Raw genomic sequence first — 63,978 nt, forward strand, 5'->3', positions numbered from 1 at the left:
ACCGAATTCTTCATAAAACATTTAGCTTTAAATACGTTAAAATTCACAAATGTGGGAGCATTAGTCCTTAAAGTTCAAGACAGTGTTCAGACTTACAAACGTACTGTTATATTATGTAATGTTCTTATGACTGTCTAATATACAATGATGATGTTGCGCCATCCTGGCTAATTAAATGCTGATCTGCGGATCCTGGAAGGTAAGAAATTCGCAAGCTCCCATGCAGCGTCCAGAGACTACTGACCTGGCTGATAAACCAAAGTCCTGCAAATCGATGCGCTCAACTTTAGTCAAAATGTTGTACTTTGTTTTTTTGCAAAATACCAATAAAGATAAACAGTTGAGCCCATGTACAGGCTGGACTATACAAACCGCTCCATGTGTGGATTTTAATCTGGATGGGTTAAAGCTGAATATTATATGAAGAATTTCCTGGATTGACCATCTATTTTTCTAGTTTCACATGTTCGATATTTAAAGGTCTGAGTACAGACTGTGATGTCTGGCCTGGCCATGAGTCTCCTCACCCGAAATTATCTATGAAGCTGTCGAGCTCATGTGAGGAGACCAGCAGCCGGTCCAGACATCAGTCTGTACTTGGACTGTGAATATTTGACATGTGAAACTGGCCTTATGGGTAGGAGAAGTTTGGAAACCTTCTTTATTGGTTTTTCTCCATGCAAGAAAAGTGATTCCACACTAACGGTTAAAACTGACTTATGGACCAACAAAAAAGATAAAAATTGGATAAAAACCAGATTTGTCACTCCACCCTAAAGGTACCGTCTCACTATACGATTTACCAACGATCACGACCTGCGATACGACCTGGCCGTGATCGTTGGTAAGTCGTTGTGTGGTCGCTGGGGAGCTGTCACACAGACCGCTCTCCAGCGACCAACGATGCCGAGGTTCGTTGTAACCAGGGTAAACATCGGGTTACTAAGCGCAGGGCCGCGCTTAGTAACCCGATGTTTACCGTGGTTACCAGCGTAAAAGTAAAAAAAAACAAACCGTACATACTCACCATCTGATGTCCGTCAGGTCCCTTGCAGTCTGCTTCCCGCTCTGACTGAGTGCCGCCGTAAAGTGAAAGCAGATCACAGCGGCGACATCACCGCTGTGATCTGCTCTCACTTTCCGGCCGGCAGACAGTCAGAGCGGGAAGCGGACGGCAAGGGACCTGACGGACATCAGATGGTGAGTATGTACGGTTTGTTTTTTTTTACTTTTACGCTGGTAACCACGGTAAACATCGGGTTACTAAGCGCGGCCCTGCGCTTAGTAACCCGATGTTTACCCTGGTTACAAGCGATCGCATCGCTGGATTCGCTGTCACACACAACGATCCAGCGATGACAGCGGGAGATCCAGCGACGAAAGAAAGTTTCAAACGATCTGCTACGACGTACGATTCTCAGCAGGGTCCCTGATCGCAGTAGCGTGTCAGACACTGCGGGATCGTAACTATATCGCTAGAACGTCACGAATCGTGCCGTCGTAGTGATGAAAATGCCACTGTGTGACGGTACCCTAAAGGTTGGTGTAAATGATAAAGTGTAAAAATGGACCAGATTATATCAACCGGCATGGACCACTGTGATAAATTTGGTGCACTTATTATTCCTTTTCCAGGCTTCAAAAAGGCCACTTGCGGCTGAAACATCATCAAAGTTTGTCACCTTGGTGCCTTCAAAATACATTTTGCTAGTGAACTAGCAATTAGGTGGAGAGTTGTCTCCAAGGAAAGAACAGACTAACAGAAATGGTGCAGAAAATTGACTACGAAAATTGGTGCATTTAAGGACTGTCTAAACTTGCTGCATATAAAATTTGTTATTTAATTTCTACACAAGATTAGTAAAAAAAACCACACATACAAACATATTGAGGAGCCCGCTGGCTCAGTAGTTAGCACTGTTGATTTGCAGCGATGGGGTCCTAGGATTAATTCCCACCATGGACAACATCTGCAAGGAGTGTGTATGCTCTCCCCGTGGTTTCCTCTGGATTCTCTGGTTTCCTCCTACACTCCAAATACAGACTGATAGGGAATTTCAATTGTAAGCCCCAATGGGGACGGGGATAATGATGTCTGTAAAGCGCTGTAGAATTAATGGTGCTATATAAGTGAGTAAAATAAATAAACATAAAAAAATATATGACCCCAAAAAGATGGAAATAAAATGCAGGAAATTTATTGTGTCTTTTACAAGCAAGAAAACAATTACGGTATGTAAGTGTAGTCGAATAAAGTGAAAATGTAACGTACAAGCTGGCATGTCAGGGACCCCCCCGATATGTGTTAATTTACAGAAAGGAAATATAAGGCATTACTTCTATGTACAAATATGTTATAACCAATCAAATAATGAAATAAACACTTTATTATGACCGATCCAATGAATGCTAAACTAAACAATAACTGAAACTTAATAAGAAGACGTTGCATTATCATTATTTTATTATTATTTTCTCCTGCATTTCCGCTTGGTGTTAGGATGGTGGAATGGAGTTGATGCCGGCTGACAAAGACCTTTACGATTTCTGCGGGGCAGGGTTGCTGCCCTCTTATGTGTTTTGTAAAAAACATGAGATGAACTGTCTAGCACCCATAACTGGGATGCTGACCAGCAAACAACTATTCACCAGTCTTCCCAAGAAATCGAGGAAGTGTATAAAGTTCCGTGAGTGAATATAGAGCTTTGTACGTCAGGGTGGCTCAACAACGGATCATTCCACCTTGCACCTAGAGTACAGGATAGATTACATTTACTGCCTGTCGTAACCATATTGTGCATGGCTGACAGCTAATATCTGTGCAAAGGCTGCAAGCAAAATGAATCCTAATCCAGTTCTATAACAGGGTTGTCTGTGACTCCGAGCTGCTTGGATTTTTTTCAGCTTGTGTAACACAGCAGGGAACGTCTCCGGGGACACATCTATGTTGGATCTGAATAGAAAGCGAAACGTGTCATGCTCCTTGTACTTGTTTGAATATCATTAGCTAAGCATCATCTGCAATTTAATTACCACATGACAGTGAGCCGAGAAAAATGGTTTTGTGGCCTACCCCTTTGTATTAATCCTTTAATGCCTCGAAGATGCCCCCCGATACAGTTATTCCTGGTCAGCTCTGATCACTTGACTGGAAAATAGCGTATTCAGATCCACGACACGGGGAAGTCTGTAACTAAATACGCACGGATGGACGAGCAATATTTCCATAAATGTTTCTTCCCGGCAGCCAACGTTGTATCTCTGACATACGACTAAAGCCTCTTAAAATTTAAAATAACATAAGAAGGACAATCAATTCTGATTTTGGCAAATCAAAGTCAAGTTCGAAGAGCACCAAAGACACATAACGGCACCACCGCTGAGGGGTCTGAGGTGTGTAGAGAAGAAATGCTGCAGACATCTTCACCTTCCCAAATGTTAATTTTATAATAGGAGCTTGGGGGAAGGGTGGTTCTGCCTTTAGACTTGCATTGCTGCAGGGCCTGTATAGAACTGGCTCTGGACATTAGATATTTTAATTTATTGGCCTTGTGGGATGTCAGACTTTCAACAAAGGCAAGAATGTGGAACCAGAGTTGTAAAGCAGCCGCTTATCTCCATGCTCTGACTGGTGACACTCAGATCAATGATACCTTTCTATTCATGCTAAGGCCTCGTTCACACATCTGTTTTCTTCACATAGCAGAGTTTCATCAGGATTTTTTAGTCAGAGTTTCATGCAAGTTTGGTCTGAGCGTCATCTCTTTTTCTCCCGCGGAAAAAAATAATTCTCTATTCTTTTCCTATATAACAGTCCTTGAAAATCCATCTGAATTCTGTCCGATTTGATCCCGGTCCCATAGACTTGCATTGCTGATTCTGATCCGATAATAGGATCAAAATCGGACATGTCTCTGCAATTTTGCACGGAGCATTCAGGCTACTTTCACACTAGCGTCGTGCACTGCACGTCGCTATGCGTCGTTCTGGAGAAAAAACGCCGCCTGCAAAAGTGCTTGCAGGATGCGTTTTTTCTCCATAGACGTGTATTAGCGACACAGTGCGACGCATTGCCACACGTCGCAACCGTCGTGCGACGGTTGCGTCGTGTTGCGTCGGACCGTCGGCACAAAAAAAGTTACATGTAACGTTTTTTTGTGCGTCGTGAGCGTCTTTTCTGACCGCGCATGCGCAGCCGGAACTCCGCCCCCGCCTCCCCGCACCTCACAATGGGGCAGCGGATGCGATGTAAAACTGCATCCGCTGCCCCCGTTGTGCAGCGCTTTCAACGCTAGCGTCGATGCGCTGCAACGTCGCATAGCGACGTGCAGTGCACGACGCTAGTGTGAAAGTAGCCTCAGGCCACGGAAAATCATGGGCAATGAATGACCCTATTCATTAATGAAGGTGAAAAACACAGATAGAACACGTACCTGATTTAATCAGCTTTCATGTGCGGTGAAAGATTCGGGCTCAGCATCTGTGCAAGGAGCCATGCAGACAATTATGGGGATAAGGAGCCATGCAGACAATGATGGGATTAAGGAGCCATGCAGACAATGATGGGATTAAGGAGCCATGCATATAAAGATAGGACTAAGGAACCATGCTTTCCAGGATGGGGATGAGGGGACAATGCATACCAGGCTTAAGGTACCGTTACACTAAACGACTTACCAACGATCACGACCAGCGATACGACCTGGCCGTGATCGCTGGTAAGTCATTGTGTGGTCACTGGGGATCTGTCACACAGACAGCTCTCTCCAGCGACCAACGATCAGGGGAACGACTTCGGCATCGTTGAAACTGTCTTCAACGATGCCGAAGTCCCCCTGCAGCACCCGGGTAACCAGGGTAAACAACGGGTTACTAAGTGCAGGGCCGCGCTTAGTAATCCGATATTTACCCTGGTTACCATTGTAAAAGTAAAAAAAAAAAAACCACTACATACTCACATTCTGATGTCTGTCACGTCCCCCGCCGGCGTCCACACGTTGCTGCCGAGAGCTTCCCTGCACTGAATGTGTCAGCGCCGGCAGTAACAGCAGTGACGTCACCGCTGTGCTCTGCTTTACGGCCGGCGCTGACACATTCAGTGCAGGGAAGCTCTCGGCAGCAGCGCGTGCATATTAGCAGCGCTCCTGCCGAAAGCAGTTTTAACCCTGTGGATGCCTGCGGGGGACGTGACAGACATCAGAATGTGAGTATGTACTGTTTTTTTTTTAACTTTTACAATGGTAACCAGGGTAAATATCGGGTTACTAAGCGCGGCCCTGCGCTTAGTAACCCGATATTTACCCTGGTTACAAGTGAACACATCGCTGGATCGGCGTCACACACGCCGATCCAGCGATGACAACGGGTGATCAACGACCAAAAAAAGGTCCTGATCATTCCCATCGACCAACGATCTCCCAGCAGGGGCCTGATCATTGGTCGCTGTCACACATAACGAGATCGTTAGCGGGATCGTTGCTATGCTACCAAAAGCGTGACGTTGCAACGATATTGTTAACGATATCGTTATGTGTGACTCAGCCTTTATACTCGAGTCAATAAATGTTCCCAGTTTTCTGTGGCAAAATTAGGTGCCTCGGCTTATACACGAGCATATACGGTACTTCATTTGAATAAACACTGCCCCACACTTTCCCTGGTTCAGCAATTTATTTAAAAAAAAACTATTCAGCTTCGCTGTCCCAAGGTTAATTAGAGAAGGACAAAAACTCATGCATAAGGGAACACTTACTAATAAAAATTGAACTTTATGGATTATACTCTGTGGTGGTAGCTAATCCGTTTTTTCTTTAAGTATTCCCTCAGATTCACCGTAGTCCACAAATGGAAACCTGAAAGACATAAAAAGAGAGGAATAAAAACAAGACATTGTCCCTCATTCACCAGTTTATTTAAAAAAAAAACGTTCCCACCCAGGTCTGACGCAATCCAGAGATTCCCATGACTATTCCCAAATCCGGCCCCGGCGACTGTGAGTAGCAGTAAATTTACTGGCATCACTGCTATTCACAGTCGCTGGGTCTCGCAGCGTGAGCCGGCGACTCTGATGAGCGGTTATATAAGTCATCTTAACTGTACAGTGAACACCTTAAACAATTCACCTGTCTTGATTTTTTTGACATTTCTCAGTACATTACATGGCTAAGTGAATTGTGTCATTCAAAACTACAACTCATCTTGCAAACAACAAGCCCTCATACAGCTATGCTGACAGAGAAAAAACGTTATGTCATCCCAGTCAGGACGCAAGATGGGGCACTGTGCAGAGGCTCTTCTCTTCATCACTCCGATTTGAATCCTCTGCTGCAGTTTTTTACATATAAAATGCCCATAGGGTAGCAGGTCACCAATTAAATGGTAGCACCTAGACAGAGAGTATCACTCATAGAGGTAATAAAAGGCAAAAGGCACAGTGCCATGTGTAGCCTCTTTAGTGTCATTATGTTCAGTGATAACTTTTTTGCCCTATTGCGAATCACTGCCACTTTACTACCCTGATACTAAACAGGTACTAGATATAGCTAAGATACAGAAATTGCTAGTTCAGCAGAGATTTGCCTCAATAGGTTTAGTGCCCATAAATGACTAAATACTACCAGAACTGTCAACATACAGAACACAGAAGTTTTTGGCAGGGTTTGCGAGGTTTTTCTTTCTTTACAAAGCAGTCACATCTCCAGAACCTGCTCCTGCAACTTCTGCGTCTGTCACCAGGTGGGCAGTGCTGGTGATAGAGGATATGTCAGAACCAGAAGTTCTGGACAACAAAGGCTCTGTCCAGCCTCTAAGGTTAGAGTGAGTAAAGTTATCAGCTCTCTGCTCCAGCTCTTTGTAGACCACCTCACCCTACTTACTTAAACATCCAGCTTACTGCTGGAAGCTGCCAGATATACTGTAGCTGTGTGCTTCCTTGGTTTAGGTCTGTGTTTTCAGCTCCAGTTAGTATTCTGTGCTCCTGTTTTGACCTCGGCATATTTATGGATGTTCCTACAGCCTGATGATTGGGTAACTTTGCTGCCCTCTTGGTTTTATCCCGGCTTTCTGACTATCTTTCTGACCAGCTAGTGCCACCGAACAGTTGCTAACTTCATTGCTCTTGCCCAGGGATGTCGGTGTACGTTCAGGTCCCTGCATAGGGGTTAAAGTATGAAGGCTAGGGCAACCCCAGGGCTCTGCGAAACAGAGAAGTCTGCACCAAGCCTGTTTGTTGTAGCCATTTTAGAGCTGCCATGTGATCATTGACAAAACCACATTAAAAAAGCGCTTTCTTTAGTGCTGTCATGTAAATTATGACTGGTTTCTGACTTTTCTGACTTTTTCTGGAATAAAGCCAGTCCGAAAAATGTGCCAAATGCATTAAGAGATGTTCACAACTAATAAAATCAGTGTGTGTTATTTCAGTTGATTTATGATTAATATTGGAATATAATATAAATTAATTTTCCTAAGATGTAAATGATAGCTTCCTGTCCATAAATGTGTTCTGGGGAAACGGAGTAAGAAAACAATGGGATGGGAGAGTCCAAAGGGTACATTCGCAAAGGGAACACATCACCCCAAGACTGGCTCTGCACATAAATAATTGTGCAATTGCCATACACGGGACAATTTTGGCCCCGTGGTTAGCACTGTATCATTGCAGTGCTTGGCTGAAATTCCGCTAAGGACACGATCTACAAGGAGTTTGTGTGTTCTCCCGGTGTTTGTGAGAGTTTCCTCCAACACTCCAAAGACATACTGAAAAGGAAATTACATTTACAGTGCTGATAATTTTTACAACGCGCTGCGGAATATGATGTTGTAATATAAACGAGGAAAATAAGTAAATCTACCAATCAGGCTGGTTTAATGGACCTGATTGTTTCTGCACTGACAAAGTCACTCAAGTAATGGAAGCAACAGCTCACTATGATGGTAAAGGTACCGTCACACTAGGCGATATCGCCAGCAATCCGTGACGTTGCAGCGACCTGGATGGCGATATCGCTGTATTTGACACGCAGCAGCGATCTGGATCCCGCTGTGAAATTGCTGGTCGCTGCTAGAAGGTCTGCACATTATTTGGTCGCTAGGTCGCCGTGTATCGCCGTGTTTGACAGCAAAAGCGACGATACCAGCGATATTTTACACTGGTAACCAGGGTAAACATCGGGTTACTAAGCGCAGGGCCGCGCTTAGTAACCCGATGTTTACCCTGGTTACCAGCGTAAAAGTTAAAAAAACAAACAGTACATACTCACCTGCGCGTCCCCCAGCCTCTGCTTCCTGACACTAAAGCGCCGGCCCTAAACTGAAAGTGAAAGCAACAGCGGTGACGTCACCGCTGTGCTGTTAGGGCCGGAGCTCAGTCAGCGTCAGGATGCAGAGGCTGGGGGACGCGCAGGTGAGCATGTACTGTTTGTTTTTTTAACTTTTACGCTGGTAACCAGGGTAAACATCGGGTTACTAAGCGCGGCCCTGCGCTTAGCAACCCGATGTTTACCCTGGTTACCCGGGGACCTCGGCATCGCTGGTCGCTGGAGAGCGGTCTGTGTGACAGCTCTCCAGCGACCACACAGCGACGCTGCAGCGATCGGCATTGCTGTCGCTATCGCTGCAGCGTCGCTTAGTGTGACGGTACCCTAATACCTGAGCAGGAAGTGGTGAGGAGACCACAAATAGACCAGTCTCCGGCTGTAAATGGTGCTTGTATAGTATTCACTTTCAGAGATCAAAAGCAGTGCAACACAGGAAATGGGTTTCAATTATCAGTCATTATTATTGGCATGGTACAAGGGGGCCATCAGGATGTCACTGGGAACCCTCCTCTACTAGCCAGAGAGGTCTGTCCTCCTGGAGATCCAGTGTGACAATGAATTACATGGCCGCTTATCCTGACATCAGACTGGGGAGAACCTTTTTACTTTAATTGAATAAACTCTATATGATGAATATGAAAAGTGTCCACCTATAAATACAGAATTAGGAATGAAAACCATTTTATTCTTTGCAGATTCAGTATTAGGGTGCAGATAACACAGATGACGATCACATGACAGTGCTGGACTGGTCAGCGGCCTTCCTGACCCGAGCGTGACAATATGTATTTCTATACAGCGGTGACGCTCAGGTCAGCAGAGGTCAGGAGAGTCGCCGGCCAGTCCGAGCATTGCGATGTGATCGTCGTCCGTGATCTACGGTCGTCTGTCTATGTCCTTAGGCCCAGATTCATCAAAGAGTTTAAGCACAAATCTGGCATAAAAGACTATGAAAAGTCTGAAATGTTGCAAATGTACTGCAGTCCCCCTTCTATATCATTGAATTCAGGTTCACCATCCAGTCCCATTGCCACAGGTGTATAAAATGGAGCCCCTGACCATGTTGTCTGCCTTTACTAACATTTATGAAAGAATGGCTGGTTCTATAGAGCTCACTGAATCTCAGCGTGGTCCTGTAACAGGGAGCCACAGTTGCAGTAACTCAGACATGAAGTAGAAGACCATGTAAAATTAAGGAGCAGGGTCGCTGTGTGCTCTGCAGGCTCAATAATTGCAGAGTTACAAACCTTCTCTACCATTAATATCAGCATAAAAACTGTGTGCTGAAAGCTTAATGGCATGGGCTTCACTTGCTGAGCAAGCAATATGCAAGTGTTACATCACCAGAATCAAACACCCATGATGGCTGAAGCAGTGGAAAAGTGTTCTATGGAGTGACAAATCACTCTTCTCTATCAGGTAGTATGATGAACAACTCTGGGTTTGACAGATGCTGTAACACTATTGCCAGTGCCCCTGCATGATTCCCCTTCCCCCACCATGCAGGGACCCGTGCATACCCACTGCTCCGGCCTTGTGGCGTGGTCCTCTTCTGCTGGCATGTCTCCTGCTTGTGCACACCGCACTTCCTGGCAACACGCGTGTGCTCCCCCATTCTTAAAGGGGCAGAGTGTGCATATAATAAAATGCCACCAGCGAATTTAGTATAAGAGTACACCTGCTTGATGGCTCCCAGCCAATAGCTAGGAGGAATCTTGTATAAAAGACTTCCTCCCCCTTAGGGAGTCGCCGATATTCATTATATTCATATCACATTATTCATTAGTGTGTAGTTTTTTCTACTAGTAACTTGTGAGGTCCCCTGGTTCCGGAGTGGTCAGTGTCCTGAACCCGAATCCCTGGACCTGGTGTGGCTAGAGTCCTGAATCCGAATCCCTGGCCCCAGTGTGCCAGAGTCCTGAATCCGAATCAATGTTCCCAGTGTGGCCAGTATCTTGAACCCGAATCCCTGGTCCATGTGCAGCCTGAACCTGACCATACTCCCCTGGTCCGTGTGCAGCCAGAGCCTGAACCTGCTCCCCAATTCCCGGTATGGGCAGTGTCCCCAACCAAATCCCTGGTCCCGATATGGCCAGTGGCCTGAACGTTGTCCCCTGGTCCCTGTGCGGCCAGTCGTGTTCCCAAAGTCTCCTGGTTCCAGTGTGGCCAGTGCCTGAACAGTGTCCCCCAGTTCCTTATACACTATCCTAGACCGGTGTGTATGAATACCAACACAGGAGGACAACAGGAGTATTTATAAAAGGTAAAAATATTTAAAGTTTATTGAAAACATCAGTAAAACATTATTTTATAACACACTAAAAAATCACCAAGTGAAGACACCATAGGATAACATCAGAACCCTTATCCTTGCTAACAACCATTGACAACAGCACAGGATTTCTACATATAATGATGTTTAGATGAAGGAACTGTAACCTTTAGAAACCTCCCCAGAACTGAGTTATACAGTGTTAAAGTATGGCCCATCTATCAAAAAATCATGCCTGATCTGACTTATATCATAAGGCTCCAACACTAACACAGCTCAGGGAAGGGGGTATATCCATGGAGAGTACCCCGTAGGTATGCAAGTAAAAAGCCCACCGGCGTAAGAGGGCTCCCCATCAGGACACAACCCATGGACAATTCTTACCAGGTGCTGAAGATCCCTGAATTGGGCGCTACCCTCGACGTGCGTTTCGCTACCAGTATGCTCGCTTTTTCAAGGGGAGTTGTTCCTCCCTGTCTGGCTAGGACCTTTTATCCCAGAATTCCCTGATCACCTGTAGGTCACATGATCAGGTGAATCACAAAGTCGTGTATGCACGGCGCATGCGCCCGCGGCCGCCAGCCCCGCCACCCCTCGGTCCGGCCAGCGCCCCTAGCCAAGCGAGCAGGAGCATGGCGTAGCCATAGCAACCCAGTCGCCGGCCACAGACGCACAGTGGCTGAACACAAGAGGCGCAGGGAAGGAAGCAAGCGGGCGCACGTGCACCACGGCCTCAGTACCCCAGATCCACATAACTGTATGTTCAACAAACAGCCACATAATTAGAAATGTAAGCAGTCACAATAGACATATGCAGCGCCCCCACTGCCGCAGGGCCGAGGGGTACCCGGTACCGGGCCTCTGAGTCTCTGTTCTGGGGTTGTCACGGTGGCTAGGCCCAGTCCGTGACCCTGCTGAGGGGCGCCCAAATAATAGGGTGTAGAAGATGGTGGTAGTGCGGTGCAGTGCCGGTCGCAGTAAATAACAAGGACACCAGGTTGCAGTCTCTTTACCTCTTTACTGAAGGCTTCAGGGTCCTCAGTCCGGAATACGGTTAACCAGGCTGCGCAAGTCCGGCCGGTCCGATGGCACATCCAGAGCTCCCGTTGCAGGTGGAAATCTGTGCCTACCTTCTAGCGCTTGGGTGTTGTGATCCTCCCCTGCTGTGCTTACGGGATAGTCCCCACAACTGTTGTGTCTGTTTCTCGTGTTCCCTCACAACTAGATTCTGATGTTCTTCTTCGTCCCCCAGATGATATGGCTAGGACGCACCCGTATGATGAGTAGGCTCGGAGCTCTTCCTGGACCCTAGTGTCGCCCTTCTCCTAGTGTGCCCCCCATGTTCGCTAGGCCTCTGTCAGGATCCCACCCCTGACAGGGACCCCTCTGAATCTTCCCCTACAACACCCTCTGCCACAAGGTGTTGCCTGGTTCCAACCCAGTCAGCTTTCTGATCTAACTTCCTATCCAACCCCCAGTTTTACCAGACTGTGAGGAGTGGCCTAATGCATAGTGCCCTTAGCTCCCCCTGGAGGCCAGACTGTGAAATGTATTGGTGTCTGTGATACCTGGTCAGATGAACTCCTTCAGTGCCATCAGACGTACCATAGCCCCCCTTAGTGGCGGAGCAACAGTACTGCAACGACCAGGACTCTGGGGCGCTGCACCCCCCCCCCCCCCCGGTTAAATCCAGTACTCCTGGACTGGGAAGAAAACAACAATACATGTCAGCAAAAAGACATACAATTTTGGAAATGCAATACAAGTAAACTTTAACAAAGCTTCCCTTTATAGGAGGTGAGGACACTTGAACGTTACAAACATGGTTAAATATTTAAGTAACATACTATAAATAACTTTTCTTACCCAACCGGGTATTCTACTAAGTGCAAAATTTTTGAACAATAATTTAACATTGCCTTTAAGGACGTACGCTGAATCCACTAAAGACCTTCTTATAAAACATTATAAGGCTAATCAACTTTTCTGCATTCTCCTTCTTTACATCTGCAGGACCGCCTGTCTTATCTGCTCCAGGCCTACTGCCTCTCCTTCCTGTTACAGGACCGCCCCTTTCTGCCCGGGCCTACTGCCTTTCTACTACTATACACGGTATAGAACTTATCATCCATCTTTCAGTTCAGGATTACTGAGCCATCTCTGTATGGCTCCTAGGAGGACTCACTGACTAACCCCGTACGGGTTCACTTTCTGTCCTCATTCTTCTATCAACATCATTAAACATTTCTCACAATCAGCTAGTTAGCTACATTTAACTTATTCTTTCAAGACATTATTGCCATTTAATCATCTTAAGGCAACACTGTTCATAAGTGCAATATGTGAACATTCCCTTTAAGAGGGGACCAAGTCTCTATGTGGTAGTACAACTTCTCAAGCTGCAAGTCTGTTCGCAGTAAGGACTCCAGTGCTGGTTCCAAGACCAGTGTCTTCGCAAAGAGTCATTTCCTTGTGTAAAACCAGTAGAGAGCACCTTTAAGAAGGTGCAAACTATGTACAAAAAGTTTGTAATCATGCATTGTTCATGATTCAGCAGTTCTTTCAATGATGAGCAAACAGGAAACAAAAACAAAAAGCAAAAGAAGGGATCCCGGGTAAACAAAGGGATCCCTTTAAGAGTTAACCCTGATCGGGTTGTAGCAGCAAAAACATCAGAAGGACAAACAGTTAACTATATACAAATGATGAAGCATTCTTGCTTACTCAGTTTCTGGCTGTGCAGGAGGCGGTCTCTGATCTGCGGCTGATGCAGTATCAAGGGTTGGTTTCTCGGGTGCAATCAGGTCACCCGGTGTCTGGATTCGAAGGCTAACCCTGGCTGCAAGCTTGGTAGCCGCAACAAGGCGCACAATGGCGATAGTAACAAGATCTGTCAAGTCCGGTTCAATCATGACCGAGGCAACAGGTGACACCCCCTCAGGCCCACATAGTTGGACGTTCCGAGCGCACCATCCTTGCGCACTCCGGTGGCGGGTGTAGGTCACCTGATCCCCCCTTTGCAATAGTGGGTCACCATATTGGTTGCGGCAGGGAGTCTTCACGTTGTAACTGGTAACGAAGACGTCAGTCGGTAGTCCCGGGTCCTGTATGGAGCCCCAACCCCGCTTTGGGTGAAAGGCCAGCACAGTTCCCCGCTTTACCACGTCTCTCCTGCCGTGCGCAGGTTTTGGGTGTCGTACTGTTAGCGGATCAGTCTGTTCGGTCTCCTTTCGGTTTTTCCAATGTAGGATCAGACACTGTTTATATTGTTCCCAGGTGAGCACAGCAAGGGTGAGGCCTTCCTCCCGAATTCCATCCGGCCCGGTCCAGGGGGTGTCCCACCGGAGGACCACCCCGTCTGCGCTCACGTCTATGGGTTCCCCCATCCTGGTCGGTAGTGGAGGTACCAGCCTCCCCATCACGTCGGGGGTGAGCACCGCCAACCCCGCCGAGAGGAGACAGTTATTGATGGGGTGAGGAGCAGTCGCGGGAGCGGGATCGGTCAGGGGAGCGGGATCGGTCGGGGGAGCAGAATCGGCCGGGGGAGTAGGGGCGCCCTCCATACCTGTGCCTGATGTGATTCCACCGATGTCGATCCGTTCCATTGACAAGGACACTGGAATCGGCTGCAGCCCGGACCGCGGCTCCTCCAAGGTGGCCTCTCGATGTGGCTCCGCTCTCCATGGCTCCGCACCTGCTGGCTCCGTGGTCGGGATAGGTAGGCTCGGCTCCTCCGCCGGCGGTTCCAAGGAGTTCAGACCCTTCCGCTGTGGTGGAAGTGGATCCGCCTCTGGCGGGTGAGGGCAAGCCGGAATCGCTTCGCTGTCGCTCGGGCACTTGCTGTTCATCGTCGCTGTCCGGCATTCGGCGGCAAGGCATGCACCTGGCTCCGCCATTTCTCCAAGGTCGAGCTCCTTCTTCGCCTCGTTCCCGCCGTTGCAAATCAAGGGGTGGTTCTCCTCTGCTGCTAGGCAGGTCGTCATCTCGCAGCAGAAGTCGGAGGGGGCGGTCGCTACTTTTGGCGCCGCTTTGGTGGTCTCCTCCCATGGCACGCCCCTCTTCTTCCTCTGCGCTCCCTGTGGTACTGCAATGGCGGCGGGTCTTGGCGGGAACTTTTGGCGGCAAGTGGCAATATACAGTCTTTGCAATAAGTCACAGTCCAAGTATAATAAATCACAGTTCCAAGGCACACATGACCCGATTCTTCAGGCTTAAGTAGATCCTGTTCGTGACACCAAGTTTGCAGCGCCCCCACTGCCGCAGGGCCGAGGGGTACCCGGTACCGGGCCTCTGAGTCTCTGTTCTGGGGTTGTCACGGTGGCTAGGCCCGGTCCGTGACCCTGCTGAGGGGCGCCCAAATAATAGGGTGTAGAAGATGGTGGTAGTGCGGTGCAGTGCCGGTCGCAGTAAATAACAAGGACACCAGGTTGCAGTCTCTTTACCTCTTTACTGAAGGCTTCAGGGTCCTCAGTCTGGAATACGGTTAACCAGGCTGCGCAAGTCCGGCCAGTCCGATGGCACATCCAGAGCTCCCTTTGCAGGTGGAAATCTGTGCCTACCTTCTAGCGCTTGTGTGTTGTGGTCCTCCCCTGCTGTGCTTACGGGATAGTCCCCACAACTGTTGTGTCTGTTTCTCGTGTTCCCTCACAACTAGATTCTGATGTTCTTCTTCGTCCCCCAGATGATATGGCTAGGACGCACCCGTATGACGAGTAGGCTCGGAGCTCTTCCTGGACCCTAGTGTCGCCCTTCTCCTAGTGTGCCCCCCATGTCTTCATAGGTGATTGGTGTGAGACAGCCCGCCTATAGCTGACTGTCCTGCCGTAGGTTTGAAGTATTGCTTGGAGCCTGATACTTCCTCGGCGTTCCGGCCACCGGCTACGCGCCTCAGTAGGATGTTGCCTCGATCTTACAGCACGACTCCCACTGGTATTTCTCCTTGTTGCGTTGATCTTGTTTCTCACTCAGCACAATATACCTGGCTTCTTGTCCTTTCTTAGGGTACCGCCGTGATCGGGTGCAGGCGCAGTCCCGTAACGTTCTCTCTGTTCGCTAGGTCTCTGTCAGGATCCCACCCCTGACAGGGACCCCTCTGAATCTTCCCCTACAACACCCTCTGCCACAAGGTGTTGCCTGGTTCCAACCCAGTCAGCTTTCTGATCTAACTTCCTATCCAACCCCCAGTTTTACCAGACTGTGAGGAGTGGCCTAATGCATAGTGCCCTTAGCTCCCCCTGGAGGCCAGACTGTGAAATGTATTGGTGTCTGTGATATGATACCATATTGGTATGTGATACCTGGTCAGATGAACTCCTTCAGTGCCATCAGATGTACCATAGCCCCCCTTAGTGGCGGAGCAACAGTACTGCAACGACCAGGACTCTGGGGCGCTGCACATATAAAAAGCATGTATGTGGAGATCATCCATTGTCCATAAGAGTGGCAAATAGGTAAGGATGTCTTGGAGTACTCTGCACAGTTCATATACCGCCATAGAATTAAGGAACAAGAGGTCCAAATTCATACAGAAGACCCTAAATAAATTAACAAAATAAAAATAAGATAATAATAATAAAACATAATAACACCACACAACAAAGGAAACAAGAAAAACGGGGAAGGGGATACCCGTAAAACTCAATACTATAATTATCATTAATATTACAAGAATGGAGCAAAATTCAAGGCCTCATTGAGACCATTTGGTCTAACTGTATCCAGGGTGACTATCCATTTCAACTCACGCTGAGCGAGGAGTTGCTTGATATTACCTCCTCTAATTCCAGCATGAATCAGATCTATTCCCCTTACCTTAAAGCTCCTTGGGTCACAATCATGGACCTCCCTAAAGTGTTTGGGGATGGTTTTTAGATCTGATGTATCTTCCACTGTCCTGGCCGCGCCAATGCCCCGCACATGTTCCCTCACTCTCACTCTGAGTTCCCTAGATGTCAAACCTACATATATCAATGGACAACTACAGGTGGCATAATATATTACATTTCTGCTACTGCAAGAAATGTACTCTTTTATTTGGAACTCCTTCTTGCCACCCGCAGAGTGAAAGGAGGCACTGCGCAGGACATTGGCGCAGGCAAGACAGTGGCCGCAAGTATAACATCCCCTCATGGGTCGTGTTGAACCAAACAGACTGGTAGTTGGAGCCGTATAATGACTTTTGACCAAAAGGTCCTTTAAATTCCTGGCCCTATGTGGAGTCATTAATGGACGATCGGACAGAAACGGACCCAAGGAGGGCTCTGTACTCAAGATACGCCAATGTTTGTTTAGAATGGATCTGCTATTATCCCACTCATGATTATATTCCGAAATAAATCTAATCGATCCATCAACCTCGTTTTTTCTTTTTTTATTATATAGCAACTGATTTCGTGGAGTCCTCCTGGCCCTATCATACCCGTACCGGACACACCGTTTACTATATCCCCTCTATTGAAAGCGTTCTCTTAGATCATCCGCCTGCCGTTCAAGGGTATAATCAATCGAGCAGATCCGCCTCATCTGGAGGAACTGTCCGACCGGGACGGCCCTAATCGTGGCTTGGCTGTGCTCAGATGTAGCGTGAACCAAAGAGTTCACTGCCGTTGATTTACGGAATACATCCGTCTCAATTGATGAATCTGAACCCACTTTTAGACAAATGTCCAAAAAATCAATTGAACTAGAATCGTATTTGTAGGTCAATCTAATATTGAATGGGTTCGAATTGAGCACAGCCATAAAATCCCCGAGCTTTCGCTCCGTCCCGCGCCAGGATAACAAACATCATCAATGTAGCGCAGCCAACACAGCACATGGTCAGCAGCCCCCACCCCCGCGTCACCAAAAACCAACCTCTCCCAGTACCCTAGAAAGAGGTTGGCGTACGCGGGCACGCAGGCCGCACCCATGGCCGCGCCACGCTTTTGTTGGTAAAACGCATCTTTAAACGTAAAAAAATTGTGCGTCAGGATGAATTGCAACAGCTCGAGGATAAGCTCAAACAGAGGGCTGTCCAGGTCAGAGGCCCCCAGAAAGAAGCGGACTGCATGCAGGCCATCAGTGTGATCGATACAGGTATAGAGGGCCTCCACGTCGGCCGTTACACGGAGAGTCCCACTGTCCACAAAGACCCCGTCAACCCTAGATAGGACGTCCGTTGTGTCCTTAACAAAGGATGGCAATGTTTCCACCAATGTTTTCAAGTAAAAATCTATAAATTTACATATGGGGTCACATAGACCCTGCATCCCCGACACAATCGGATGCCCCGGCGGGTTGACTGGGTCCTTGTGGATCTTTGGGAGAAGGTAAAATGTCGGGACCCTGGGAAACTCAACCGTCAGGCCATCCAGCACTTTTTTATTGATTATGCCCTCTTCAAATGCCTGATATAATATTTTCTGTAACTGCCCCGAGAAGGAGACCACCGGATTATGGGTAAGCTTCACATAAACTGTCTCATTCCGGAGCTGTTTAAATGCTTCTCTTTCATATTTTTCCACCGGCCAGACCACGATGTTCCCCCCCTTGTCCGCAGCCTTAAAGACTACATCCTTTAATGATTGCAATTGGCGAATAGCCTCTCTTTCATTTTTTGTTAGATTATCATATTGCCTCCGTGTGGAGATCTTCTTAAAATCCTCAGTAACCAATTTGGTAAATACCTCCACAGCGGGGCAAAGAGACAAGGGAGGGAACCTCGTGGATCTGGGAAGTATTGCCGATTGAAACTCACCTTTTGGTGTACTTGTTTGCTCATCCAACAACTCCTCCAAAATCCGGAGAGTCTCCTCCTCGGTGCAGCCCATAGTGTCCGATCCATGTCCCCCTCCAGAGTGCAATTTCTTTAAGACCAATTTTCGCGAAAATAGATGGAAGTCTTTCAAAGCTGTAAAGAAATTGAAACCGTTAGTAGGCGAAAACGAAAGCCCCCTACTTAGAACACTAAGTTGACTGCTGGAGAGGACATGGTCGGACAGGTTGATTACCTGAAGGCCCCCCTGGGTCCGAACGTCCAACACTTTTCCTGCTGACCCCTTTTTCCCATTCTGTCTCGTGGTCATTTTTTCACTGGTTTGGGGGCCATCATTATCCTTATCCAAGGGATTCCTTCTCCCTGTGTATCTATCATCCACTGATGTAATTGACTTGAATGATGTGGATCGAGATCTCGAGCGTGACTCGTTCCGATGGTATGGGCGTGATCGCTCACTACCATTCCTCCACTTATACATTTTACCAGTTTGTTTGTTATTCATGTCTCGCTGGAAATTTTTTTATTTTATTTGTTGGATGTCATCCACCCATTTTTGGACCTCTTTTTCCACATCATTATTAAATTTCTTTAAGGTCTCACTTTACATCTCCCTCTTAATGGTCGACTGCAAGGCCTCTATCTCGACCTCCATCTCTTTTAATGAATTTGCGTTCATCTCCTTAAGAATCTCCATAAAACCAATAGAGTATTTATTGGCACACTCTTCCCACCTCTCCCTAATACCACCATCTTCCACCAGGAAAGATGGGAAGACTTGCACCCATAGGCCTCTTGGAATGAGTCCTTTTTGTAAATATCTGTCAAGAAAGGCATGGTTCCACCAAACCTTGGTTCTTTTTCTCAATAAGTCCTTGAATCCCACCACAGTTTCCTGTAAACCCTTAGAGTTCCCCTCCAAGCCCAATTCATAGGTGTCTTTAAAAACACTGTCAATTTGTGTGAGCCATGTGCCGTCACGAGCTCGAAAGTCCATTATTCTAATGCTGGGACCTGCTGTGAAGAACACAGAAAGAATTATAGCTGCACATATACCCAGACTCATAATGAAAGGTGGCCCAGGAAAATATCCCGGCCCCTATATTTATAACTCCCAATACATCATATACCAACACAGGAGGACAACAGGAGTATTTATAAAAGGTAAAAATATTTAAAGTTTATTGAAAACATCAGTAAAACATTATTTTATAACACACTACAAAAACACCAAGTGAAGACACCATAGGATAACATCAGAACCCTTATCCTTGCTAACAACCATTGACAACAGCACAGGATTTCTACATATAATGATGTTTAGATGAAGGAACTGTAACCTTTAGAAACCTCCCCAGAACTGAGTTATACAGTGTTAAAGTATGGCCCATCTATCAAAAAATCATGCCTGATCTGACTTATATCATAAGGCTCCAACACTAACACAGCTCAGGGAAGGGGGTATATCCATGGAGAGTACCTACGGGGATGCAAGTAAAAAGCCCACCGGCGTAAGAGGGCTCCCCATCAGGACTCAACCCATGGACAATTCTTACCGGGTGTTGAAGATCCCTGAATTGGGCGCTACCCCCGACGCGCGTTTCGCTACCAGTATGCTCGCTTTTTCAAGGGGAGTTGTTCCTCCCTCTCTGACTAGGACCTTTTATCCCAGAATTCCCTGATCACCTGTAGGTCACATGATCAGGTGAATCACAAAGCCGTGTATGCACGGCGCATGCGCCCGCGGCCGCCAGCCCCGCCACCCCTCGGTCCGGCCAGCGCCCCTAGCCAAGCGAGCAGGAGCATGGCGTAGCCATAGCAACCCAGTCGCCGGCCACAGACGCACAGTGGCTGAACACAAGAGGCGCAGGGAAGGAAGCAAGCGGGCGCACGCGCACCACGACCTCAGTACCCCAGATCCACGTAACCGCATGTTCAACAAACAGCCACATAATTAGAAATGTAAGCAGTCACAATAGACATATAAAAAGCATGTATGTGGAGATCATCCGTTGTCCATAACAGTGGCAAATAGGTAAGGATGTCTTGGAGTCTTGGAGTACTCTGCACAGTTCATATACCGCCATAGAATTAAGGAACAAGAGGTCCAAATTTGGTGTGTCTGAATGTAGCCCTAGTCCGTGTCAGCGAACCCGACTCTTTGGGTCAGCAGCTGTAGTACTGGGATATGCCTAGTAGTGGTACCTGGCGGCTACCTGAAGCCCAGTGAACACCAGGTAGCCGCTTAGCTAAATCTTAATGTGTCACCATAGACCATTGTAGGCTTCCAACTTTATTGTAACAGTTTGGGTCATGTCCTGTTCTGTTACCTATGATTGTTCCCTAGTGCACAAAGCAAAGTCCACAAAGGCATGGTTGGGGGAGTTTAAGGTGGAAGAACTTGACTTGCCATCACAGAGTCATGACCTCAATCCCATCCAACACCTTTGAGGTGAAATAAAATGGAGATTGTGAGGCCAGCCTTCTCCTGAAACATCAGTGTCTGACTTCACAAATGTTCTTCTTAATGAATTTTCATAAATCCCCACAGAAATACTTAAAATCTTGTAGAAAGCCTTCCCAAAAGAGTGGGAACTTTTGTAGCTGGGGACAAATCCACATTAATAGCTATGGATTTAGAATGGTAGGTCATAAAAACTCCTGTAGGTGTGAAGTCTAGGGGTCTCAATACTTTTGTCCATATGGAGTGGTTTAATTTGTTCTGAACTTTCTTCTCAGCTTTCTTCTTAGCTGGAACAGTAGGGCATGGCTGAAGAGGATGACAGGTGGACTTTTACCACTCTGTCTCCTTCCAGCTAGAAACATCTACTATTTGTATGAATGAGACAAAAAAGCAGCATCAGTTTTCTATTACCCCTATAGAGTTGGCTAAGCCTTGTATAGGACAACAAAACCTACAGCGCACTGCGATGTTGGTTTACATATGGTCTCCGAATCTTCACACCCACAAATATTATTATGTAGATGGGTGTGTTTGTGTAACCTTCTGAATGTGCCCTGTTTAACCCTTGATCTTGCAGATGTAACTATACAAACATCTGAAAAGAGCTGTTGAAAGCTGCATTGTTATGTCTGCAGCATGTGAGAGACCTGCCTGTACTCTCTGGCGTAAAAGAAGAATTATCAACATTAATCACTTAGTTTTTTTTATTATGCCACCATAAAAATCATTGATATTGGCAGCTGGATCTGTAAATGTGAATGCCACTCATAGCAGCAAAATATACGGATGTAGACAACAATGATGTTCCATACCTGGAAGAAGGGTTTCTTTTAAATGTTGGCTACTTACCACCAATCCTGCTGCCATTACTGCATTTATTTGCACGCATCACTTCCAGTTTTTTCCTCTCTGTGACTATAGCTACCATCATGTCTAGAGCTGGCTTATTAGACAACACTAGCTGCACCAAGAGCTTGCTCTTAAGCTGGTTATATGCAGGATTGGCCAGTGAAATTTTAACAATTGGATTCTGTTCTCTCTCAACATCATCTGTTGGGGTAGATTCGGAAGGTGTAAAGAGAGCACTGTCAGGAGAAGAATGGCAATTCTTAAAAGGGCTTTCAAGGACAGGTTTTGTGCAAGCCACTCTGTCTAGCAGGCCACAAAGGAAGCTTGGCCTCCACCCATCACTTTTATTGGATTCTGGACTTATGCAGAGCCCTTTGGGAAGGGTTCATGGAGTTGCTACTGTGTGATGGAGCGGGATGTTAGAAAGCTGGTCATTACAAAAAGTTTAGGATCAAGAACAAAATCATAAGGCAGTAGGAAAGTCTATTTACTCTCTGAGGTCAAAGACAGGAATCGCAAATTATGTCAGAGCAATGCAAAGAAGTGAACCAGTCAATAAAACCTACAACTGGCAACCTTAAGTAGATATATTGGATTTAAATAATGTCTAGTCTCTCCCAAGAATCAGGGAGTAAATAACAATGTTGATGAATTTACCCCCAAGTCTGAGAATACTAAACAGAACTTGCCACCTCCTGTCGCCTCCAGATCAAAAATATTTCCTGAATCAGTCCTTTCCTCAACCATCAATCTACTAAAATGCTTGCGCGTGCCCTCATCATCTCTACAACATTGTCCTCTGTGGCCTACCTGCTAAGACTCTCTCACCGCTCCAGCCCATACTTAACTCTGCTGCCTGACTAGTTCATCTCTCACATCACTACTCCTTCACTTCTCCCCTTTGCAATTCCCTTCATTGGCTCCCAATTCCCCAGCGTTTCCAGTTCAAACTACTAACGCTGACCTTCAAAACCATCCATAATCTGTCTCCTCCGTACATCTCTGAACTAATTTCCCAATATCTTCCCTCACGTAATCTCCGGTCTTCCCAAGTCGTCGTTCTCTCCTCCACACTTATTTGTTCCTCACCCAATCACCTCCAAGACTTCTCCTGAGTATCCCCCATCCTCTGGAATTCTGTGCCTCAACACATCCGATTATCCACCACATTTGTATCCATCAAAAGGAACCTGAAAACCCATCTCTTCAAGAAATCCTACAGCCTGCAAAGACCGCGCTGCCACCTCACCACCATCGGAGCTACTGCAACTCCCTCAACCTACTGTCTTCTTCCCCGTCATACTGTAGAATGTAAGCCTGCAAGGGCAGGGTCCTCTGCCCTCTGTATCAGTCTATCATTGTTAGTTTGCTTATTGTCAATTATATCTGTATTTTGTATGTAACCCCCTCTCATGTACAGCACCATGGAAACAATGGTGCTGCATAAATAAATGATAATAATTAAAAAACTGCTCCAGCATCTCTCTGCATTGCCCGCAATAAAGGTGCAGTGCCGCCTAGTGTCAGAAGCAGAAGGCACAAGTACAGATATGGATGTCATAGAAGGCTCCTACAGTGGGGCAAAAAAGTATTTAGTCGGTCAGCAATAGTGCAAGTTCCACCACTTAAAAAGATGAGAGGCGTCTGTAATTTACATCATAGGTAGACCTCAACTATGGGAGACAAACTGAGAAAAAAAAATCCAGAAAATCACATTTTCTGTTTTTTTTATCATTTTATTTGCATATTATGGTGGAAAATAAGTATTTGGTCAGAAAAAAACAATCAAGATTTCTGGCTCTTACAGACCTGTAACTTCTTCTTTAAGAGTCTCCTCTTTCCTCCACTCATTACCTGTAGTAATGGCACCTGTTTAAACTTGTTATCAGTATAAAAAGACACCTGTGCACACCCTCAAACAGTCTGACTCCAAACTCCACTATGGTGAAGACCAAAAAGCTGTCAAAGGACACCAGAAACAAAATTGTAGCCCTGCACCAGGCTGGGAAGACTGAATCTGCAATAGTCAACCAGCTTGGAGTGAAGAAATCAACAGTGGGAGCAATAATTAGAAAATGGAAGACATTCAAGACCACTGATAATCTCCCTCGATCTGGGGCTCCACGCAAAATCCCACCCCGTGGGGTCAGAATGATCACAAGAACGGTGAGCAAAAATCCCAGAACCACGCGGGGGGACCTAGTGAATGAACTGCAGAGAGCTGGGACCAATGTAACAAGGCCTACCATAAGTAACACACTACGCCACCATGGACTCAGATCCTGCAGTGCCTGACATGTCCCACTGCTTAAGCCAGTACATGTCCGGGCCCATCTGAAGTTTGCTAGAGAGCATTTGGATGATCCAGAGGAGTTTTGGGAGAATGTCCTATGGTCTGATGAAACCAAACTGGAACTGTTTGGTAGAAACACAACTTGTCGTGTTTGGAGGAAAAAGAATACTGAGTTGCATCCATCCAACACCATACCTACTGTAAAGCATGGTGGTGGAAACATCATGCTTTGGGGCTGTTTCTCTGCAAAGGGGCCAGGACGACTGATCCGGGTACATGAAAGAATGAATGGGGCCATGTATCGTGAGATTTTGAGTGCAAACCTCCTTCCATCAGCAAGGGCATTGAAGATGAAACATGGCTGGGTCTTTCAACATGATAATGATCCAAAGCACACCACCAGGGCAACGAAGGAGTGGCTTCGTAAGAAGCATTTCAAGGTCCTGGAGTGGCCTAGTCAGTCTCCAGATCTCAACCCTATAGAAAACCTTTGGAGGGAGTTGAAAGTCCGTGTTGCCAAGCGAAAAGCCAAAAACATCACTGCTCTAGAGGAGATCTGCATGGAGGAATGGGCCAACATACCAACAACAGTGTGTGGCAACCTTGTGAAGACTTACAGAAAACGTTTGACCTCTGTCATTGCCAACAAAGAATATATATCAAAGTATTAAGATGAAATTTTGTTTCTGACCAAATACTTATTTTCCACCATAATATGCAAATAAAATGATAAAAAAACAGAAAATGTGATTTTCTGGATTTTTTTTTCTCAGTTTGTCTCCCATAGTTGAGGTCTACCTATGATGTAAATTACAGACGCCTCTCATCTTTTTAAGTGGTGGAACTTGCACTATTGCTGACTGACTAAATACTTTTTTGCCCCACTGTATGTACATTAGATGGTTGGCAGATCCAGCTGAAATCCTACCAGCTTTTGTTTATCTAGGTGTACTTAGATAGTGCTGGGCAGCCCGTCTAATCTAATGGTATGGTCGTCACTAAAAGGCTGCTAGCCAGACACCGTGCATTACCAGTGTGTGACCAGCGTCCTATACAAGCCGCCTTTGTGCAATTTAATACTAAGCAATCACCCCTCCTTGAATTGATAGGCTGTGAGTGGTTGTCTCATCAGTATTTTGCACCTGTGTTGCCGCCATTTTTACTACATGGATTTGCTGCATACTGGTAGTGGTAGTGCATTAGTTCTGAGATTTGGACAGGTAAATGCTGCTGCCCATTTTTTGCTGTGTTAATGCTTGAATTTTTGGATAATTTTTTCATCCTCTTTTGGTGGCTTTGCTTTTAATTTTAGTGATAGGACTAGCAATTGTGGGGATCCTTGATGTGGGTTGCGAGCTTGCATATCTTGGCTAAAATATCTACCAATACCTCATATATCATGAATCTTTTTGCACTTAATTTTTCAGGGTGCAGCCTGGCCCATCATTTTTGGCCTTATCAGCTAAGGTGTCTGTTCTCATGGGGTGCACTTAGATAGCGCTGGGCAGCCGCCTAATCTAATAGTATGAGCGTCACTAATAGGCTGTAAGTCAGATACTGTGCATTACCTGTGTGTGTGAACAGCACCCTATACAAGCCACTTTTGTGCAATTTAACACTAAGCAATCACCCCGTCCATGAATTGATAGGCTGTGAGTGAGTCATCAGTATTTTGCATGTGTTACCGCCATCTTTGGCTACTTTCACATTAGCGTCGTGCACTGCACGTCGCAATGCGACATTGCGGCGCACCGACGCATAATGTGGAAGCGCCGCACAACGGGGGCAGCGGATGCTGTTTTTCAACGCATCCGCTGTCCCATTTTGAGGTGCGGGGAGGCGGGGGCGGAGTTCCGGCCGCGCATGTGCGGTCGGAAATGCTGCAGACGACGCACCAAAAAACGTTACATGCAACGTTTTTTGGTGGCGATGGTCCGATGCAACACGATGCAACCGTCGCACGACGGTTGCAATGTGTGGCAATGCGTCGCACTGCGTCGCTAATAAAAGTCTATGGAGAAAAAACGCATCCTGCAAGCAATTTTGCAGGATGCGTTGTTTCTGCAAAACAACGCATAGCGACGTGCAGTGCACGACGCTAGTGTGAAAGAGGCCTTTACTACATGGGTTTGCTGCATCCTGAGAGTGCATTTGTTCTGAGACCTGGGCAGGTAAACACTGCACTTTTTTGGTGTGTTAATTCCAGTTGCTTTGGCAGCAGTTAATAAAGCCTTTTGGTTCTGTTGCAAAGTATTTTGAAGCTTATTATTCATCCAGCAAAGTCCACAGTAACACAAAATAGCGTCTCTTCGGATCAAAGGTAGAAACAAACAAACAGTCTTTGATGCAACAAAGCACGGGTCACCCACTTAGCATCTTGTCTGCTCCTAGTCAGCCTTTGGCAGGTCTTTCCACCTCACAACGCAGAGTAATAGGCTATTCCAAGACCTGGAATTGGAAGTTAGGGAGCAGCCGATCCCACCCAACTCTTTCAGCTGCTCCTAAGACCTGGACCTAAAAATCCAAGCCCATCAAAAAAAACCTCTCAGCACTATCTGTGCTTGAGCCTGCTTTCCGAGTTTCACATCACTGAAGCTAAGCACCTCGGTGACACATACACTCCCTCCAGAACTTGTTCTACTGCAACCTTATAGAATATGTTATTATATAACCTATAGGGATATCCACTGATTCTATCAGGTCAAGTGAACAGAGCAGTGTTGCAGCTCCCTGCACAGTGGTCAAAAGCATCGCTGTGCAAGTAAACAGTCTTTCTTAATACTTTACTTGTTCTGTGGCCCCTTATTTCTAGGGACTGATAGATGTTTGGGCTGTTGAACTCCACCAATAGTGGGAAGACACCTTAGTGGGATGTAGCAGTTTTACTTTGCTACAATTTAACCATTTTTTCACAGATGAAAAATATATACCGTACTTTTTATCTATCTGTTGGATAACACAGCTTTAAAAAACCCTAACCTAAGCATACACTATACTTAGGTATGTGTGAAGTGACAAATTAAGAAAGGTTCTCCATTTTGTGTTTTTGACTCCATTTTCTTGTTGCTTAAAGATAAATTCTGTTATTTAATTAGGTAAAAGGTTACAGCTGCCATGAAGTTACCTTTATCTTGTTGTTCACAAGCCTGGTATGCAACTAGGCTATGGTTCATAATTGGTATAAAGACCTTGAGTCTTCTGACTCGAGCCAGATAATAGATTCGGGGGTGTATTGCTATACAAGACTGAGACACCTGTTAGTATGTGATTTCTATGCCAAGGAGATATGACCATATATGTAGTTTCCGTTTTTTCTGTATTCTCATGGGTTAAGTTTTTCCTGCATTCTTATAGGTTAAGAACTGTGAGCGTGTTCTTATGCTGATTGGTTGAAGTATAATTTCTATGATTATGAAAAGCAATACACAATAAAACGGGGGCCAGAGATCTGCTCGATCCCCCATACAGAGGCACAAGTCTCTGTCTGGTCATTTTCAGTTGCTGGCAACGCCCTGTAGATTAATTTGGAAATCACTGAGTTAACCGTGAAGGATCAATTTAGATCCTCCCTCAACAGTTGGCGCCCAACGTGGGGCCCCAAGCAGGAACGCCTCTGCCCCCCGGAGGACAACAAGACAAAGGACCCTCGGACCGGACACAGGCACTGGAAAATTGGGACTGATCATCCCCCACAACAACCACGGTAAGTTGGCAGTTATACTGTCCAGACTGACCGTTTGGTGTGGTTTTCCAGTGTTTCTTGCTGCAAAGAGGATCTGAGGTTTGTCCCTGATGGTGGGGTGATTTTTGGGTGGAATCATATAGAGGTGTAGTTCCGTTGGGAGCCCAGTGCTCGAACCGTACCTCATAAGGGACGGACACCCCGGATTGACCAGTGATGTAATTCTCTTTACAGTCAAAATATCCTGAATTCCTGATCACTGTTAGAATCAGGCGCGGTGAGGTGATCGAAGATTGGGTAGGATGCGTAACTCAGGAATTATATATTTATATATGTCCAGAGGTGTCCGGAGGGAAGTCTAAGACGCCCTCCTCCTTTCACTGAGTACTGCGTTTTTGGGTTGTCCCAGCGGGTGACAGAGAGACCCAGTGGAACAAAACCGTAAGGCCGTCGGTATTGTGCACAAGTAAAGTAAGGATATTTAGCTCAAAAGGTGAATCATGTTTCCGTGGAACAAAAAGAAGACTTTGAATTTGTGTGATGAAGGTTTCGTAGAAATTAAGTCTGAGAACTGCTGTATTCTGTTTCTGTGTGAAACTTTTCTAAAATACCCGATGGGAGGGGTCAAACAGCTGCGCTATTGCTTTCTCCTTTCTGTGCTGAGGAATGCTGCAATTTTCTTATCTCTGTGTCTCTGGTAAGGAGGGGGCATGTAGCTGCGTTCTCTTTGTATTTTCTTGGTGTAGTACGCGCTGGGAGATTTGTGTTTAAACAATATTTGAAATATGGTACCTGGTTTTAGAAGGAAACTTGTAAGAGATTGTTTGATTATCAGTATAATTGAAAAATTGATAAAAGATTCACCGGCTTCAAGTTGAGTGGTTGATATATAGCAAATTGAGGATCAACAGAGGAAGTGAATTACGTTGAAGAAGGAAAGTTGTCTATTACTATGACAAAAAAAAACAAAACTGGATGTTTTGTGGTGCAAGAAGGAACTGAGAAAGTGACTGAGATAAATGTGTCGGGAAAGCAAACAATCAAAAAATTTGGGACAGGGGGTCTCCCTGCTAGATAATATGGCCCTCCCCAGGAAATTAAGCCTTTACTCCCGACTGTAAGCCCTATGCCCCTTAACCCCATGGCACCAATTTATCCTGGACTGCCGAGAAGTCCTATGGGCGTCTTATGGTAGTATTTAAAGATCTGGGATTCTCATTGTAAAATAAAGCCCATTCACACCTTTTTGTGGCAGCTTTAATGTTCGACCTTAAATCTGAATTGAAAGAGGCAATAATGTCAGTTAAACCTGATATCGAGACTTCCACTCCGGATGATGCATTGAAAATAGTAAAGAGTTTTCAAAAGAATTTAGCCCGTTCGGCATCAGCAGGGAAATTAAAGGTTAAATCAGTAGCCACAGCAATTCCCACTCCAATCTCAGCCCCCCCCCTCACAGCTGCAAGGACGCAGCTCTGTTCCTTATCAGTGGCCCATGTAACAGACTTCAGCTCCTGCCCTCCCCACCTTACACACATCCAATATCCCTTTTAACCCTGTCTGGGAATCTCCCTCCCAAGCCCTCCAATGTCAATTCTCAGACCAAGAGCTTGTTTTAATCGGTGTAGATGGCAGACCCAATAAACATACTCTTACAAAACCCATTCCTGTGGGGCCTTTCCCTGAAGTTACTGCTCAGTTCGTAATCTCTCCCACATGTCCTGTAAATTTACTGGGGGCAGATTTATTATCACAGTTCCGCTCCAGAATACAATTCCAAGATGATGGTCAGATGGTCCTCACGTTATATAACCCCTATGCAGATGAACACAATGAGATCTGTATCCTACAAGCCTTTCCCACGGTTATGATGGCCCTGATAGGCCTAGATCCACCCCAATAATGCCTGTAGAACCAGTAAAAATGTTTTTCAAACCTGGTGACCCTTTTCCCAAAGTCCATCAGTACCCTTTGAAACATGATCAGGAGCGGTGCCTCAAGGGGCAAATACAAACATTGCTCGATAATGGTGCCCTGGTACCCTGTGTTTCCCCATGTAACACGACCTTGTTTCCCGTTAAGAAAAATACCCCACCCGGCCAACCCCCTGTGTATCGGCTGGTACAAGATCTACGGGCAGTTAAAGCAGTTACTGTTCTAGAAACTCCGGTGGTGCCTAATCCACATACTCTCTTGTCCCAGATACCTCAGGATGCTGCTTGGTTCACAGTCATCGACCTTGCCAATGCCTTCTTCAGCATTCCATTACACCTAGATTGCCAGTTTCTGTTTGCATTCACTTATCAGGGACGACAATTGACATGGACAGTTATGCCACAAGGGGCCCAAAACAGTCCCAATCAGTTTGCAAAAAATATGAGCGAGTGTCTTTTACCCTGGCAGTTAGAACATCCCTATGGCACGCTGCTTCAGTATGTGGATGATCTTTTGTTGTGTGCACGAACAGAACGGGAAGCCATTGTTGCCACTGTTAGCCTCCTCAAGTATCTGGCAGATCTGAACTGTCGGGTTTCGGCCTCGAAACTTCGGTTCTGCTTTGGTCAAGTGATATTTTTGGGTCACTGTCTCCTTCAGGGTGCCAGACACCTCACAGAAGAAAGAAAAATAGCCGTCAGCTCCCTTCCTTTTCCAAAAGATGAGACTGAACTCCAGCGTTTTCTTGGACTATGTACTTATTGTCGTCAGTGGATACCGGACGCATCCCGCATAATGCAACCTCTCTACAATGCCCTGGAAGACGGTTTAAGATGTGCTGATGATTTGGCAGATTCCACACTGGATACGCTGTTACTATGGAAGACACTGTAGTGCACGGAGCTGCACTCCCTCCCTCATTGTCAGCACAAGAAGTAGAACTTCAGGCTCTTTCTACTGCATGTGTTCTGGCCAAAGACAGGCGGGCTAATATATACACAGACTCACAGTATGCATTTGGTATTGCTCATGATTTCGGAGCCCTATGGGCCAATCGAGGGTTTATTACCACCGCCGGGACTCCAGTGAAGAATGCTGAAGCTGTTAAAACCCTCATGGACTCAATCAAATTACCTACCCAGGTGGCCATTATCAAAATTAAGGCGCACGGTCCTAGGAAAAGTCCACACACTGTTGGTAACGCCTTTGTGGATATGCAAGCAAAAAGCTGCTGCTCTCCTACCCGTTGAACAGACTATACCAGCTATGATGACCATACGCTCTCAGCGTAAAGTTACAAGAAACACTGACTCTACAGGAACCTGATGATCCACGACAGACTGAGGTTTTCTGCCAGACCCCGCGAGACCGCTTAATGACGATGCAGAGAATGTCCCCAAAGGAAGAAGTGAAGCGGTGGAAGGCTGATGGAGCATGTATGGACAATGGTCTCTGGAAAAAGGACCAACTTGTGTGTCTCCCTAAGCGGATGTACCCTGCTATTGCCATGTGGGCATATGGCCCACACATCGAGGAAAAAAATGTACAAAAATTCTACTGGGCTCCAGGTATTTCTACAGTCCTGACAGCACTCAACCATGCATGTAATATCTGTCAGACCTGCAATCCCGGTCAACTTCAAGGTGTACCCCCAAAACACCTTGCTAAGCCCGACTATCCTTTCCAAAGGCTCCAGGTGGACCACATCACGTTGCCTAAGTCTGGAAGGTATGAATATTGTCTGGTAGTTGTCGACATGTTCTCCAGTTGGCCAGAAGCATTCCCTGTTACCAACATGACTGCAAAAAGCACAGCGAAGAAACTGGTGATGGAAGTTATATGCCGATATGGTGTTCCAGAAGTCGTCGAAAGTGACCAAGGCCCGGCCTTTTCTTCTCATGTGTATCAGGAGGTTCTGACAATGCTTGGATCCACGGTAGCTCTCCATACTCCGTACCATCCACAATCCAGTGGAAAGGTTGAGAGGTTGAACGGCACACTGAAGGGACAATTGACCAAAATGATGCAGGAGACTACGGCTCCATGGCCAGAGCTCCTACCCATTGTACTGTACCATATTCATACTACTCCTAAGGCAAAACATGGCCTGTCCCCATATGAGATATTATTTGGTGCTAGGCCCTCAGTTGCAAATTTCCAGCCTCAGTAGTTATCAGAGGAAACTGACCGTGCTGTTCAATGTTATTCAGCTTAGTAAAAATCTTGCTAACATCCATGTTTTAGTTTTTTTCTTCCCTTCCAGATTCAGCAGAAACCGACACTTGTCACAACTTAAAGTCTGGTGGTTTCGTGGTCGTAAAAAGCCATGTCAGAAAACACGGACTAGAACTCTTGTATGACGGTCCCTACCAAGTCCTCCTCATCACTCCTATGTCAGTAGAGCTGTAAGGAAGGCCGACGTGGATCTACGCATTGCACTGCAAGCTGGTCAAACAGACTAGTAGCAAATAAGGGGACATAATGTTTTGGTTCTTCGTATTTCCATATAATAATATTGGTAACCGCATGGGACAGCCTAAATTCCCCAATATCCTTGAGTAATAAGTTTGTACAATATCATGAAAGATTAGTAGTACGGATGGGTATAGCCAATAAAATTGTCAGTTCTATTTTCATTTACCCTGTGATTACACAAATGTGGGATAAATTGCTTAGGGCCACAGAGTAGATGATCAAATTTGGGATATATTGGATATACTTAATACTACTGTTGCTGTCCAAAACCAACTTATCATAGTCACTAATCAATATACTATAGTACTGGATTACTTAACAGCAGCACAGGATGGTATGTGTCAGGTTATTGGACCCGCATGCTGTCATTATACAGATCCCAATAGCACTATGAAGTTAAAGTTAGAGGATATTCAAAGACTCGAAGATTAATATGATAAAGACAATGACCGTAATAAGGACAGATGGTGGGCAGATACCTTCTCCTTTCTTAATCCAGCCAATTGGTTTAAGGGATTTGGGGTCTGGATAGCTGGAATCTTGCAAAGTTTGTTATATATTGTTGCCTTTATCCTTGTCATGTATGTAATACTAAAACTTGTTCTTTGGTGTATTTCTGTATGTATTAGGAAACTCTGCACTAAGACAACTAATGATGATACCAAAAGCGTTGCCACCCCAGCTCTTCTCTACACCGATTTCACAAAGATACCTGATGAAGATGTTGAAACCAAGCGCATGGCTATCTTCAAAAGATCCCCACTACTGTTATCAACAATTGTTATTCGTAAATTCTAGTATACAGGGGGGACGGGTACGCCGCAACAGCCATGGCTGGTAACATGGCACCAGTCATGTGAAGACCAGAACCCCTCGAGCTTAGAGCTTGGGATAGTACCTCTGATGCTGGACATTAATTAACAAAATGTATCTAGGGGGGAATGTGAAGGGACAAATTAAGAAAGGTTCTCCATTTTGTGTTTTTGACTCCATTTTCTTGTTGCTTAAAGATAAATTCTGTTATTTAATTAGGTAAAAGGTTACAGCTGCCATGAAGTTAACTTTATCTTGTTCACAAGCCTGGTATGCAACTAGGCTATGGTTCATAATTGGTATAAAGACCTTGAGTCTTCTGACTCGAGCCAGATAATAGATTCGGGGGTGTATTGCTATACAAGACTGAGACACCTGTTAGTATGTGATTTCTATGCCAAGGAGATATGACCATATATGTAGTTTCCGTTTTTTCTGTATTCTCATGGGTTAAGTTTTTCCTGCATTCTTATAGGTTAAGAACTGTGAGCGTGTTCTTATGCTGATTGGTTGAAGTATAATTTCTATGATTATGAAAAGCAATACACAATAAAACGGGGGCCAGAGATCTGCTCGATCCCCCATACAGAGGCACAAGTCTCTGTCTGGTCATTTTCAGTTGCCGGCAACGCCCTGTAGATTAATTTGGAAATCACTGAGTTAACCGTGAAGGATCAATTTAGATCCTCCCTCAACATATGTAGCCAGCATGCATTATTTCCTATTGAGTGTACTCTAGCGTACTTGACCAAGTATAACAAATATAATGCATTGTGTGAATAGAATGAACGGCTGAGCGATAAACAGACAAATTATCATTTCTCATTCAAATTGATCTCCCTCCATTAAAAGTAATGGCTCTCGTTTGTGTGATACAATTTATCTCTATAAGTTAAATGCTTGCCTTCATATCCTTATCATTATAGTAGTAATATGACAAACAGTAAGATTATAACATAAAGAGGTGGATATTTCTCAAGCTAAACTCGGTCATGACTTGAACTAGACAATCTAAAGATGTGCCAGATTTATCAAACCAGCATCGACCATTATGAGAAATCTGGAAAATGTTAAGATTGTCTATTCTAAGCTTTAGACAGTTAACAATTGGACAATATTGGCAAATATGCCACAATGGTGGTATTAGTTCTGATTATTATCTGTTTTGCAGAACAGTGATGTAGAACTGTGATGCTGAGTTGAGTCACTACTCGAGGTCAAGCTGTGAGACAGGGTAGTCAGGAGGTCCGAGGTCAGATACCAAAAGGTCTTGTAGTACAGAGGTTTAAGACAAAGGTGTGGTCAGGTAACAGTCCAAAGTCAAATGCCAGGAGGGTAGGCATCAACTGAAGACTGTTCTGGGGATTGTGGGGACAAGGAAAATGCCCAAGTCTGGGGGTCCCTCTCAATAGGGACATAACTATTCCTACCAGCTCGGATTCATCCCTTGAAGACAGAGATCATCGGGTAAAGAATAGTCTACAGTTCTCTCTGAACACCCTAAACTGTTTTTTCTCCCCCAAAAATGCATCAAGGAGAGCCACTACTGGTTCAGGGGAGACCAACTTGAACGTCAAAGGGGACAGATATCCCAGTGTCCGCTAGCAGAGAAGGGCTAGAGAAAGATTGAAAAAATTAATTATCTGACTCTGCAACTGGTACTGTGATGATTCCAGATACTGGCATTCCTTAGCCAAATCCTGCATCATCTGCATCAGTTTCACCACAGAGCATATGAACAGGCTCCATACTGTGAAAAAGAAAAACGTATATGGGTCTGTTGTAATGTGACAGTAAGTCACTACTCATGGGCAAGCTGTGAGACAGGGTAGTCAGGACGTCCAAAGTCAGTTACCAGGAGGGCTCGTAGTACAGAGGGGTAAGACAAATGCGTGGTCAGGTAACAGTCCAGGGTGAAATGCCAGGAGAGTACAACAAACAGACAGTTAGAGGCCAAATCTGGGGTTAAATACCTGAAGTCATAGAGCATTAAAAGCAGAAGGGATAATACATTGAATAGTCACAACAAATTCAAGATCATCAACAAGATCAGGAGTCTGACACAGAGCAAGCAGACACCGCACTAAAACAAAGCTATAACTGACAATCTGTTGCTCACAAGTAGCCAGCTAAATACCTAGCTCTTCATCTGAGGATGAGAGACACATGGGGAAATGCACACAGACTAGACCAGATGGGCTGTCAATCCAAATGCTGACAGCCCAGCACGCCCCAGTATAAGATTGGATTACCGGACTGTCACTCACAAAACCCACAATCCAACACACTCCAGGTCCCATAGGGCAGCTGAGTTGTCACAGGGTCCAAGGCCACAGTCAGTGATAAAACCGTAACAACAACCTTTTCCAAGTATCAAGTGACATAATCCCATAAGCACTTCCAAGTTTTGTAGTAGCTTCTGTATATGTAATGTATAGTTATTAATAGCCCCTTCAAGAATAATCACAGAAAGTTATGATCCACAGAGGCTCAAAAGGATGATAGTTGAAAAGGATCAGAGTAGAACACTTTTCAGGCAACAGGGCAGCCAATCTCTCAATATACAGGCCTCTTCCACACTTTCACAAATAAATGGATGCCTCAGGCCACTCATTTTCTTTAGCCAGCTTAGTCAGCCAATACTTTGATCTGCTGCTCTGCTACTTTTTCAACTTCATGCGCAGCTGCCACTCAAGCACAATGCCACTGCACACAAATTCCAGCTGACTGATAGCTCCTCAGTGGACAATATAAAAGCCTACTTGCTCTCAAAAGTCCCAGCAGCTCTATCAGGCACTTTATTGGCCACTTTATATAGAAGTCTACCAGACCAATACAAGTTAGGTACACAAAGTGCTTAGAAGATGGGTACAAAATTACACAGTATATATACGTTATTGCATATAATCAAATTGCATTTGGCCTATATATTCAAGTCAAGAAAATGTCTCATTTCAGTTCTCGCAAAGGAGGCATGCTATACTTTTTTACATAAGAGCAGGGTGTAAAGTTTACCCACCCTTACATGCAGATTGGTGAGGCAAGTTGATGCTTATACGCAATAAAACATTGAAACTATGGACAAAACTCTTATTTGGGTAAATCATGAGAGCATTGGATGTGATCCCCTATAGATAACTATTATCTTTGTTTACATACATTAGGGGAAATAAGTATTTGATCCCTTGCTGATTTTGTATGTTTGCCCACTGACAAAGACATGAACAGTCTATAATTTTAAGGGTAGGTTAATTTTAACATTGAGAGATAGAATATCAAAAACAAAATCGAGAAAATCACATTGTATAACTTATATAAATGTATTTGCATTTTGCAGTGAGAAATAATTATTTGATCCCCTACCAACCATTAAGAGTTCTGCTACACACCAGTTAGACGATTCTAATCAACTTGTTACCTGCATTAAAGACAGCTGTCTTATATAGTCACCTTTATAAAAGACTCCTGTCCACAGACTCAATTAATCAGTCAGACTCTAACCTCTACAAGATGGGCAAGACCAAAGAGCTTTATAAGGCTGTCAGGGACTCATAGAACTGCACAAAGCCGAAATGGGCTACACAACCATAAGTAAGACGCTGGGTGAGAAGGAGACAACTGTTGGTGCAATAATAAGAAAATGGAAGAAATACAAAGTGACTGTCAATCGACATCGATCTGGGGCACCATGCAAAATCTCACCGCGTGGGGTATCCTTGATCACGAGGAAGATGAGAGATCAACCTAAAACTACACGGGGTAACTTGTTAATGATCTCAAGGCAGCTGGGACCACAGTCACCAAGACAATCATTGGTAACATATTACGCTGCAAAGGATTTAAAATCCTGCAGTGCCCGCAAGGTCCCCCTGCTCAAGAAGGCACATGTGCAGGCCCATCTGTAGCTTACCAATGAACTGGATGATTCTGTGAGTGATTTGGAGAAGGTGCTGTTGTCAGATTAGACAAAAATTGAGGTCTTTGGTATTAGCTCAACTCGCCGTGTTTGTAGGAAGAGAAATGCTGCCTATGACCCAAAGAACACCATCCCCACTGTCAGGCATGGAGGTGGATATAAACGTAAGGATGAATGACCTCGTGGAGATCAAAACATCCAACACCGCGGAGACACCATCACATGTTTCTCAACGCAGTGATCCAGAACACTGCCCCCATCCCTTATGGGAAATATGCAAATGCATGTAGAAAAGCATTTGCATATTTCCCATAAGGGATGGGGGTAGTGTTCTGGATCACTGTGTTGAGAAACACGTGATGGTGTCTCCGCGGTGTTGGATGTTTTGATCTCCACGAGGTCATTCATCCTTACGTTTATAGCCTTTTCACTAGGCACTGCTCCTAATAGCCAGTTTCCTACTCCACACTGATGAGGGGCAAATACCCCGAAACAGCTGTCTGTGGATGGATACCATGTTTTGGCATAGGTGGTTTTCCTTTATTGGATGCTGCCCTTCCCGTGGTTGTTCCTTCCCGGTGAAAGACCTGGCTATTCATTGCTTGCATTGAGAAACACGTGATAGTGTCTCCGCAGCTTTTCTACAGGCATGGAGGTGGAAACATTGTTTTGGGGGTGTATCTCTGCTAGGACATCATCTGCAAGGAGTTTGTATTTTCATAGAATGTTACAATTGGAAGGGACCTTCAGGGTCATCGTGTCCAACCCCCTGCTCAATGCAAGACTCACTAAATAATCTCAGATGTCTGTCCAGCCTCTGTTTGAAAACTTCCATTGAAGGAGAACTCACCACCTCTCATGTCAGCCTGTTTGATTCATTGATCACGCTCACTGTCAAAAACTTTTTTCTAATCTGTATCTTCTCCCTTCCAGTTTCATTTCATTGCTTCTCATGTTTCCATGTGCAAATGAGAATAATAATGATCCCTCTACACTGTGACATCCCTTCAGATATTTGTAGAATGCTATTAAGTCTCCTCTTAGCCTTCTTTTTTGAAAGCTAAACATTCCCAGATCCTTTAACTGTTCCTCCTAGGACATAGTTTGCAGTCCTCTCACCATCCTGATAGCTCTTCTCTTCTCTGAACTCCAATTTTTGTATGTCTTTTTTAAAATGTGGTGCCCAGAACTGGACACAGTATTCCAGATAAGGTCTGAACAAGGATGAGTAGAGGGAGATAAATACTTCAGATGATCTAGACTCAAAGCATCTCTTAATACATCCCAGAACTGTGGTTGCCTTTTTTGCTGCTGCATCACACTGTTGACTCTTGCGCATCTGTGATCTATTAGTATACCCAAGTCTTTTTCAAATGAGCTATTACTTAGTTCTATTCCTCCTATTTTCTCCCCGTAGTTGTGTGGGTTTCCTCCAGGAACTCCAGATTCCTCTCACACTCAAAACACATACTGATAGGTAATTTAGATTGCTAGCCTCAATGGGGACAGTGATGCAGATGACTGTAAAGTACTGTAGAATTGATGGTGCTATATAAGTGAGTCAAATAAATAAAATTGGTCATGTGTTCAATACTCATTTCACCTGCTGGCCATATATTCTGTATATATAAAATGTGCTTGTCGTGCATGGTCCAGGGATACTGTATATATACATATACACATACATACAGTATATGTATATATTATTGGACCATACACAACTAGCACATTTTACCTTTTGTGTCCCCCCTATTTCCTCACAGAATGTAAGATTCCGAACAGGGCACTCACTCCTCTTGCTTGAATTGTTGAATACTGTATTGTTGTGAAAAATCTTATTTATTTTGTACATGGCCCCTGTTATGTGTAAAGTGCTGCGGAATATGTTGGTATTATAAAAAAATTATTATTATTCTTATTTTACTTTGCACCAACAAGGAAAAGGATAAAAATATGAAACAAATGCACTAATTGTTCCAAGAGAAACACAGAGTTCACAAGTTAAAACTTTAAGGAACCCTGGCTACACTACATGGAAGTAAGAAAGAGGAAACTATCCCCGGCTGCCTTCAGATTCCTGAGGAGGCACATGGTTAAAAGCCCTCAAATGACTGCAAAAAACCTGCAGTAACATTTCGAGACAAAAGGTGCTGAGGTTTCAGTTTGCATAATAAGGTGCATATTAATTAAATGGTGAAGTTCTCCAAGCCCAACCTTCAAGACTTACATTTTTACTGAACCAAATGCATAATAAGTGTCGGCTCCAATATTTTGAATCTCATAGAAACAAGCCACATTTGTTTTGGGTTTCTGTACTTTGGAGTGATGAAGCAGAACTGGAACTATTCGGGCCTAAAGATCACCAGGATGTCTGGAGGAGGAAAAATAAAGTTCATGCTGAAAAGACACCCTGCCTACAGTGAAGAATGGTGGTGGCTCTGGAGCTGCTTTGTTTCTTCTGGTACTGGAAACTTGCAATGTGTAGAGGGCACATTGAATTCAACCAAGCATAGGGAAATATTAGAATAAAATGGCATGCATCCTGTGAGGAAGCTGAAGCTTGCACATCATTAGATCTTTGAACAGGTCAGTGATCCCAAGAATCTCAAAGTCCCCCAAGGCTTGATTTCAAAAGAAATCCTAGAAGATTCTGGAATGCTCATCAATGTCACCTCACTAGACCCCTTAGAATATTTTTGGTAGCAGGATTGTAGCATGTAATAATTATAGGGGATAATTCAGGAGACTCTTTGAGTGGAACAAGACAACAGGACACAGTTTTATAAGTGGTAAAGTTTATATTATCACACGGTGATTCAAGCAGGTGCAGAGAGAAACTCAAGTCCACAACACTTGGTGCAAATAATAAATGCAGCTTAGCAGTCAATAGGAAACTTCAGAGGTAGATGCAAACAAACCGAAAGTCTATGAACCACAGTTATTCTTGAGGAATCTTGACACGAATAGATCCTTGACTTAGTCCAGACACAGATAGATATGCTATTAGGCAGTTCAAATCATATCTTAGCTCAACCAGGGAGGCCTGGTTAATAGTCTCAGGTTTTGCAGAGCAGAAACAGCTTACATGTCCAGCAAATGAAGATGGAAGTAACACGAGCAGCAGATGAAGGAGGATTACTGAACACTGGTGTATGCAGCAGGAACTCAGAGCAGAGTGGCAGGATATCCAACACAGGTTCACAGGAGCAGGTGCAGGTGCAAGGCCAGGGAGTAATCAGGAGCTGGATGCAAAGCAGAATAATCTAGCACAGACTGAAGGCTGGGGTGGGAAGACAAGTGCACATGAGACCAAAGACGCCATGTTGGAAAAGGGCAGTAATGCGCAAAAGGTAAAAATGTTCAGAGTCCTGACATTACTCCCTCCTTAGAAGCGGCCTCAGGACGATCCTGGACCTGGTTTCTCAGGGAATCTCTGATGAAAACGAGAAATCTTCTGTTGGGCATTGATGTTTTCCACAGGTTCCCAAGAGTCTTCCTCAGGGGGATATCCCTGCCATCTTATCAGATATTGGAGCCGATTCCTGCGAATCCTGGAATCAATAATTTCCTCCACCATGAATTGTTCTTGCCCATCAATCACCACAGGCTGCGGAGGTGGCACAACACGTCCCTGGAAGGTATTAGGAGATACAGGCTTTAGTAAAGATACATGAAAAACTGGGTGTACCTTCATTGTCCTAGGTAGCTTCAGCCGGCAGGTCACAGAGCTCACAATACCGTTGATCTTGAAAGGGCCAATGAATTTCTGTCCAAGCTTTTGTGAAGGAACATTTAACTTCAGATTCTTAGTTGCTAACCACACGGAATCTCCTACCTTGAACATGGGTGCAGGTTTACGGAATCTATCAGCCGATCTCTTATAACGTTCTTGAGCCGTGGTCAGGGGTTCCTTCAGAACCTCCAGATTTTGTCTCATCGCAGTCAGCCTTTCCTCCACTGCTGGAACCGGAGAATTAATTGGAGACCTAGGTAAAATATACGGATGATAACCCAGATTGGCAAAGAAAGGTGTAAATTTAGTGGAGGCGCTGAGAATTATTATATGAAAATTCGGCTAACGGCAACAACTCTAACCAATCATCCTGGAGATGGCTGACATAGCATCTTAGATATTGTTCCAGGGTCTGGTTGGTACGCTCAGTCTGACCATTTGTCTGGGGATGGTAAGCAGAAGAGAGACAGACATTAATATTGAGTGCAGAGCAAAACCCCTTCCAGCATCTTGAAGTGAACTGTACTCCACGGTCAGAGATGATCTCATCCGGCACCCCATGCAACCGAAAGACATTCTGTATAACCAAGTTCACTGTATCTTTAGCAGAGGGGAGGCCGGTGCACGGAACAAAATGAGCAGCCTTAGTCAGGCGATCAACTACCACCATGATTGTATTCATGCCTCCCGATGTAGGCAGCTCCACAATAAAGTCCATTGATATAGACCCCCAAGGGCGGGATGGAACAGGTAATGGTTGTAGAAGACCCGTACGTGCCACATGAGGAGTCTTGTAATGGGCACATACCTCGCAAGAGAGAACATAGTCCTTGGTATCCTTCAGGCAAGTTGGCCACCAGAAGAATCGGCTCAGGAACTCTTGTGTCTTCTGTACCCCCCTGTGACCAGCCAACTTGGAGTCATGTATCAACTTGAGGATCTGCAGACGGACGACCTCCGGGACGTAGATACGTCGATCTCTGAACCACATGCCACCCATAAACATAAGATTAATATCCACAGGTGGGTTGGCCAGAAATACATCACCTTCATAGGCCTCCCTGCACTCCTTCCACAAGTCCTGATCGTGGATAACTCCGATGAAATTGGCATCAGATGGAATGGTCTTGGACGGAGCTCCAGGTACGGAATCCGCAGCATGGATTCGGGATAAAGCATCAGCCTTCCCATTACGAGAACCTGGATGGTACGAGATAACAAAGTTAAATTGATTTAAGAATAAGTTCCAACGAGCCTGACGAGGAGAAAGACATCTAGCGGATCTAAGGAACTCTAGATTGCGATGGTCAGTTAGCACTATGATCTGTTGTGCAGCTCCTTGCAGATGATGCCTCCATTCTTTGAAAGCCGCAATAATAGCCAGCAATTCCTTGTCTCCCACGTCGTAATTCTTCTCTGCTGAGGTTAGTCTACGGGAAAAGAAAGCACAAGGATGTAGCAGACCCTTCTCTCCAGTTCTTTGGGAGAGAATAGCCCCCAAAGCATTATCAGAAGCGTCCACCTCCACAATGAAAGGATGTGTTGGATCTGGGTGTATCAACAGCGGTGCTGATGTGAAACAGATCTTCAGCCGATCGAAAGCTTCTTGAGCCTGTGATGACCACTTAAAGGGCGTTTCCTTCTTTGTCAAGGAAGTAATGGGACGGACAATATCAGAAAAATTTCGAATGAAGCGTCTGTAGAAATTTGCAAAACCAATAAAACGTTGGACCTCCTTAACGTTCTTGGGTACCGGCCAGTCAAGGATAGCCTGAATCTTACCAGATTCCATGTTCAGCCCCTGGGGAGAGATGATATAACCCAAGAACTGTATCTCAGAACGATGGAACTCACATTTCTCCGGCTTGATATACAGTTGGTTCTCTTTCAGATGTCTTAAAACAGTTTTGACATGTTCTTCATGTTCCTGTAGAGAGTCAGAAAAGATTAGTATATCGTCCAAATAGATCACCACAAACTGGTCCAACAAATCTCTGAAGATGTCATTAACAAGGTGTTGAAATGCTGCAGGGGCGTTACAAAGCCCAAAGGGCATCACAAGAGATTCAAAGTGTCCATACCGGCATCTGAATGCTGTCTTCCACTCATCCCCTGGACGAATACGCACCAAATTATAAGCCCCACGAAGATCCAGCTTAGAGAACACCTTAGCATGGCGGACTCTTTCCAGTAATTCGGGAATCAGAGGCAAAGGGTAACGGTTTCGTACGGTTACCTAATTGAGTTCCCGATAGTCAACACAGGGTCTCAGGGTCCCATCCTTCTTCTTTACAAAAAAAATGGGTGCCCCTGCTGGTGAGGAAGAAGGATGTATGAAGCCTTTGGCCAGATTTTCATCAATATACTCCTTTAAGGCTTGAAGCTCAGGTGCCGCCAAAGGGTATAGGTGACCAAAAGGAATATCTGCCCCAGGAAGCAACTCAATGGAACAGTCATAATGCCTGTGTGGAGGAAGTTGATCTGCATTCTTCTTGTCACAGAGGTCAGAGAACTCTTTATATGCTGGAGGTAAAGAAGATACCTGTACATGTGGCTCCCTAGCCGTGGACTCAGGGACAGCTTGTTAACGCTGAGTTGCTCCTTGTTGGAAAAATAATCTCCTTTGTCTCCCAGTTGATAATTGGGTTCTGAGAACGCAACCAAGGAATGCCTAAAATCACAGGAAAATGAGGAGAAGAAATTAGCAAGAAAGAAAGTTGCTCCTGATGATTAGGCTCCAACAAAATTTCAAGGGGTACGGTCTCCTGATCCACAGGCCCAGAGATTAAAGGTGACCCATCCACTGTTTCCATGGTAATTGGAGAGGCTCTTTGCTGATTTTTAATACCATGTTCCTTAGCAAATGCGATATCCATGAAATTGCCACCTGCACCAGAGTCAATCATAGCTGAACTGGAAATCCACTTTCGTGAACACAGGATCTTAATAGGGAGAGAACAGTGAGAGTTCCTTTCCTTCAGCTCCTTGGGGGTGAAGTCATAGAAAGTGAATGGAATACAGCGTTTAAAGGCAGGCTAAATTCAGAGATGTCAGATTCATCATCACAGTTGTCATACTCCCCTATTGCTGCTAGCACCTTGTTAGGCCGTCTAGGACACTTAGGACAATTGATCAAGAAGTGGTCAGACTGGCCGCAGTAGAAACATAGACTTTCACGAAGGCGATGCTCCCAGTGCTCATTGATCTCGCGTCTCTGAATGGAATCAATTTGCATGGGCACCTCCTCCACTTCCCGAGATGTTTTACCTGCAGGCTCTTTGGAAGGAAGGGAAAAGTTAGAAATACGGTTATATGCAGCAAATTTCTCCTGCCTACTGTCATGTCGGACACTGTCCAGACCAGGTCGTCTGACAGACAGCGGTAATTCCGCGTTTGACCACTGTTTGCTCATTGGCGTCGGCTAGTTTTCGTCTGGCTGCTCCGGGGTTAATTTATCTGATCCTTGGATTGGAAGCTGGGCCATGCCCATTTCCTTTAAATGGTTCTCCTGATCTTTGGGCGTCGCTGATTATAGCTTCTGTCTTATCCGTAGTTATCTCGGTCCGGAGTGGAGAGCTGGTTGTTGGAGAATCGTTGCTGGTGGTGTATTTTCCTTTGTCTTATTTACTCCTTCCTATATTTGTATTTATTTTGCCCTGCACTTTATAGTGTATTCGTGATTGAATGCGGCATGGTGTATATTTTCCTTTATCCTTGTTTGTTATAACTGTGGGTATTAGTCTATTGCATTCACTGGGTGGTGGACGCTGGTGTTCAGTCTAGGGCTGAATCAGGAGTCAGGGTGAGGGTGGAGGCCTGAACATGCCCACCTTCAGTGTAAACTTCAGGTAGAGGGTCAGACAGGGTTTCCCTAGTCTGAGGGAAATTGCAGGGGCCCGGGTTATTAGCTCACGCCCTCCTTGTATCCCCGTGACATTATAATCGGCCTAACAAAAAAAAAAAAAAGGGGTTCCTTTTTTTTTTTCTCTTCTCTGTGTTTTGTCATGGATCCCAAGACTTCCATAACCCGCCAGTTGGAGGCGCTGTCCCTACAGGTCACTGAGTTGAAGGGAGCAGTGCAGCAACAGGGACTAGCAGTATCTAATATACAGGCTGGAGCGACAGGAGGAGTTAATGAGCCCAAGTTTCCTTTGCCTGAAAAATTTGCTGGGGAACGCAGTAAATTTGTTTATTTTCGTGAAGCTTGCAAACTGTATTTCCGTATGCGCCCGATCTCCTCTGGTAATGAGGCTCAACGTGTGGGCCTGGTGTTGTCATTATTGAGCGGGGATCCCCAAGCATGGGCATTTTCGTTGCCGTCTGATTCTGTTGCATTTAACTCAGTGGAGAGTTTCTTTTCTGGTCTAGGACACATTTACGACGATCCAGACAGAATGGCTCTAGCAGAATCTAAGTTACGCACTATTTGCCAGGGGGAGCATGTTGCAGAGGATTACTGTTCTGAATTTCGCCGCTGGGCGGTTGACACTCAGTGGAATGAGCCAGCATGGAGTTTCTAATAGGGTTAAAAAAGCCCTCCTGATATACGAGACTCCTGCTTCACTAGATTCCGCTGAGACTTGTTGTCCGCATTGATCGCCGTTTGCGTCAGGGGAATCATGAGACGCCGCCTGAGGGTGAAGGTTTAGGTTCACGTGAGGTTGCTGCAGGTGAGCCCACGGAATCTATGCAAATTGCAGGGGTGTCACATGTTAAGAATCGTACCCCTGTACTCAGGAAGCAGGGAGCCTGTTTTTTCTGCGGTAAAACTGGTCATTTTATTAATATCTGTCCTCTGCTGTTAAAGAAAAACGCAACGGCGGAAAACTTCTGAGCTTAGAGGGTGTGGAGGAGTCCAATCTGAGCTTATGTATATCCTCCATGATGATTTCTCAGTGCATGCTCCCTGCCAAAGTTGTTGTCGCTGGCAGAGAGATACCAATCACTATTTTTGTGGATAGTGGTTCCGCCACAAATCTCATTGATGAGGAGTTTGCGCGCACTGCTGGTTTTAAGATTGAAAAACTGCCTCATCCTATCCGTGTGGCCACCATCAATTCTCCTCCACTTCCACAGGGGGAGATTACTGAGTTCGTGGCTGAGGTTAAACTCCACATTGGGGTTCTTCTATTCGAGCAGGTCACATGTAAGGTGCTCAAGAGTCTTCCGGCACAATTGGTTCTGGGTTTTCCATGGTTGTCTACACACAACCCGGTGATTGACTGGAAAACTCAGGACATAATCCAGTGGAGTGATTTCTGTCAGGAGAATTACCTGGCCACATGTGTGTACGCTGTGACTTCAAGCGTTCCTGAGTCACTTCAGGATTATGCGGATGTGTTCTCTGAGAAGGGTTGTTCAGAGTTGCCGCCACACCGCTCCTATGACTGTTCAATCAGGTTTAAACCAGGGGCCAAGTTGCCTAAAGCAAGGATGTTCAACATCTCCAGTCTGGAGATACAAGCGCTCAAGGATTACATTTCTGAAAGTTTGAGCAAAGGGCACATCAGGCCGTCATCCTCGCCGGTGGCAGCAGGGTTCTTCTTCGTGAAGAAGAAAGATGGCAGATTACGCCCGTGTTTGGATTTCAGGGAGCTGAACCAGATTACGGTTCGTGATCCATACCCTATGCCACTGATACCTGACTTGTTCAACCAGGTGGCAGGTGCTAAGTGGTTTACCAAGCTTGACCTCAGGGGGGCGTACAACCTAATAAGAGTCCGTCAAGGTGATGAGTGGAAGACGGCTTTTAATACCCCTGAGGGTCATTTTGAAAATTTGGTGATGCCTTTTGGGTTAACTAACGCACCTGCAGTGTTCCAACATTTCATCAATGATGTGTTCTCGCATATTTTGGGGAAATTCGTTATCGTGTACCTAGATGACATCCTCATATATTCTTGCGACCGTGATGCTCATTTAGATCATGTCAGGCAGGTGTTACAGCTTCTAAGAGAGAATAAGCTGTATGCTAAACTTGAGAAATGTGTATTTTTTGCTCAAGAGTTGCCGTTCTTGGGTTATATTGTGTCTGCTTCTGGTTTTAAAATGGACGCCGCTAAGGTGCAAGCGGTGCTGCATTGGGAACGTCCTGATAACCTGAAAGCACTTCAGCGGTTCCTTGGGTTTTCTAACTACTATAGGAAATTTATCAAGGATTTTTCTATCATTGCTAAACCGCTAACTGACATGACTAAAAAGGGTACCAATTTCTCCGTTTGGCCTGAGGCTGCTGTTCGCGCATTTGAATTTCTCAAGAACAGTTTTGTTTCAGCCCCCATTCTTGTGCAGCCAGACGTATCTAAACCCTTTGTCGTGGAAGTCGATGCGTCTGAGGTTGGTGTGGGGGCGGTACTATCTCAAGGCTCATCCTTGAGTGGTTTGCATCCGTGCGCCTATTTCTCAAAAAAACTTTCGTCTGCTGAACGTAATTACGATATCGGCAACAGGGAGTTATTGGCTATTAAGTTGGCCTTTGAGGAATGGCGACACTTCTTGGAGGGGTCGGTACATCAGGTCACTGTTATTACCGACCATAAGAATCTGCTGTATTTGGAGTCTGCAAGTGTCTGTCTCCCAGGCAGGCTCGCTGGGCATTGTTTTTCACGCGGTTCAACTTTGTTGTCACTTACAGACCAGGGTCTAAAAACACTAAGGCGGATGCTCTGTCCAGGTGTTTTCCGAGGGGAGAACCGCGGGAAGATCCAGTACCCATCCTCCAAAAGGGTGTTGTGGTTTCGGCTCTCACTACCGAGGTTGAGGCTGAGATTGCCGAGGCTCAGGAGGAGGTACCATCTGAGCTTCCCATCAACAAATCTTTTGTACCGCTTCATCTCCGCCTAAAGGTGTTGGCGGAGCATCATGATACTGTCCTGGCTGGCCACCCAGGGGTTAGAGGTACTTTGGAGTTGGTGTCACGTCGGTTTTGGTGGCGCAAAATGCGACAGGACGTGGTCTCATATGTGTCAGCTTGCACCACGTGCGCTAGGGCGAAGACGCCCCGCTCCCGTCCTGTTGGCACACTATTTCCTCTGGAGGTACCTAGTAAGCCATGGACGGAAATCTCCATGGATTTCATCACTGATTTGCCTCCCTCAGCTGGGAACACGGTCATTTTGGTGATTGTGGATCGGTTTTCAAAAATGTCGCACTTTGTGTCTTTGCCTTCTTTACCTAACGCTGACTCTTGCTCAGGTGTTTGTGCAGGAGGTGGTCAGGCTTCATGGAGTTCCGTCTGACATCGTGTCAGATAGGGGTACTCAGTTTGTAGCAAAATTTTGGAAAGCATTTTGCTCACGGCTGGGGATCAAGTTGTCTCATTCGTCTGCGTTTCATCCCCAGTCAAATGGTCAGACCGAGTGTGTGAACCAAAATTTGGAGCAGTACTTGCGCTGCTTTGTCTCTGATAACCAGGAGGAGTGGTCTACCTTTCTTCCTTTGGCTGAGTTTGCCATCAATAATCACCACCAGGAGTCGTCTGGGGAGTCTCCATTTTTTTGTGTTTACGGGCTACATCCTCAGTTTTGTACGTTGAGTCAGAGAGGCTCTTCCGGCGTTCCGGTGGAAGACCAGTTAGGAACACAATTGTCATCAGTCTGGAGGAGAGTGAAACAGCGCCTGTTGAGTGTGGGTGCTAGGTACAAACGTGTGGCTGACAGTAGGCGTGTGCCAGGTCCGGACCTGAGTGTGGATGACTGGGTGTGTTTATCCACAAAAAACATAAGACTCAAGATACCATCCCTTAAATTGGGTCCACGGTTTATTGGTCCATTTAGGGTCACCGCCGTCATTAACCCAGTAGCGTACCGACTGGAGCTCCCTACGGTGTATAAAATACACGTGTTCCACAGGTCTCTTCTTAAGAAGGTGGTGGGTTCTGTGGACACGGCGCCTATGCCACCTCCAGTCTTGGTGGATGGTAACCTAGAATTTGAAGTCTCCAGGGTGGTTGACTCTCGTGTGGTGCGCCGCACTTTACAATATTTGGTACACTGGCGTGGTTATGGGCCTGAGGAGAGGTCCTGGGTACCAGCCTCGGACATTCATGCGGATCGGCTGGTTAGGTGTTTTCATCGTCGCCTTCCGGACAAGCCGGGTCCTATAAGCCGTGAGGGCCCTGGGGTCCCTCGTAGAAGGCGGGGTACTGTCATGTCGGACACTGTCCAGACCAGGTCGTCTGACAGACAGCGGTAATTCCGCGTTTGACCACTGTTTGCTCATTGGCGTCGGCTAGTTTTCATCTGGCTGCTCCGGGGTTAATTTATCTGATCCTCGGATTGGAAGCTGGGCCATACCCATTTCCTTTAAATGGTTCTCCTGATCTTTGGGCGTCGCCGATTATAGCTTCTGTCTTATCCGTAGTTATCTCGGTCCGGAGTGGAGAGCTGGTTGTTGGAGAATCGTTGCTGGTGGTGTATTTTCCTTTGTCTTATTTACTCCTTCCTATATTTGTATTTATTTTGCCCTGCACCTTTATAGTGTATTCCTGATTGAATGCAGCGTGGTGTATATTTTCCTTTATCCTTGTTTGTTATAACTGTGGGTATTGGTCTATTGCATTCACTGGGTGGTGGGCGGTGGTGTTCAGTCTAGGGCTGAATCAGGAGTCAGGGTGAGGGTGGAGGCCTGAACATGCATACCTTCAGTGTAAACGTCAGGTAGAGGGTCAGACAGGGTTTCCCTAGTCTGAGGGAAATTACAGGGGCCCGGGTTATTAGCTCTCGCCCTCCTTGTATCCCCGTGACACCTACGCTCAGTAAGGCGAATGTCTATGCGCACACAATGCTGTATAAATGTCTCTAGTTCTTGTGGTGACTCTGAGCGAGCTAGTTCATCTTTTATAATACTAGACAGACCCCTTTTAAACATAGGCAATTGTGCATAACTGTCCCAATTGGTATCTACCGCCAATCTCCTGAATTCAGTGGCATACTCAATAACAGAACATTTAGCCTGGCGTAAAGACAACAAAGCAGATTCAGCGGTTGCACGGCGATTAGGGTCATCAAACATTAATTCCATAGCGGCCAAGAAATCATCCAAGTCATTTAACCGTGGGTCACGAGACTCAATCATCGGATTCGCCCAGGCGAGCGCTCGTGAGGTCAGTAGCATTATCACACACAATACTTTGGATCTATCAGTAGGAAAACGGTCAGCATGCACATCAAAATATAGCATACATTGATTCACAAAGCCACTAAATTTTTTCGCGATCACCAATAAATCTGAATGGGGGCAACTTAGGTGGGCTAGCTGGTTGCGGTTGCCCAGAGGGTAAAGTCTCTTGTGCAGCTATTTGCGTGCTTATGTCCTGAAAAGCCCGTCCATACTGGGACTCTATGCCAGCAAGTTTGTTTTCCTGGGGTGCCATGCGATTGCTTAAGTCCTGCAAAGTTTGTCCAAACACTTGTTGTGTTCAAAGCTTCCAAACTTCTTTTGCAGACCTTCCACATCTTTCTGCAGTGATCTAATTATGGAAAACACCTGCTCTAATCTGCTCTCTGCAGTCATTGTTCCAGCAGTTTCCTTTTTTTTATGGCTAGATTATCCTGTAATAATTATAGGGGATAATTCAGGAGACTCTTTGCGTGGAACAAGACAACAGGACACAGTTTTATAAGTGGTAAAGTTTATATTATCACACGGTGATTCAAGCAGGTGCAGAGAGAAACTCAAGTCCACAACACTTGGTGCAAATAATAAACGCAGCTTAGCAGTCAATAGGAAACTTCAGAGGTAGATGCAAACAAACCGAAAGTCTATGAAGCAGTTATTCTTGAGGAAACTTGACACAAATAGATCCTTGACTTAGTCCAGACACAGATAGATATGCTATTAGGCAGTTCAAATCATATCTTAGCTCAACCAGGGAGGCCTGGTTAATAGTCTCAGGTTTTGCAGAGCAGAAACAGCTTACATGTCCAGCAAATGCAGATGGAAGTAACACGAGCAGCAGATGAAGGAGGATTACTGAACACTGGTGTATGCAGCAGGAACTCAGAGCAGAGTGGCAGGATATCCAACACAGGTTCACAGGAGCAGGTGCAAGGCCAGGGAGTAATCAGGAGCTGGATGCAAAGCAGAATAATCTAGCACAGACTGAAGGCTGGGGTGGAGTTTTATAGCAGGAAGACAAGTGCACATGAGACCAAAGATGCCATGTTGGAAAAGGGCAGTAATGCACAAAAGGTAAAAATGTTCAGAGTCCTGACATAGCAGTTCACTCACCACTTACTACACAATAATTGGTCCTGGTTTGCCTTTTTGCTCTGGGGAAACGCACCCCAAATCCTGGACCTTTCTACTTTTGAAAGCATTTACAACAGATGCATCTAATAAAGGATATTTACATAAATGATAGGTTTTTGCTATACTGACAGCAATGTAATCTATGGATATGAGATATTCTGAATAAATCCAAATTAATCATCTCCACGATGGTGCAGTTCCTTCCGTTCACTAGGGATCCTACCGGCATCTAAAAGCAAAGAGAGTAGAGATCCATTAGGCCAATCTAATACAAGATTCATCTTCTTTATGCCAAGAACTGGCATGAAGACAAATTTATGTTAGTCATTTCACAAATATCAATTAAGCTTCTACAAAAATATTAAAAACTTTGTCATATACATTTATTACCTATTTTCACCGGCCATCCCTTCCATTTTATATAAGAATATTGCATTGCAAATTGTGGGCTCATGGATAAGGATTGGGGAGGTCTTTATGATATATTGGATGTCTGAGTGTATTGTTTGCTTTTTTCATTTAGGCCCACAGAGACCTTTATGAAATTATCTGAAAACACCAGAAGGAATTCAACAAATAATGATCCTACGATATGCCAAAGATGTAAGAAGATCACATTGGTGGAATTTTCTGATCTGTGATCTGAAGCACTCATGAGTTCCAGATGTACTCTATAGAGCTCGTTAAGGCACTTTACCCAAATGACATTTGCCTATAGTCTGGAAACCTGTAAGCAAAGTGCTATTGATCTAAATGGTCCTTTTCTTAAAGTGCTGTTGAAAGGGGTTAAGAGCGCTTCAGAGATTTCATGTTCTAGAAATCAGTCCGACATAAGGTTTTCTACTTGCTTGAATGGTACATAGTATCATTGACATATATATATTTCTTTATCTAATGTATATCGTAGAAGGCCTACAAATGGCATACTGAAAACAATTTGACTAGTATTTCAGGGAATGATATGCCTTACATTAAAGTCAATAGGAATGCTGATAAAGCATCAGATTCTCCTCTATGGAATCATATGATAGGGTCACATCCTTATCTTCTGGTGAAGCGTGGAGGCATCAATTCATATACATTCTACTTGTCTGGGTCAGCCTCCACCGAACCGGAGCGTAATGGCAACCAACGGTCATGGTGGTCTCGCCAGCCGGTGGGGCGTCCTCAGAATAAAAAGGGAGAAGTTGTGGAAGAGATGCAGGTTCAGGCCATCTCAGTAAGCAATGTCCAGACCTCAGGAGCAATAGGGAAAAAAACTCGATTTTACTGGAGTAGTTGATGATGATGATGATGATTATGATTACAGCTCTCCTCAGTTATTCAGTACATTGAGCCAACAGCCCCTCATGGTGTGATGACCCCAGCTCTTTTCCGGCATTGTGGAATAGCTCTCCTCACTCCCGCTGCACATAGCATTATACGTGCACTAAAATTTCTCCTCTCAGCCTGGACTTTGGCATCTACGGCACCTCAGGCTTACAGGAAAGTACCTCAGCTCTCTTCCCACTGCTGACAAATAAGGATAGTATCAAGACATCTCTCCTCTGATCGCTAACTGGTGTCCCCTGGCAGTCGGGTACTTCTTGAACAGGGCAGGACACTATGTTCCACGTGGCTGCACAGATTTCACTGTAGTCCTTGACAGCGACCACAGGGATGGCACTGACTGGTCGCCTTGATCTCCAGCAACGCCACTCAATCCCAGGGGTACAGAGTTGCTTCCCCTGGCTTCTTATTTCTCCTCTGCCTGTAAAAGGGCACCACATATTTTTGTACAATTTCTTGTGCAACAAGCCTTTGTCTAAATAACCAATCCAGCTGCCAGAAAAAACATGTAGCTGAAATAATGGCCTCACTGACACTGGTTACTTTTTATATCATGTAGTAGCGGAATCTTAACTTCTTAGGCCTCTTTCACACTTCAGTTGTTTGGCGTCAGTCTAAATCCGCCATTTTCCTCAAAAAACGGATCCGTTTTTTTTTTTTTGACGGATCCGTTTTTTTCCCCATAGACTTGCATTAGCGACGGATTGTGACGGATGGTCGTCCGTTCCATCCGTCATGCGACGGATCCGTCAAAATTTGGCGGACGTCATCTAGACATTGACGGTCATTGCAACGTTTTTTGTCTGCGTTGAAATGGCGGATCGCAACGGATCCGTCGCGTCCGTCATTTCATAGAATGGCCACCTATGGGCGACGGATCCGTCGCGACCGTCATTTTGGCGGATCCGTCGCCCCAATCCGTTTTTTCAATTTTTTTCAATTGCGCATGCTCCAAAAAGTATATACAACCCCCGAGTAACGGATCCGTCAAAAAAACGGATCCGTTACATCCGTTTTTTCAACTATTGTGACGGATCCGTCGATCCGTAATTATGTCGGAAGTGACTGACGCCAAATGAAGTGTGAAAGAAGCCTTAGATTATCACGATGTATGGGCTGCGCTCATGGAAAGAAGATCCGAAGATTTTTTGCAGCAAAACCTGCACTCTTGGCACGAAAGAAGCAGCGTCAAAAAGGCATGTTTTTGTGCATTCTTTTATGCAATTTTCAGGATTTCAAAGTTCAACTTTGCCTCCACCACAGAAGCATGAACACAGGTCACCAATACAAGACATACAGTATGTTCATGAAAAAGTACACATACAAATGTAACAGCTGAGGGAGGTGAATTGGTCTGGAATAATGTACCTAAGACACTGGCAGTGAATTGAGTTTGTAGGACACAATTTAACTTTCACACTTTGGTCTGCCATTTAGTTGTCCATTGTTCAATCTCATGCCTTGGTCAGCCACAGGCTTTGTTCAATCTCACACCTATGTTGGCCAATGTTTACTTTTTTACACATCACTAATTTTATTAAACTGTACTAATCCCAACTACCATCTCAGGTGACAAAAACAAGATGGTAAACCTGGAAAAATCACAAAAATAAATGGGTTTCTTAAGGTACCTTCACACTGAGCGACTTTACAACAATAACGATAGCGATCCGTGACGTTGCAGCGTCCTGGATAGCGATATCGTTGTGTTTGACACGCAGCAGCGATCAGGATCCTGCTGTGATATCGCTGGTCGGAGCTAGAAGGCCAGAACTTTATTTGGTCGTCAGATCGGCGTGTATCGTTGTTTGACAGCAAAAGCAACGATGCCAGCAATGTTTTACACTGGTAACCAGGGTAAATATCGGGTTACTAAGCGCAGGGCCACGCTTAGTAACCCGATATTTATTAGAAAAAATCACATACTGGGAATTAAATCTAAAGTTTAGTGAACATGTATCCCCTTAAAACCAAAACTTTATTATGATTAATTTAAAATATACACCAACCCAGTGCTTACTGGCAGGACAAAAGTCCGCCTATCAAGATAAAAAACGACCAAGGTCTAGCGCGTACCCTGCAGTAACCTCTCCTGTCACCTGCCTGGCTGTGGAGGTTGGCACCCTTAATAACGATTTTTTAGCGCCCCCACTCAACGTGGACTAACCCTCACTGCCCTGTCTCGCCCTATTGTACAGGTGAGAAAACAATAATAAGTAAGAACAGAGATGAAGAAAGGAAAAAAATGGTCAAAAAAATAAAAAAACACAATATAATGAAATTAGCAAAAAGGAGAGCAGGATGAACGCTCCGGTTTCCTTTTTAGGGATCCAGCCCCTTATTGTACATTAATCACTATATACTGTCAATCTGCAGTGGTACGCTACCAGATATGCCACATACTCCAGCATAAACAAAAACTATTGACCATACCACATATAACACATCCTATGGGCTATCTACCCAATTTGAGCACAGATATCACTCATCAATACAAAAAAGTAATGACTCATGGATAAGGCTAACAACATCAATAGTTATACAATGCCCTTAAAGATATCCTGGGCCAAAATACAGGGTATGTCAATAGTATCCGCAATGATGCATGTTACTTATTAAAGTGTGCCTCAACGCGTTTCCCCGTGGTTCGGTTCATCAGGAGGCCCGTCAAAGAAGATGTCAGGTACCAGATGCCATAGATGAGTAGCATAACCGGCCGCTTATGCTACTTTTGCTTATTTTAAGCGGCCGGTTATGCTACTCATCTATGGCATCTGGTACCTGACATCTTCTTTGACGGGCCTCCTGATGAACTGAACCACAGGGAAACGCGTTGAGGCACACTTTAATAAGTAACATGCATCATTGCGGATACTATTGACATACCCTGTATTTTGGCCCAGGATATCTTTAAGGGCATTGTATAACTATTGATGTTGTTAGCCTTATCCATGAGTCATTACTTTTTTGTATTGATGAGTGATATCTGTGCTCAAATTGGGTAGATAGCCCATAGGATGTGTTATATGTGGTATGGTCAATAGTTTTTGTTTATGCTGGAGTATGTGGCATATCTGGTAGCGTACCACTGCAGATTGACAGTATATAGTGATTAATGTACAATAAGGGGCTGGATCCCTAAAAAGGAAACCGGAGCGTTCATCCTGCTCTCCTTTTTGCTAATTTCATTATATTGTGTTTTTTTATTTTTTTGACCATTTTTTTCCTTTCTTCATCTCTGTTCTTACTTATTATTGTTTTCTCACCTGTACAATAGGGCGAGACAGGGCAGTGAGGGTTAGTCCACGTTGAGTGGGGGCGCTAAAAAATCGTTATTAAGGGTGCCAACCTCCACAGCCAGGCAGGTGACAGGAGAGGTTACTGCAGGGTACGCGCTAGACCTTGGTCGTTTTTTATCTTGATAGGCGGACTTTTGTCCTGCCAGTAAGCACTGGGTTGGTGTATATTTTAAATTAATCATAATAAAGTTTTGGTTTTAAGGGGATACATGTTCACTAACCCGATATTTACCCTGGTTACCATTGTAAATGTAAAAAAAAACAAACAGTACATACTCACCTTCTGATGTCTGTCACGTCTCCCGGCGTCCGCGCTGCTGCTCAGAGCTTCCTGCACTGAATGTGTCAGTGCCGGCCGTAAAGCAAAGCACAGCGGTGACGTCACCGCTCTGCTTCAGGGCCGGCGCTTACACAGTGCAGGGAAGCGGACGCCGGGGTACGCGGCAGACACTGGAATGTAAGTACAGTATGTAGTGGTTTTTTTTTTTTACATTTACACTGGTAACCAGGGTAAACATCGGGTTACTAAGCGCGGCCCTGCGCTTAGTAACCCGATGTTTACCCTGGTTACCCGGGGACTTCGGCATCGTTGGTTGCTGGAGAGCTGTCTGTGTGACAGCTCTCCAGCGACCACACAACGACGAAACAGCGACGCTGCAGCGATCGGCATCGTTGTCTATATCGCTGCAGCGTCGCTTAATGTGACGGTACCTTTATACTGCTGTACTTGCTTTTTTTCATTACCAATTGTTTTCAATGGGTGAAAAACAATTAAAAAAAAAGTGACATGCTCTATGTCCAAAAAATCATGCAAAGCACAAAATACTGATGACAAAAAAAAAACAACAATGTTTGTGCATGACATTTCTGAAATCTCGTAAGCTTTGCTGGTACTGTAAAACGTAGCTGAAAATAAGCATTAAAAAAAACACATAAAAAAACAGCAAAAACGCCTAGTGTGAACCTAGCCTAAGGAAGTTTTTTTTTATTTACTACAAGGAATTTTGGCGGCAGATCAGCGTCTTTCTTACAGTAAAAAAACAAATGACCTTTACCTTGAGAAAGTCGCTGGTCCTGCGCCAAAATGCATTGAGGCAAACAACAAACCTTGCTTAAACTCTACAGATGTCCCTTTTCGTGAGCACAGTCCAAACAACATCATATTCTCCTCTTTCCTAAACTGCTATCTGGTCGATACTCCTCCACAGCCCATCAGGCTTCTATAAGTGTGGTGTCCTCACACAACCCCTACAGGAGAGCACTACCATCACCCTCACCTCCATTTTGCTCCTTAGGCCAGGGTCACACTTGCGAGTTCAATGCGAGAAACTCACGCATTAAGTCCCGGAACTGCCACCGGCACTCGGGACCGGAGCGTGCGGCTGTATGTATTTCTATGCAGCTGAACGCTCCAGTCCCGAGTGCTGGCGGCAGTGCCAGGACTTGATGCGAGAGACTGACGCGAGTTTCTCACATTGAACTCGCAAGTGTGACCCCGGCCTTACGGTACCGCCCTATCTGTGTGCCTTTGTCCCATCCAGATCTTCCTAACTTTTTCAGCTGCACACAGCCAAATACTTTGTCCCTGGGGCATCACCTCATTTAGCAATGATAAATACAGAATTCCTGCCCCGGCCATTATAGATACAGCTCCCCATACGCCTGTCTGGCTACTCTGCTGTTTAATAACCAATGGATGGATGTGGAGGTTATTTGACATTGCATTTTAGGACCTCTGGAAACTGAAATATAACCTACAGTATGCACGCGAGCTGGTGTAATGGTTACGATACTGGTCGCCACCCAGCTCTCCTGGAAAGAGGTAAACATTGGGCAAGACTCCTTATACATATATTTCTTGTGGAATCTGTTCTTATGAATGTTTTTTAAAAGGGTATTCTCGTTTGAAAATTATTCCCTATCCAAGAAACAGGGTATGCCTTCTACTGCACTGGGGGTTTGCCTGTTTGCTGAAAAACAACTGGGGCTCTGAAGAGCTCTGTATGAATGACCTGGTGGTGGATGGTGAACACTGCTGATCCATTCATTCTTAATGGGACCCCCAGGGATAGCCTTGTGCTTGGCCTTCAGCACTCCCATAACAATGAATAGAACGGCAGTGAACATGATCGACCACCGCTTCATTCACAATGGGCTGTTCAGAGCCCAGTTATCAGGATCAGTGGGGTCCCAGTCATAGAATCATAGAATTGGAAGGGAAGGTCATCTGGTCCAACCCCCTGCTCAGTGCAGGATTCACTAAATCATCCCAGACAGATGTCTGTCCAGCATCTGTTTGAAGGCTTCCATGTAAGGAGAGCTCACCACCTCTCGTGGCAGCCTGTTCCACTCATTGATCACCCTGTCAAAAATTTTCTTCTAATAACTAATCTGTCTCCTCCCATTCAGTTTCATCCCATTGCTTCTAGTATTATCTTGTGCAAATGAGATTAAAGATTATCCTTCTGCAATGTGACAGCCCTTGAGATATTTGTAGTCTAAATAGTCTTAAAAAAAACTTGGCACTCACTATATCCTTTTGACATCAACTATAATATTGGCTATTGTTTTTTTATATATTTTCCTGTGCATTATTTGATTCATAATTTGATTTATTTTTTCTTTTGTACCTATATGTATAAATCCTCACCCTGATAAAAGTTTGTTCTGAAGAAGGTCCAAGGAAAGACCGAAAACGTTCAACTATTATTGTCTGATGCATAATAAACGAACCATTTTTTTCTTTGAATTTTGAGTGCCAAGTTTTTTAGACTATTGATTACGGGCCAGATACCCTACTTGTGCACCAACAGCATTTCAACAACGGAGTGCCGTGTTTTTCTTATATGACTTGAGATATTTGTAGATAGCTATTAAGTCTCCTCTCAGTCTTCTTTTTTGCAATTTAAACAATCCCAAATCCTGTAACCATTCCTCATAGGACATGATTTGCAGACCGGTCACCATTCTGGTCGCTCTTCTCTGAACTTGCTCCAGTTTGTTGATGTTTTTTTTTTAAATGTGGTGCCCAAAACTGGACACAGTATTCCAGGTGAGGTCTGACCAAAGAGGAGTAGAGGGCAATAATGACTTTACGTGATCTAGACTGTATGCTTCTGTTAATACATCCCAGAATTGCATTTGCCTTTTTTGCTGCTGCATCACACTGTTGACTCATGTTCAGTTTATGATTTATTAGTATACCCATGTCTTAGTATACCCAAGTCAGTGGTCAGACCCCCATTGATTGCGAAGTTATCCCCAATCCCATGAAAAGGGAATAAATGGATACATTTTAAGCTTGATGATTCCTCTTTAAATCAAAAAGTAGGATCAGATCTTGACATATGATAGGATGAAAGCGATCCAAAAGGAGGGTTGTCTATTTTAAAAGAAATCCGTACAGAAGAGGCGTTACATCTTCTACTCAAATGTTCACATTAAAATTTTTACATCACATTTTGCTTATGCGAAAGAACCATGAGCCAAGATTAAGAATTTGGCAAGAGATTATTAAATAATGATCTATGAACTCTATCCGTTTACTCGTCGTACATGATTGTTAATGGAAATAATTTACCACAGATAAATACACAGGCCTCAATTCATCATTTGCGTTTAAGTTATTTTTTTCTTTCCTTTTCTGCTGGAAAACTTTGTGCCAAACTCTTCAAAATGGGTGCATAATGTTTGTGAATTGGCACAATGCCAAAGATGCTTTTTTTTTTGGCTTGGCTCTTTTGTGATCATGTTGCACAATCCTTTCAAAAAGCTACGTAAAGTTAAGGCAAAAAAAATTTGAAATTATAAACATGCAAATAAAACAAAGTCCCTATTAAAGCCATTTTTATTCCAGATAAAAGCAGTGATGTACCGATCCCATAACGTACAGGAGGCGTAAGCAGAATAGAAAACATGGCAGCTGTACAGAAAAGGACATTGGAGTTATTTGATTCATATCAGAAAGATACTGACGCCAAAACCAGTACACAGGGAGGTATCAAAGAAACGCAAGTAGCTATCGTGCCATCATCACCCTCTTCTTAGGAACATGTGAACCCAAGGTGGCAAATCAGAGTAAGGCCAGGGTCACACTTGCGAGTTCAATGCGAGAAACTCGTGTGAGTCTCTCGCATCAAGTCCCAGCACTGGCACTCTGATTCGGAGTGTGCAGCTGCATGTATTTCTATGCAACTGAGTGCTCTGGCCCCGAGTGCTGGAGGCAGTGCCGGGACTTGATGCGAGAGACTCGCGCAAATTTCTCGCATTGAACTCGCAAGTGTGACTCCGGCCTAAAAATATCAACTGGGGAACAGAGGATCACGCCACCCTTACCTCCCACGAGAAATGGTAGTGGGAAGAGGGAACACAAGTCCCAGGATCATGACGACAAATGTCATTCTTCCCTACAGAGATCTCCCCGTTATTACAGGAACATTTCAGCTCCATTTTTGCTGACCTCTATTTTCTCCGGTAGGAAAAGGCTGAGTGTAGTGTTCTGTATGGGGCAGTGGCACCTCCTCCCTCTCCTCTCATTTCTGCTGAAGACTTCGTATCGATCTTCTGTTTAAAGAAAGAGGTAATCAGTGAAAGCGCCCAATGCCCCTCTTAGCTTCTCAGCCCTGTTCCTCCAAAACCACCATCTCCACCATGACCAAAGATCAGCTCTCCTCCTTCCTGTCAAGATCACACCTCACCACTTGCACGCTTGACCAGCTCCCATCCCACCTCATCCCTAACTTCACCACAGTCTTCATCCCAGCTCTAACACACCTCTTCAACCTCTCACTTACAAATGGTGTTTTTCCCTTATCCTTCAAACACGCCTCGATCACACCCATCCTCAAAAAGCCCTCCCTCTCTTCTCCCTTATGCCTCAAAACTACTGGAACAGCATGTCCATCTTGAACTGTCATCCCACCTCTCCTCCTGCTCCCTCTTTGACCGGTTACAATCTGGCTTCCAACCGCATCACTCAACTGAAACTGCCCTAACTAAAGTCACCAACGACCTACTAACCGCCAAGAGCAAGCGACACTACTCTGTCCTCCTTCTCCTGGACCTGTCTTCTGCCTTCAACACTGTGGACCATTCCCTCCTGCTATAGATTCTCTCATCTCTTGGCATCACAGACTTGGCCCTATCCTGGATCTCGTCATATCTAACAGACCGGACATTCAGTGTCTCCCTCTCCCACACCACCTCCTCTCCTCGCCCCTTGTCTGTCGGTGTTCCCCAAGGCTCAGTTCTAGGACTCCTCAGGAAGGCAGGAAACTTCCGAAACGCGCGTCGGGGAGGGCGGGAGATTGCGTGAGTCCCTGCTGCATACCACTAGGTACATTACTTTTAGGATGATATTGATTTATGAACTGTTGTTAGTACCATCTGGGGACCTATAACCTATATTATTGTATAGCTGTGGACATCATGCTGTCTATCACCGCCTATTACTGTGCAGCATTGCTTGTCATTATTTAGCCATGTTTGTTGTCAATTGATCTTTTTTGTACTAATAAAAGTATTTTTTGCAATATATTTTTGATTTACTTTTTGGACTCTGTTCCACTGAAATTTTGCTTGTGGTGTTTTTCCTCTCCTTCAAGCCACATATCCAAGCCCTTGACTCCTCCTGCTGTTTCAAACTCAAAAATATTTCCCGGATCCGCGCATTCCTTGACCACCAAACCACAAAAACACTAGTGCACGTCATTATCATCTCCCGCCTCGACTACTGCAACCTCTTACTCTCTGGCCCCCCCTCTAGCACTCTGGCACCACTCCAATCCATCCTACACTCTGCTGCCCGACTAATCCACCTGTCTCCCCGCTATTCCCCAGCCTCTCCCCTATGCCAAGCCCTTCACTGACTTCCTATTGTCCAGAGGCTCCAGTTCAAAACCCTAACTATGACAAACAAAGCTATCCATAACCTGTCTCCTCCATACATCTGCGACATGGTCTCCCGGTACTTACCTACATGCAACCTTCGATCCTCTCAAGATCTCCTTCTCTACTCCCCTATTATCTCTCCTTCCCACAACTGCATACAAGACTTCTCCCGTGCTTCCCCATACTCTGGAACTCTCTACCCCAACACATCAGACTCTCGCCTACCACGGAAACCTTCAAAAAGAACCTGAAGACCCACCTCTTCTGACAAGCCTACAACCTGCAGTGATCCTCAACCTACTGAACCGCCGTACGACCAACTCTACCCTCTCCTAGTGTACCCTCACCCATCCCCTGCAGACTGTGAGCCCTCGCGGGCAGGGTCCTCTCTCCTCCTGTACTTGTGTGTGCCTTGTTTTTGCTCATGTTTATTGTACTTGTCTATATTTGCCCCTTTTTATATGTAAAGTGCCATGTGATAAATGGCGCTATAAAAATGTCTAATAATAATAATAATAATATAGGATGGACTGTGGGGATATTATGGGTGTTTATTAGTGATCCGGATAACTATGTGCCCCCCTCACTACTGTCTTCCATGTAGGACAGACGGTGAGGGATATTATGGGTGTTTTATTAGTGATCTGGATAAATATGTGCCCCCCCTCACTACTGTCTTCCATGTAGGACAGACGGTGAGGGATATTATGGGTGTTTTATTAGTGATCTGGATAAATATGTGCCCCCTCACTACTGTATCCCATATAGGACGAATTGTGGGGGATATTATGAGTATTTATAACAGATCCAGATAAATATGCGTCCGCTCAATACTGTATCCATATAGGACGGACTGTGGGGGATATTATGGGTATCTCACCAATTGTATCCTCACCCATCCCTTGTAGACTGTGAGCCCTCGCGGGCAGGGTCCTCTCTCCTCCTGTACCAGTAGTGACTTCTATTGTTTAAGATTACTGTACTTGTTTTATAATGCATACCCCTCCTCACATGTAAAGCGCCATGGAATAAATGGCGCTATAGTAATAAATAATATTTATAAGAGATCCAGATAAATATGTGCCCCCCTCACTACTATATCCCATATAGGACGGACTGTGGGGATATTATGGGTATTTATAAGAGATCCGGATAAATATGTGCCCCCCTCACTACTGTACCCCATATAGGACGGGCTACGGTGGATATTATGGGTATTTATTAGTGATCCGGATAAATACGTGCCCCGCTCACTACTGTACCTCATATAGGATGGACGGTGGGGGATATTATGGGTATTTATTAGTGATCCGGATAAATATGTGCCCCCCTCACTACTGTACCCCATATAGGACGGGCTACGGTGGATATTATGGGTATTTATTAGTGATCCGGATAAATACGTGCCCCGCTCACTACTGTACCTCATATAGGATGGACGGTGGGGGATATTATGGGTATTTATTAGTGATCTGGATAAATATGTGCCCCCTCACTACTGTATCCCATATAGGATGGACTGTGGTGGATATTATGGGTATTTATTAGTGATCCGGATAAATATGTGCCTACCTCACTACTGTAACCCATATAGGACGGACTGTGGGGGATATTATGGGTATTTATTAGTGATCCGGAGACATATGTGCCCCCCTCACTACTGTATCCCATATAGGATGGACTGTGGTGGATATTATGGGTATTTATTAGTGATCCGGATAAATATGTGCCCCCCTCACTACTGTATCCCATATAGGACGGACTGTGGGGAATATTATGGGTATTTATTAGTGATCCGGATAAATATGTGCCCCTTCACTACTGTATCCCATATAGGACGGACTGCGGTGGATATTATGGGTATTTATTAGTGATCCGGATAAATATTTGCCCCCTCACTACTGTATCCCATATAGGACGGACTGCGGTGGATATTATGGGTATTTATTAGTGATCCGGATAAATATTTGCCCCCTCACTACTGTATCCTATAGGACAGACTGTGGTGGATATTATGGGTATTTACCAGTGATCCGGATAAATATTTGCCCCCTCACTACTGTATCCCATATAGGACGGACTGTGGGGGATATTATGGGTATTTATTAGTGATCCGGATAAATATGTGCCCCCTCACTACTGTATCCCATATAGGACGGACTGTGGGGGATATTATGGGTATTTATTAGTGATCCGGATAAATATGTGCCCCCCTCACTACTGTAACCCATATAGGACGGACTGTGGTGGATATTATGGGTATTTATTAGTGATCCGGATAAATATGTGCCCCCCTCACTACTGTATCCCATATAGGACGGACTGTGGGGAATATTATGGGTATTTATTAGTGATCCGGATAAATATGTGCCCCCTCACTACTGTATCCCATATAGGACGGACTGCGGTGGATATTATGGGTATTTATTAGTGATCCGGATAAATATTTGCCCCCTCACTACTGTATCCCATATAGGACAGACTATGGTGGATATTATGGGTATTTACCAGTGATCCGGATAAATATGTGCCCCCTCACTACTGTAACCCATATAGGACGGACTGCGGTGGATATTATGGGTATTTATTAGTGATCCGGATAAATATGTGCCCCCTCACTACTGTATCCCATATAGGACGGACTGTGGTGGATATTATGGGTATTTATAAGAGACCTGGATAAATATGTGCCCCCCTCACTACT

The 63,978-nt window shown here is 45.0% G+C and overlaps 1 protein-coding gene across 1 annotated transcript; it reads right to left on the reverse strand.

Moving 5' to 3' along the window:
* Positions 1-2,400: 2,400 nt before the first annotated feature.
* Positions 2,401-59,944, reverse strand: LOC143783488 (uncharacterized). Its single transcript, XM_077271889.1, has 5 exons — positions 59,845-59,944; positions 50,887-50,986; positions 18,329-18,481; positions 5,753-5,852; positions 2,401-2,953 (listed from the first exon to the last, which is right to left on the reverse strand). The coding sequence occupies exons 2-4, from the start codon at positions 50,984-50,986 to the stop codon at positions 5,776-5,778; spliced, it is 330 nt and encodes a 109-aa protein (XP_077128004.1). The 5' UTR covers positions 59,845-59,944; the 3' UTR covers positions 2,401-2,953; positions 5,753-5,775.
* Positions 59,945-63,978: the final 4,034 nt, after the last annotated feature.

The sequence above is a fragment of the Ranitomeya variabilis genome, chromosome 6 (assembly GCF_051348905.1).
Source record: "Ranitomeya variabilis isolate aRanVar5 chromosome 6, aRanVar5.hap1, whole genome shotgun sequence".
NCBI lineage: Eukaryota > Metazoa > Chordata > Amphibia > Anura > Dendrobatidae > Ranitomeya > Ranitomeya variabilis.

Excerpts from the sequence above, each read along its gene's own strand:
- LOC143783488 (XM_077271889.1), bottom strand. The coding sequence starts at position 50,986 with ATGCCGGTAGGATCCCTAGTGAACGGAAGGAACTGCACCATCGTGGAG. Across the intron at positions 18,482-50,886 it reads TATCCATAGATTACATTGCT|CTTTGAAAGACTTCCATCTA; the intron begins GTCAGTATAGCA and ends ATTTCTTTACAG. Across the intron at positions 5,853-18,328 it reads GCAAACAAGTACACCAAAAG|GTTTCCATTTGTGGACTACG; the intron begins GTGAGTTTCAAT and ends TATGTCTTTCAG.